Here is a 72,089-nt window from a genome sequence, read left to right on the forward strand (position 1 = left end):
ACGAAGTTTTTGAAGTGAGAACCGAATAAGTTCACTGATATTTAAACTTCGCTAATTAAGAAATCTGTTGTATGTTTTAAGTACTTTTGCTACCATCAGTAAAATTAAGATATAGAAAATATTGAACATTTTTCATTACGTTAGCGCAGTGAAATAGTAATATCTAATGTGTTTTACATTACAAAATTACCCTTTTAAGTTCAGCATGTGATTCACGTAAGAGATAAATGTTCTGGTTGATACTTCAGATTTTTTTAGCCGCGGCATAGTAGCTCATAAGATGACTCTGAGTTGGTTGTTTTTGTTTTGTTTTTTTTTCAAGTATAATCTTTTAGCTCATAGCTCCGTCATTTCTTAACCGATTTGAGATCTAATTACATTTTTGGACTGAGGAGATTAAACTTTTTTGGTTGATGTATTTGACTATGCCTAACGTCTCACAAATTAATTTACTCTAAGTCATGCCTTAAAGAATTTCAAGTGCCTCGGTTATATAGGACTCCCTTTTGTTTAAACTTCTGTTGATGTATGATCTAATGTGATTTATTGATCTTCATTTTAATAACCCTAAGATATAAACAGACTTTTCGACAAATCAGAAACAAAAATTTCAAAATCGCGACATTAAAAACTAGCAACATTAAACTTTCTTCGTAAAGAATGTTATTAAGTTCGTTTGCATTAGCCGGTGGTTCAGCTGCAAACTGGAGGGCATGGCTTTATCGGCTAAAATTTAGGGTTCAATTCTTTTGGTGGAAACAATACAGATAGCCGACTATATGACAATAAGCTTAACAGCAAACAAAAGAAAAACTCGTTTATAAAGTATAAATATATTGGTATTTATAATATACACACTGTACTTTTCCAAACATGTGACTATGTTTCTTCCTCTTTCTTTATTCCAGATGGAAAAGACCGATGTGTCAATATAGCCATTAACATACCCATTGAAGCAAACTAAAGACAACATTTTTATGTCGTAAGAAGAAGGAAACTAAAAGAGGGATGATGTCCTCAGGATGGAATAGCCTAGGCCTTATGCAGTCTGCTCCAGGTGTAGTAACAGCTAACTGGAAGGAGTGGCTGTTGAATGACAGGTGGTCTGTTGTATTATTAATGGTTTGTTTGTTTTTTATTTGTTTGTTTTTTTGGACTTCGCACAGAGCTACTCGAGGGCTATCTTTGCTGGCAGTCCCTAATTTAGTAGTGTAAGACTAGAGAGAAGGCAGCTAGTCATCACCACCCACCGCCAACTCTTGGGCTACTCTTTTACCAGCGAATAGTGGGATTGACCGTGACTTTATAACTCCCCCACGGCTGAAAGGGCGAGCATGTTTGGCGCGACGGGGATGCGAACCCGGGACTCTCAGATTACGAGTCGCACGCCTTAACACGCTTGGCCATGCCGGGCCTATTATTAATGGAACCTAAAGTAGAAGTTTGCTCTCCTAGTTGGCTCGAAATTTGTTTTTTTTTTATATAATCATTATTCTATTCTCGTTTAAACTCTCTTGACATAAATCATTTTCTTTCTTTCCTTTTTCCTGTGGTGATTATCTCAGAGGTTGTGAACAATTACGGATATTTGTAAGTGGCCACACTTGAGCTTTATCCACCAAGAGACGCTGACAAGGAAAGAAGAAATAATCGAACACTTTTTAAAATAGCAACATGAAGTAACTTGCAGGTGCTGAACGTGTAACTAAGTGCACTCTATATGTACACGTTTGAAAATCAGCAGAACTCTGCTGTTCTAAAACACTGTTATTATACTCATTACATTGTTTATTACAGATCTTCAGCTACTGATCTCAGCACACCCACGTACCCTGGCTCACTATAAAGCTTCAGAGCTTATAACTCTAGAAATCTGAATTTGGTAGGTGTGGTTTACTTAGCACATTATAGTCCATTCTAAAGCTTTGCACATAACAACAAAGAAACAAACAAAATCTTGTCTTAATGATGTAAAATTACATAAAATATATGTACATGTTAAATAGAACTTTACAATATTTTGGGCGGATCGTCTTCTATGCATTCTAAGACTCTTTTTCTGGTAATTTCGAACAGTAGCGTGAATTTTTCGCTTTGTTTTTTTCAATAACTCGAAATCAGTTCACCGTGGAAAGAACAAAAAGAGTAGAAAAGAGGGGAACAAATTACTGTGTTTGTATTTTTTTGGTTCTTAATGCACAGTACTAATGGTCTAAGGTATTCTGTATCTACACTGCGTAAATGTATACATATATATACATCATTTCTATCCTCGAGAAGAGCTGAAACTCCATGTAAAATACATCCCACGTCTTTAGTCTGTATAAGAGCTATATCTGTTATTTTGAATCCATGTGTGAGCTCTCTTCAGTCATATTAATATTTCTCTCTTGGACATTACACAACGAGTAATACAGTGTGTGTTTTTCTTAAAGCAAAGCCACACCGGGCTATCTGCTTGTGGTGTAATAAGGGGGAAAGCAGTTGTTCCTACGACTACGTTCTGCCTGTTTGTGTCAGTGTACATTCAAATATTTATCGTTTTCAACACGCAATAACATTTAAATAAAACTACGTTTTTAAGTCAGTGTATATATCTAGTTTGTGAATAATAAACATCTGATTCTAAATTATACAGTCACGTTACTTTTCGTTTACATATTTGTTTATTTTTTACAAGCAGCTAGAATAACAGTTTATCTTTAGGTTCTGGGAAAGCCCTGTTTTAAAATGATTTCGTCAAGCCCAGTTCAAGATAACACATGCGACAGATTCGCGGAGACGCCACAGACGTGATTAGCTGGCGGTGTAAGACACACACACGCACGTGCAAGGTTGTGACTCTCCCTGTTCGTAACAAGAGTTTTAGTTAAAGTTATGGCGGATCATGTACAGTTTTATATATAACAATGGTTTAGGCGCTGCCCTACAAGGTCAATCGCTAGTTTTAGGCTTTATTTTTTTTACTTAAAATTCCCCCCTTCCTTCTCTTCGGTGGATCGGAGGCGCGCTATAAGCTTAGCATGTGGTATAAATTGGTCTTACCCAGAATCCACAAAGATTGTCGAATGAAATTAATTCGATCAAATATTCCTGAAAAAAAGTCCTGGAATAATAATCAAACATATGATAAGAAAATTGTATAACGAACCCATCTCACCAGGGAACATTTACAAAATACAGTGTGAAAGTTTTCCAGCCTTTTACTTTCGTGAAACAGGACGTGACTCGAAGATCAGGTTAAAGAAACACCACAAAAAAACCTCTTCCAAAGTCCATAAGTATTCGAGTAAGAACAAACATTTTTTTTCTGAACGGAAAACCACAGTACTAAAACAGAAAAAAAAAAAAATAAGGGAAGCTTTATTAATAAAATCAAAGAAGCCCATAACTGACAAATGCCGGGGGGCATCTCTATATATCTTTTGATCGTTTATTTCCTATGAATTCCTAGTCTTATGCAAATATTTTTCATAAAAATATTCTATTGTTTTATATTTATTCATCTTTGGATTGTGTTTTGTTTAGTCATACATAAATAACCTGTATAATTCACGTGATTGATTGGTTTCTTTGGTTTGTTTTGAATTTCGCGTAAAGCTACTAGAGGGCTATCTGTGCTAGCCTTCCCTAATTTAGCAATGTGAGACTAGAGGGAAGGCAGTTTGTCATCACCACCCACCGCTAATTCTTGGACTACTCTTTTATCAACGAATAGTGGGAGTGACCGTCACTTATAACGCCCCCACGGCTGAAAGGGCAAGCATGTTTGGTGTGACGAGGATTCGAACCCGCGATCCTTTGTTTTGAATTTTGCGTAAAGCTACTTGAGGGCTATCTGCTCTAGCCTTCCCTAATTTAGCAATGTGAGACTAGAGGGAAGGCAGTTTGTCATCACCACCCACCGCTAATTCTTGGACTACTCTTTTATCAACGAATAGTGGGAGTGACCGTCACTTATAACGCCCTCACGGTTGAAAGGGCGAGCATATTTGATGTGACGAGGATTCGAACCCGTGACCCTCAGATTACGAGTCGAGCGCCTTAACCACCTGCTCATGCCGGGCAGACATCTATGGAACTTTATTTTAAACCTTACTCTACTAACGATAAATGAAATAAATGCCTGATTGATTTCTACGATACAATGTTTTTTTTTTCTTTTTAGTTTTTATGTTGTATCGAATGGGTTCGAATCCGGCCCGCTAGTTTCGTTATAATAAACAGTTAAAAACAAATCATAAAATGCCTTAAACTAAATCACATTTTTAGGTTTTGCACGTGCAATACTCTGCATTATCATTTTACATAAAAGTGCTGATCGAATGTATTTTATTAAATCTTCAAGAAGAACTGAAAACAGAGACCTCTGCCTTAGATTTCACTTCTTCAAGAAAGAAAAAAGGAATGAAAATAATTTTCCTTCACTGGTTTTGGGCTATACCACTGCCCGCCAAAGTTGTAATTGTTTGTGTTTGAAAGTTGCAATATCTTTTACTAATTCATGCTCGACCCCCGGTGGCACAGTGGTGTATGTGCGGACTTACACACTAAAAACCAGGTTTCGATACCAATGGTAGACAGAGCACAGATAGCCCATTGTGAAGCTTTGTGCTTAATTCTAAACAAACAAACAAACAAACAAACAAAATTCATGCTCGTCTTAGTTTGCACATTTGACACTGTACCCCCCACCAAAAGAAACACAATAAAAACAACAACGAAACAACAAGAATTGTGGGTGAAAAGATTTTGTTGTTTTTTATTTAATTTGTTTGAACGGTTAAAGTATGAACCGTAGAAGGCCCGGCATGGCCGGGTGGTTAAAGCAGATGATGTAAACTTTAATTCATCATTTTGTTTGATTAGCAACATTTACAGTCTTTGATTTTGAAGATCAAAAGTGTAATGTATGTTTGACTTATTTATATTCATGCTTCGGTAAGGGTTAGGGAAGATGTTTCATTGTTTCAGATTTTTTTCGCGCAAAACTAAAGAATTTTGAATTCATAGATTAGAGGGTAAGTAAACAGCTGGTCAAAACACCCATCACCAGCTCTTGGGTTGCTATTGCCTTATCAAATAGTGGGAGTTTGAACGTCAGTCTTAAATATCACCCACGGTCCTAGGGTGCGTAGTGTGATTTTGCAGCAACGGGACATGAGCCGGGAACCTTCGTATTCGTAAATCTGAAACATACTAAACTTTAGGCAACTCCCAGTTTGCAAGAAATGAGCCTTATTCGTTTAAGGTTCATATAAAATAATGGTATCTCAGGGCCTTCTTTCCTTGATTTAGCCTCTAGGGCTCACTGTCTGTCGTAACATTAAAAGAATGTATCGAGCCAAGTCTGTTTAACAAATCTTATTAGGAATTGCACATGCTTGTCAATTACAGGTCTTCATTTAAGACAAATCACGTGTTATTATTGATATATAAAGTTAAAGTTATGTTATATTTAAATAAATGTTGCAGCAAAGTTAATTAAATTAGGGCCCATAAATCTAATTTCGAGTTTATAACACTTGAAGAAAACTCGATGTTTTGAAAATATTAGCGTTTTATAACTAAAGCATAATTACAAAACGTAAAAGAACGTGAAATAAATCCGTTATTTAATTAGAACTGATCAAGGTCTATATAGCTCAGAGTAACTAGATCAGGGTCATGGATGAGGCGTGGTTTTCTCCTAAACAGAGAAGCGGACCAGAGAAAAACGTCGTATGAGTAATTTTAAGTACTAGTATGTGTAGTTTTACATAAAGTTAAATACAAAGAGGCACTGCATTCCGTCTATATGGAAAATATTGTCGGACCGCGCGTGGCCGATTGGTTAGTGTGTTAGAACTAGGGTTTTGAAGGTTTAAGGTTCTTAACCTGTTGCCTCTGAAATGAGCTTGGCACTTTAAGGACGTGAGTACGTTAAGTGATGTGACGGAATTACTATTATATATATATTTTAATATTTGTGTTTGTTTCAGCTAACTTTACATTCAGAACTTATGCTGTTAAAATTGTATTGCGAAATCCCCCCCTCTATTTTCTAAAATTATAGAAGATTCTCGTCGATTGTAAGGATTAACAATATCTGTGTAGGTAAACATTAGTGTATCGTCAGTGTTATTGTGCAGGCTGAAATTTCTAGAAACTCTTCTCATATCTATAAATGTAACCAACGCGCTGCGCCAAGAGACAGTATGTTAGTGGTTTCCTATAGTTGGGATGCTATAAACTTCGGAAACTTTGACTGTGATTAACGCTTATTAATCAGGAACTCCAGACATTTGATCAAGAACGTTTATAGTTTTCGAACATTGCAAACCGTTTACCTTCAGTGGATTCACATCGTATATCAGTATTCTTACGAAGACATTATATAACTTCAGTGGCGAAAAACTCACTTGTGATTAGCGAAAAAACAACAAGGAAGTTCCAGACCAGAAAGAATACTCTATATTATTCGGAAAACCTTTGTACACAGATCATTATGAATAATAACTGTTATTATAAATTGTATTATTGTTTACATTAAAATATATTTGTATTAAAAAAGAAACTGTGTGTATCAGTTCTGTTGACAGGCCGGGCATAGCCAGGTGGGTTAAGGCGCTCGACTCGTAACCCAAGGGTCGCGGGATCCAAACATGCTCGCCCTTAAACCGTAAGGGCGCTATAATGTGACAGTCAATCTCATAATTCGTTGGTAAAAGAGTAGCCCAAGAGTTGGCAGTGGGTGGTGATGACTAACTGCCTTCTCTCTAGTCTTACACTGCTAAATTAGGGATGGCTAGCGCAGATGGCCCTTGAGTAGCTTTGCGCGAAGTTAAAAAAACAAACAGTTTTGTTGACATATATCGTAAATTGGAAACATATAAACATTTTTATTTAACTTAGAAATTAAATTGCTATTTAACTCAGTTCCAGTATATTTGAAATTTTGATGCCAAGCGGTAACTTTCAAATCGCATGAGAATGCTAAAAGGTTGACGGTGAATGCATTTGATTAGTTGTATTCGCTCCAATCCATCAGCTCAAAATTAGGCGACAATGTGCGAGTAATTTTTACGCGGAAATTACAAAGCAAAAAAAGAAATAAAATATATTTGTCTACCTGTAGGTGTCACTAGTAATTCATAATTCGAGCTCTGTTTACAAATCGTTGTCTTGGGATCAGATAAAACGACTTTGTAATACATGTATAATCAATAACCGGTTTTCTCGTGACTGCGTGAATCTTCTACCGAATTTGGTTACAGAAGTAAAACACTGCAGCTGTGAACTTGACCTTGGAATCGCAATATATTGCATACCTGAATCGTGCCAGTACTTAATAACCTTATCTGATAGAAATATCTTGGAGATTACAGCACCTGGTCAAAATTTTCGCAAAGTGAACTCAACGTTCGGTCGTGGTCATTTTTTTTCTGTTTTAAGAGTAGAAAAAAAAGCAATTTTTATAAAATAAGCTGGGCATTAGCACACGGGGCCCCGTGTCCCGAATCCCAGTTGGTGTCTTGAAAAACCAGAACAGAAAACCCTGTTTGATATCATAATGAAACACTGAAAATTCTTGCGCCAGTGGGCTCGAGCATTGAACCTCACTTAGTGACGCCTCTGAAAACAGCACAACTGTTGAGTCTTGTCTACTGGGCCCATGGAGACTGGTCATAACGACAGTTAGAGCAATCATGGAGTTAGTTGGACACTTTCAAAAGATGGTTAGCCCGCTGGTCTGTTAAAATATATGTAAATAAACAATTTAAAATGGAGTTTCTTATTTTCAAAGTTTTTTGCACCAGTTTAAGAGTATAATCTTTCATTTTAAAGCTCTGTATACAACTGTTACTAAATTTTGATTGAGTTTTGAACTTTTCCCACGCAAGAGACTAGGGCCAGTCTAATAGTCTCAAATTAATTCCGTTAGTCAGCCCCTGATCAGGTTAAGACAGAAGTAAAACACTACTTTATCAGCATTGCACTACGTTTTTACACCAATAATGAAAGTTTGGGTCACTGTAGAAGGTACTGCTACAAGGCATACAAAAATAGTTTGCAACTCGATGCTGTGATGGTTGTTGGAACCTTAACTAATTATACTTAATAATGGTCAAATACCAAAATGTTATGTAATATTGTAATGTTATTCAATTACAGGCAAATTTATTGCTTGTTTGGTTTTTAGTTTTGCGCAAAGCTATACGAGGGCTATCTGCACTAGCCGTCCCCAATTTAGCACACTAAACATGCTCTCCCTTTCAGCCACGGGCCTGGCATGGTCAGGTGGTTAAGGCACTCGATTCGTAATCCGAGGGTCGCAGGTTCGAATCCCCGTCGCACCAAACATGATCGCTCTTTCAGCCGTGTGGGCGTTATAATGATACAGTTAATTTCACTATTTGTTGGTAAAAGAGTAGCTCAAGAGTTGGCGGTGGGTAGTGATGACTATCTGCCGTCCTACTAGTCTTACATTGCAAAATTGGGGACGACTAGCGCAAATAACTCTCGTGTAGCTTTGCGCGAAATCAAAAAACCCAACAACAACAAACAAACAAGCTTCCAGCCGTGTGGGCGTTATAATGGTACGGGCAATCCCACTATTTATTGGTAAAAAAGTAGGCCAGGAGTTGGCGGTGGGTGGTGATGACTAGCTGTCGTCTCTCTTGTTAAGTTAAGGGAGATTAGCAAAGATAGTCCTTGTGTAGCTTTGCAAGAAATTCAAAATTGGTGTGAGTCCGCAAACATTCCGCTTTACCACTGAGGAATCATTTTTTTTAATGCCTGAAAAATACAATAAAACCACAACAGATTTAATAGGAAAGACCGAAATTTTAGGAGAATTTGGAAAAAGTTTGGGCAAATCACAAAAGTGATAAAATGTAAAAATCTGACCTTTTTTTTAAAAAAAAACCTTCGTTTTTTAATTCGCCAAGTTTTGTAATACACCGCTTTTCTTCCCGTATTTGCATTCCCTGTAAAACGTCTTTGAGCGTGTATCTAAGGAACAGACAGGGGGCTAATGCCCCTTAACCATTGAAGAATCCAATCGTTTTATGAGGGCTGATTGTGTAAAAGGTACAGCCAACACTATTCTAGAACATGTCTGTCTCCTTCAATACACTACATGAAAAGTGACAGCTTAAATGGAATCAAGACGTCTTCCGTCCTACTTACTGCTTCTCAGGAAGTACTTGTAGGCACCACGTGCAATTATTTCTCCTAACCATCAAAAACCTTTCTTCCCTCTTAGGCGTGGCATTTCTAGAATACGACATTCACCACGTACAGACAGTCTTGTCTGTTGATTGTGATGTCTATTCCTAGCGCACCAGTTGCCTATAATGTAATAAACTAGTTGAGATTAAGTTAAAGAGTTGAGATAAGTAAGACAGTTATCGATTTCAGGAGTTATACTGAAATACTGGAAAATTTCACACGGGTCATAATGTGAAATAAGTCCTGATATAATGATGTTCAATTAGAACTCTGCAGGAAATTTATTGGCCAAGCGTCTTGGCCAAAAAAATAGGATGTTCGATTTGTGAATTTGATGGTTAACGGCTCGTGGTCTGTTGCCCTCAAAGTGCTGACTACCGTTTAACAGTGGTGATCAAATCCCAGGAATCAGTGGCCTAGAAGATGGCTAAGGATATGCCATATTCAAATAATAGTCTGAAAGTGTGAGGTTGGAGGTATCACAGTTGTAAAAAGCTAAGAAGTTTTTAAAAAACATAATGATTTCTACTGTGCTGCTACGTTTAACATCCTTAACTGCTTTAAGGGGCTGCTACCACGCCCACAACAGGCTGCACACAGTGAGTGAGTGTAGTACGAGGGCTGTTCAAAAAATACGCGGACTGTTTGAATTGCGCGGCTCCAGTTGGTTCCAGAGGAATCCACTTGGTGTCGCTAGGTTCGCACAGGTCAGCTGATTACGATGCCATTTCCCGATTGTAGGCATCTTCATTTGTGTATTAGCTACACGGTTTTAAGTGAAGTGCGATTTTTTCGTTTGGCGGATTTCAAAATGAATGACCTGAAGGAGCAACAAGTTGCTGTGAAATTGTGTGTTAAACTTGGAAACTCTGCGACTGAAACTTTTGCTATGCTTAACACGGCTTACGGTGATGTTGCTATGAAGCATACGGCATGTTTCAAGTGGCATGAACGTTTTAAGGATGGTCGACAGTCTATTGAAGATGATGAGCGTCCTGGACGTCCTTCCACGTCAACTGACGACCCACACGTCGACAAAATCAACACCCTGATGCGGGCAAATCGACGTCTGACTGTCAGGAAGCTTGCTGAAGAGTGTGGGATATCAGTTGAATCTTGTCACGCGATTTTGACCGAAAAATTGAAGATGCACCGCGTTGCTGCGAAATTCAGCCCTCAGAACTCGTGAGTTTTTGGCCAAACACTCGATCACTGTTCTTCCCCACCCACCCTACTCACCTGACCTTGCTCCTTGCGATTTTTTTTTGTTCCCCAAACTCAAAAGACACTTAAAAGGAAGAAGATTTGAGACGATTCCCGAGATTAAAGCAAATGCGACGAAGAAGCTGGAGGACATTACAAAAGAAGCGTACCAGGACTGTTTCAACAAGTGGAAACACCGTTGGGATAAGTGTGTGCGTTGGGAGGAGAGTACTTTGAAGGGGTCCCAGACCTGTAACTTCTAAATAAAGTACATTTTGTTTTATGACGTCAGTCCGCGTATTTTTTGAACAGACCTCGTAAGTACTGAGACATTAAGGGTAAAGGCATCCGATAAGTAACCTCCATTCTATCTTCCTGGTTAATTTTCTAGTTATACATTTGTGTTTTTTAGGATTATCTGTGGTAGACAGAATAGCCATAATGTTTCTTTTTTCCTTTAAAAATTATTCCTTGTACTGTTGTACTTTATTGACGAATACTATAATATTTTTATAGTATCATATTTTAATTTTCTCATTTAATGTGTATTACTAGCGCCATATTGGATTTGTTTTACTTTGGATAAACACTATATTTTAGAATGTTATTGCGACTGGCATTTCTGGTTTCGAGTTTCACTCTTCATAATTTGTGTATGTGTTTTGTCATTGTCATGTAGTTTTGAATTTATCGCCTATTTACACATGACATAGTCTCGGCATGGCTAGATTGTTCAGCCGCTAAGGTGTTATAAGTTACGGTCAATCCCACTATTCGTTGGTAAAAGAGTAGTCCAAGAGCTGGCGGTGGGTGGTGATGACTAGCTGCCTTCCCTCTAACCTTTTATCGGCAAATTAGAGACGGCTATCGTAGTTAGCACTCGATTTGCGCGAAATTCAAACCAAAAACACGTGATGCAATTTATAGTATTGAACTTGTTATAAACATATATTGACGCGTTTTTGTTAGTGCGTACGAGTCGTATGCTATAAACTTGTTTTTTGAATTTCGCGCAAAGCTACACGAGTTCTATCTGCGCTAGCCGTCCCTAATTTCGCAGTGTAAAACTAGAGAAAGGCAGCTAGTCATCACCACCCACCAACAACTCTTGAGCTACTCTTTTCGACTCACGTGGGTCGAACACGTTAACCCACCGGGTCATGCCGGGCGAGCCGTATGCTCTTCTTCCTTTTCTGATCATGCAAATATGTTTCTTTTGTTACTTTTCTGTGTCTAGTTACATAGAAATGGTCCCCCCGCTGGTACAGCGGTAAGTCTACGGCTTTGCAACGCTAAAATCAGAGGTTCGATTCCCCTTAGTGGACTCAGCAGATAGCCCGACGTGGCTGTGCTATAAGAAAACACATGCAGATAAATAGAAATGGTAAAAACAAATGTCGAAATCATAGTTTACTTTTCATGACATCTTTGCTGTTGTGTTTATTTTGTGTATAAGTGATATATCTACGTGTTTTTACAGTCATATAGAAGGAGAGAATAAAAAACTCAATTTTTTGTGCCTGAAACTGTAATATCCCAAAAAAAAACCATGCGTTAAAACTTGCATTGTAGATAAACCTCAGCAGGCCCGCCATGACCAGGTGGGTTAAGGCGTTCGACGCGTAATTTTGAGGGTCGGGGATTCGAATCCCCATCGTACCAAACATACTCTTCCTTTCAGCCTTGGGGGTGTTATAATGTGACGGTCAATTCCACTATTATTTGATAAAAGAGTAGCCCAAGAGTTGTTGGTGGGTAGTGATATGACCAGCTGCCTTCCCTCTAGTCTTACACTGTAAAATTAGGGACAGCTAACGCAGATAGCCCTCGTGTAGCTTTGTGCGAAATTTTAAAACAAACCAACAAATACTCTAACATTTTCATTTTTTTTTATATGTTTATATGATCTTTTAGTGACCAATACAAACCTATACTTGTACAGCTGTTGAGGAAATTCAGAACAAACTAAACCTCAGTAACCCTGTTCAGTTGTCCTGCTGGCTGCTGAATATTGTTAGTTATATTTAATAAAGGTAATTTTTGCAATATATAAATTATTTTTTTTTTCTATTTAGGTCTATACACTGATACAATGTTTTTCAGTCGTACGTGTTCAGTGTAGATACCAGCTGTATACACTGAGCTCCAATTCGTTTCCTTTGCTGTATCCCCAAGTGGCACAACAACGGTCTGTGGACTTACAACGTTAGATTTCGAGTTTCGATACCCATGGTGAGAACAACACAGCCCATTGATCAGCTTTGTGCTTAACTATAAACAAACAAAACAAATCATACGTTATTATCAGATTTTGATGAATTTTATAAGAACCAATTAAAGTCAAATAAAAATGTATTGGTAAAAAAAACAGCTAAGTTGGTTACATTGCTTTATTTGTCATAACCTGAGATGATTTGTTTGTTCAATTACAGGCTGCTTTGAATTTATTGCGAGAAATATAGACTGTAAAATTTGGTGTATGAAAATTAAGATAAGTGATTGGCCGGTTCATAATAAAACAATACGTTAAGAGAGACACGGAACTGATGTTAGTGATATCCATTGAAGTGGACGAGGGTCATCTTAAAGTTGGAATCACTATAAGTTTATTTCACGTTAAGGTCAGAACCAACATTACATGTTTATAATCAAATGTAGTATGTTGAATTCTGAACAGCTGTCTTTCACACTTCAGTATAGTATACTGTCTTCATAGTTCACATTGTCAAACAAAATGTTTTAGTCTATTATTTAATATGTTTGTGTTACGTCGCCACCTGTTTTTTTTAACGCGAATTAGTGACTAACAAATGAATTTTTCGGTTTCAACTATTTTACCTGTGAATAGAAGCTTTCTGTTTGATTTCATCCTAGTAATAGTAAGTTACATTTATACTTATATATTAAACTGCATTTTAGTTTCATTTTATGGAAGTACAAAGAAAAAGAAAGTCAATTTTAAGTTTTTTTTTTGTTTCCAATTTCGCGCAAAGCTACACGAAGGCTTTCTGTGCTAGCCGTCCCTAATTTAGCAGTGTAAGACTAGAAGGAAGGCAGCTAGTTATCACCACCCATCGCCAACTCTTGGGCTACTCTTTTACCAACGAATAGTGGGATTGACTGTCACATTATAACGCCTCCACCGATGGAAGGGCGTGCATGTTTGGTGTGACGGGGATTCGAACCCACGACTCTCAGATTACGAGTCGAATACCTTAACCACCTGGCCAGGCCGGGTCCAGTTGTAAGGAGGAAAGAGTTGTGCCTTACTTTGGAAGCTGCTTGATTATGTAGTAATGCTATTGTACGTGTGTTACAAGACGTAACGAGAATTGTGAGTTAATTTTGTGTTGAAAATAACAATGCACAAAAAGTTATTACACAATAATGTTTCAGATATCTTTCTCTGATATTATGTACCACAAACTAGCTTAAAATAGTGTAAACTGGTTTATTCGTGTTTAATTTTTTTTTCTAATAAGTACTGTGTCACGTGATCGTTTCACGGTCTTCGTTGTAATACTTGGACGCTCAGAAATATAATGTTTACTGGTTGACTTACATTTTGTAAATCAAAAAAAAATCACTACCATTCGAATCAAGTACAACTGAGCAGACTCGACAGAATGACCATAAAAATAGTCACCTTGAACTTTGAATGCCGGAAAATAACAGATCTGAGACTGATGAGTTATCGAACAATATGTACCATTTTTTCGAACACGTTCAGTCGATAACACGAGTTTTGTTGAATAACATAGCACAATAAATATGCGAGCGGAATTATTACAAACAGCGATGGTGACTGTTTGTAAACACGTTTAAGAGCTGCGACCATTATTTTTCCTGCATATAATTAAGCTAAACTTATGAAAACAGATGGTGGTAATAGTGGAGATATGGTATCTAACATTGGCCAAGAGGCCACGCCTGACCTTCACATTTCCCACAAACAAAATATTTCTTATGCTTGACTAAGTGGTTCGAAATACCTTATAAACAGACTTTATCTAAGTACATATTCCCAAGACTCTTCAGTGATGAGAAACTCCCAAATCTTTATTATTATCTGTTTTAACAGATTTTATCCCCAAGACTCTTCACTGATGAGAAACTCCCAAATCTTTATTATTATCTGTTTTAACAGATTTTATCCTCAAGACTCTTCACTGATGAGAAACTCCCAAATCTTTATTATTATCTGTTTTAACAGATTTTATCCCCAAGACTCTTCAGTGATGAGAAACTCCCAAATCTTTATTATTATCTGTTTTAACAGATTTTATCCCCAAGACTCTTCAGTGATGAGAAACTCCCAAATCTTTATTAATATCTGTTTTAACATATTTTATCCTCAAGACTCTTCACTGATGAGAAACTCCCAAATCTTTATTATTATCTGTTTTAACAGATTTTATCCCCAAGACTCTTCAGTGATGAGAAACTCCCAAATCTTTATTATTATCTGTTTTAACATATTTTATCTTCAAGACTCTTCAGTGATGAGAAACTCCCAAATCTTTATTATTATCTGTTTTAACAGATTTTATCCCCAAGACTCTTCACTGATGAGAAACTCCCAAATCTTTATTATTATCTGTTTTAACACATTTTATCCTCAAGACTCTTCACTGATGAGAAACTCCCAAATCTTTATTATTATCTGTTTTAACAGATTTTATCCCCAAGACTCTTCAGTGATGAGAAACTCCCAAATCTTTATTATTATCTGTTTTAACATATTTTATCTTCAAGACTCTTCAGTGATGAGAAACTCCCAAATCTTTATTATTATCTGTTTTAACAGATTTTATCCCCAAGACTCTTCAGTGATGAGAAACTCCCAAATCTTTATTATTATCTGTTTTAACATATTTTATCCCCAAGACTCTTCACTGATGAGAAACTCCCAAATCTTTATTATTATCTGTTTTAACAGATTTTATCCCCAAGACTCTTCACTGATGAGAAACTCCCAAATCTTTATTATTATCTGTTTTAACAGATTTTATCCCCAAGACTCTTCAGTGATGAGAAACTCCCAAATCTTTATTATTATCTGTTTTAACAGATTTTATCCCCAAGACTCTTCACTGATGAGAAACTCCCAAATCTTTATTATTATCTGTTTTAACATATTTTATCCTCAAGACTCTTCACTGATGAGAAACTCCCAAATCTTTATTATTATCTGTTTTAACAGATTTTATCCCCAAGACTCTTCAGTGATGAGAAACTCCCAAATCTTTATTATTATCTGTTTTAACAGATTTTATCCCCAAGACTCTTCAGTGATGAGAAACTCCCAAATCTTTATTATTATCTGTTTTAACAGATTTTATCCCCAAGACTCTTCACTGATGAGAAACTCCCAAATCTTTATTATTATCTGTTTTAACAGATTTTATCCCCAAGACTCTTCAGTGATGAGAAACTCCCAAATCTTTATTATTATCTGTTTTAACAGATTTTATCCCCAAGACTCTTCAGTGATGAGAAACTCCCAAATCTTTATTATTATCTGTTTTAACAGATTTTATCCCCAAGACTCTTCAGTGATGAGAAACTCCCAAATCTTTATTATTATCTGTTTTAACAGATTTTATCCTCAAGACTCTTCAGTGATGAGAAACTCCCAAATCTTTATTATTATCTGTTTTAACAGATTTTATCCCCAAGACTCTTCACTGATGAGAAACTCCCAAATCTTTATTATTATCTGTTTTATTATTATCAGATTTTATCCCCAAGACTCTTCAGTGATGAGAAACTCCCAAATCTTTATTATTATCTGTTTTAACAGATTTTATCCCCAAGACTCTTCAGTGATGAGAAACTCCCAAATCTTTATTATTATCTGTTTTAACAGATTTTATCCCCAAGACTCTTCAGTGATGAGAAACTCCCAAATCTTTATTATTATCTGTTTTAACAGATTTTATCCCCAAGACTCTTCACTGATGAGAAACTCCCAAATCTTTATTATTATCTGTTTTAACAGATTTTATCCCCAAGACTCTTCACTGATGAGAAACTCCCAAATCTTTATTATTATCTGTTTTAACAGATTTTATCCCCAAGACTCTTCAGTGATGAGAAACTCCCAAATCTTTATTATTATCTGTTTTAACAGATTTTATCCCCAAGACTCTTCAGTGATGAGAAACTCCCAAATCTTTATTATTATCTGTTTTAACAGATTTTATCCCCAAGACTCTTCAGTGATGAGAAACTCCCAAATCTTTATTATTATCTGTTTTAACAGATTTTATCCCCAAGACTCTTCAGTGATGAGAAACTCCCAAATCTTTATTATTATCTGTTTTAACAGATTTTATCCCCAAGACTCTTCACTGATGAGAAACTCCCAAATCTTTATTATTATCTGTTTTAACAGATTTTATCCCCAAGACTCTTCACTGATGAGAAACTCCCAAATCTTTATTATTATCTGTTTTAACAGATTTTATCCCCAAGACTCTTCAGTGATGAGAAACTCCCAAATCTTTATTATTATCTGTTTTAACAGATTTTATCCCCAAGACTCTTCAGTGATGAGAAACTCCCAAATCTTTATTATTATCTGTTTTAACAGATTTTATCCCCAAGACTCTTCAGTGATGAGAAACTCCCAAATCTTTATTATTATCTGTTTTAACAGATTTTATCCCCAAGACTCTTCACTGATGAGAAACTCCCAAATCTTTATTATTATCTGTTTTAACAGATTTCTATCCAGATTTTATCCAAGACTCTTCACTGATGAGAAACTCCCAAATCTTTATTATTATCTGTTTTAACAGATTTTATCCCCAAGACTCTTCAGTGATGAGAAACTCCCAAATCTTTATTATTATCTGTTTTAACAGATTTTATCCCCAAGACTCTTCAGTGATGAGAAACTCCCAAATCTTTATTATTATCTGTTTTAACAGATTTTATCCCCAAGACTCTTCAGTGATGAGAAACTCCCAAATCTTTATTATTATCTGTTTTAACAGATTTTATCCCCAAGACTCTTCAGTGATGAGAAACTCCCAAATCTTTATTATTATCTGTTTTAACAGATTTTATCCCCAAGACTCTTCAGTGATGAGAAACTCCCAAATCTTTATTATTATCTGTTTTAACAGATTTTATCCCCAAGACTCTTCAGTGATGAGAAACTCCCAAATCTTTATTATTATCTGTTTTAACAGATTTTATCCCCAAGACTCTTCAGTGATGAGAAACTCCCAAATCTTTATTATTATCTGTTTTAACAGATTTTATCCCCAAGACTCTTCAGTGATGAGAAACTCCCAAATCTTTATTATTATCTGTTTTAACAGATTTTATCCCCAAGACTCTTCAGTGATGAGAAACTCCCAAATCTTTATTATTATCTGTTTTAACAGATTTTATCCCCAAGACTCTTCAGTGATGAGAAACTCCCAAATCTTTATTATTATCTGTTTTAACAGATTTTATCCCCAAGACTCTTCAGTGATGAGAAACTCCCAAATCTTTATTATTATCTGTTTTAACATATTTTATCCTCAAGACTCTTCACTGATGAGAAACTCCCAAATCTTTATTATTATCTGTTTTAACAGATTTTATCCCCAAGACTCTTCACTGATGAGAAACTCCCAAATCTTTATTATTATCTGTTTTAACAGATTTTATCCCCAAGACTCTTCAGTGATGAGAAACTCCCAAATCTTTATTATTATCTGTTTTAACAGATTTTATCCCAAGACTCTTCACTGATGAGAAACTCCCAAATCTTTATTATTATCTGTTTTAACAGATTTTATCCCCAAGACTCTTCAATGACTCCCAAATCTTTATTATTATCTGTTTTAACAGTGATGAGAAACTCCCAAATCTTTATTATTATCTGTTTTAACAGATTTTATCCCCAAGACTCTTCAGTGATGAGAAACTCCCAAATCTTTATTATTATCTGTTTTAACAGATTTTATCCTCAAGACTCTTCACTGATGAGAAACTCCCAAATCTTTATTATTATCTGTTTTAACAGATTTTATCCCCAAGACTCTTCACATATTTTATCCTCAAGATGATGAGAAACTCCCAAATCTTTATTATTATCTGTTTTAACAGATTTTATCCCAGTGAAGACTCTTCAGTGATGAGAAACTCCCAAATCTTTATTATTATCTGTTTTAACAGATTTTATCCCCAAGACTCTTCAGTGATGAGAAACTCCCAAATCTTTATTATTATCTGTTTTAACAGATTTTATCCCCAAGACTCTTCAGTGATGAGAAACTCCCAAATCTTTATTATTATCTGTTTTAACAGATTTTATCCCCAAGACTCTTCAGTGATGAGAAACTCCCAAATCTTTATTATTATCTGTTTTAACAGATTTTATCCTCAAGACTCTTCACTGATGAGAAACTCCCAAATCTTTATTATTATCTGTTTTAACAGATTTTATCCCCAAGACTCTTCACTGATGAGAAACTCCCAAATCTTTATTATTATCTGTTTTAACAGATTTTATCCCCAAGACTCTTCAGTGATGAGAAACTCCCAAATCTTTATTATTATCTGTTTTAACAGATTTTATCCCCAAGACTCTTCAGTGATGAGAAACTCCCAAATCTTTATTATTATCTGTTTTAACAGATTTTATCCCCAAGACTCTTCAGTGATGAGAAACTCCCAAATCTTTATTATTATCTGTTTTAACAGATTTTATCCCAGTCAAGACTCTTCACTGATGAGAAACTCCCAAATCTTTATTATTATCTGTTTTAACAGATTTTATCCCAAGACTCTTCAGTGATGAGAAACTCCCAAATCTTTATTATTATCTGTTTTAACAGATTTTATCCCCAAGACTCTTCAGTGATGAGAAACTCCCAAATCTTTATTATTATCTGTTTTAACAGATTTTATCCCCAAGACTCTTCAGTGATGAGAAACTCCCAAATCTTTATTATTATCTGTTTTAACAGATTTTATCCCCAAGACTCTTCAGTGATGAGAAACTCCCAAATCTTTATTATTATCTGTTTTAACAGATTTTATCCCCAAGACTCTTCAGTGATGATGAAAACTCCCAAATCTTTATTATTATCTGTTTTAACAGATTTTATCCTCAAGACTCTTCAACAGATGATGATGAAACTCCCAAATCTTTATTATTATCTGTTTTAACAGATTTTATCCCCAAGACTCTTCACTGATGAGAAACTCCCAAATCTTTATTATTATCTGTTTTAACAGATTTTATCCTGACTCTTCACTGATGAGAAACTCCCAAATCTTTATTATTATCTGTTTTAACAGATTTTATCCCCAAGACTCTTCACTGATGAGAAACTCCCAAATCTTTATTATTATCTGTTTTAACAGATTTTATCCCAAGACTCTTCAGTGATGAGAAACTCCCAAATCTTTATTATTATCTGTTTTAACAGATTTTATCCCCAAGACTCTTCAGTGATGAGAAACTCCCAAATCTTTATTATTATCTGTTTTAACAGATTTTATCCCCAAGACTCTTCAGTGATGAGAAACTCCCAAATCTTTATTATTATCTGTTTTAACAGATTTTATCCCCAAGACTCTTCAGTGATGAGAAACTCCCAAATCTTTATTATTATCTGTTTTAACAGATTTTATCCCCAAGACTCTTCACTGATGAGAAACTCCCAAATCTTTATTATTATCTGTTTTAACAGATTTTATCCCCAAGACTCTTCAGGATGATGAGAAACTCCCAAATCTTTATTATTATCTGTTTTAACAGATTTTATCCTCAAGACTCTTCAATGACTCCCAAATCTTTATTATTATCTGTTTTAACAGATTTTATCCCCAAGACTCTTCACTGATGAGAAACTCCCAAATCTTTATTATTATCTGTTTTAACAGATTTTATCCCCAAGACTCTTCAGTGATGAGAAACTCCCAAATCTTTATTATTATCTGTTTTAACAGATTTTATCCCCAAGACTCTTCAGTGATGAGAAACTCCCAAATCTTTATTATTATCTGTTTTAACAGATTTTATCCCCAAGACTCTTCAGTGATGAGAAACTCCCAAATCTTTATTATTATCTGTTTTAACAGATTTTATCCCAAGACTCTTCAGTGATGAGAAACTCCCAAATCTTTATTTATCTGTTTTAACAGATTTTATCTGTTTTAACAGATTTTATCCCTTCAAGACTCTTCACTGATGAGAAACTCCCAAATCTTTATTATTATCTGTTTTAACAGATTTTATCCCCAAGACTCTTCAGTGATGAGAAACTCCCAAATCTTTATTATTATTATCTGTTTTAATGAGATTTTTATCTGTTTTAACAGATTTTATCCCCAAGACTCTTCACTGATGAGAAACTCCCAAATCTTTATTATTATCTGTTTTAACAGATTTTATCCCCAAGACTCTTCACTGATGAGAAACTCCCAAATCTTTATTATTATCTGTTTTAACAGATTTTATCCCCAAGACTCTTCAGTGATGAGAAACTCCCAAATCTTTATTATTATCTGTTTTAACATATTTTATCCCCAAGACTCTTCACTGATGAGAAACTCCCAAATCTTTATTATTATCTGTTTTAACAGATTTTATCCCCAAGACTCTTCAGTGATGAGAAACTCCCAAATCTTTATTATTATCTGTTTTAACAGATTTTATCCCCAAGACTCTTCACTGATGAGAAACTCCCAAATCTTTATTATTATCTGTTTTAACAGATTTTATCCCCAAGACTCTTCAGTGATGAGAAACTCCCAAATCTTTATTATTATCTGTTTTAACAGATTTTATCCCAGATTTTATCAAGTGATGACTCTCTTTATTATTATCTGTTTTAACATCAATGATGAGAAACTCCCAAATCTTTATTATTATCTGTTTTATATTTTATCCTCAAGACTCTTCACTGAATTATTATCTGTTTTACTCCCAATGAGAAACTCCCAAATCTTTATTATTATCTATTTTAACACATTTTATCCCCAAGACTCTTCAGTGATGAGAAACTCCCAAATCTTTATTATTATCTGTTTTAACAGATTTTATCCCCAAGACTCTTCACTGATGAGAAACTCCCAAATCTTTATTATTATCTGTTTTAACAGATTTTATCCCCAAGACTCTTCACTGATGAGAAACTCCCAAATCTTTATTATTATCTGTTTTAACAGATTTTATCCCAAGACTCTTCAGTGATGAGAAACTCCCAAATCTTTATTATTATCTGTTTTAACAGATTTTATCCCCAAGACTCTTCACTGATGAGAAACTCCCAAATCTTTATTATTATCTGTTTTAACAGATTTTATCCCCAAGACTCTTCACTGATGAGAAACTCCCAAATCTTTATTATTATCTGTTTTAACAGATTTTATCCCCAAGACTCTTCAGTGATGAGAAACTCCCAAATCTTTATTATTATCCATTTTAACAGATTTTATCCCCCAAATCTTTATTATTATCAATGACTCTTCATTATTATCTGATGACTCTTCACTGAAAAACTCCCAAATCTTTATTATTATCTGTTTTAACAGATTTTATCCCCAAGACTCTTCAGTGATGAGAAACTCCCAAATCTTTATTATTATCTGTTTTAACAGATTTTATCCCCAAGACTCTTCAGTGATGAAAACTCCCAAATCTTTATTATTATCTGTTTTAACAGATTTTATCCCCAAGACTCTTCAGTGATGAGAAACTCCCAAATCTTTATTATTATCTGTTTTAACAGATTTTATCCCCAAGACTCTTCACTGATGAGAAACTCCCAAATCTTTATTATTATCTGTTTTAACAGATTTTATCCCCAAGACTCTTCACTGATGAGAAACTCCCAAATCTTTATTATTATCTGTTTTAACAGATTTTATCCCCAAGACTCTTCAGTGATGAGAAACTCCCAAATCTTTATTATTATCTGTTTTAACAGATTTTATCCCCAAGACTCTTCAGTGATGAGAAACTCCCAAATCTTTATTATTATCTGTTTTAACAGATTTTATCCCCAAGACTCTTCAGTGATGAGAAACTCCCAAATCTTTATTATTATCTGTTTTAACAGATTTTATCCCCAAGACTCTTCAGTGATGAGAAACTCCCAAATCTTTATTATTATCTGTTTTAACAGATTTTATCCCCAAGACTCTTCACTGATGAGAAACTCCCAAATCTTTATTATTATCTGTTTTAACAGATTTTATCCCCAAGACTCTTCACTGATGAGAAACTCCCAAATCTTTATTATTATCTGTTTTAACAGATTTTATCTGTTTTTTATTATTATCAGATTTTATCCCCAAGACTCTTCAGTGATGAGAAACTCCCAAATCTTTATTATTATCTGTTTTAACAGATTTTATCCCCAAGACTCTTCAGTGATGAGAAACTCCCAAATCTTTATTATTATCTGTTTTAACAGATTTAACAGATTTTATCCCCAAGACTCTTCACTGATGAGAAACTCCCAAATCTTTATTATTATCTGTTTTAACAGATTTTATCCCCAAGACTCTTCAGTGATGAGAAACTCCCAAATCTTTATTATTATCTGTTTTAACAGATTTTATCCCCAAGACTCTTCACTGATGAGAAACTCCCAAATCTTTATTATTATCTGTTTTAACAGATTTTATCCCCAAGACTCTTCAGTGATGAGAAACTCACAAATCTTTATTATTATCTGTTTTAACAGATTTTATCCCCAAGACTCTTCAGTGATGAGAAACTCCCAAATCTTTATTATTATCTGTTTTAACATATTTTATCCTCAAGACTCTTCACTGATGAGAAACTCCCAAATCTTTATTATTATCTGTTTTAACAGATTTTATCCCCAAGACTCTTCACTGATGAGAAACTCCCAAATCTTTATTATTATCTGTTTTAACACATTTTATCCCCAAGACTCTTCAGTGATGAGAAACTCCCAAATCTTTATTATTATCTGTTTTAACAGATTTTATCCCCAAGACTCTTCAGTGATGAGAAACTCCCAAATCTTTATTATTATCTGTTTTAACAGATTTTATCCCCAAGACTCTTCAGTGATGAGAAACTCCCAAATCTTTATTATTATCTGTTTTAACAGATTTTATCCCCAAGACTCTTCACTGATGAGAAACTCCCAAATCTTTATTATTATCTGTTTTAACAGATTTTATCCCCAAGACTCTTCACTGATGAGAAACTCCCAAATCTTTATTATTATCTGTTTTTAATTTTCAAGTTCTGAGGAATGAAGCGGATCTGATTTTAACACATACGAGATGAGATCAAAATCTATGTGAAATGTTGAGAGGTTTATAGTCAGGGTAACTAAAGTCACCAACATCAGAGTTTCCCAAAGTGAGGGCAGCGACCTTCCACTTGGGGCCCGTGAAGTTCTATCTGGACGGTGTACCAAAAATTTACCGAAAAAAAGAGATGTTGATTTAATTTTAATTATAAATAAACAACAAACCATTAAAATTATGTTAAATTAATTGAATGATACAATATGTCAAAAGGAGGTATTATTGTTTTTTATTACAACACTAGTTTTCAGTCATCATGTTACAGTTATAGGTTATGGGGCGTCAAATGTTTTTTATAGGAGGTGCTATTGTTTTTTACTACAGCGCTAGTTTTCAGTCACCCTGTTACAGTTATAGGTTATGGGGCGTCAAATGTTTTTATTCACGTCAAGGGAGACTTTGACTAAAAGAGTTTGGGAACTCCTGGTATGTAACGCACGTAACAAGTCAACCATGAACACAGATGAATCTCACATAAATCTCATGTTGTTAAAAATGTGGTCTCAAATTTATAATTATAATTAATTTTAGTACACGTACTGACATCGACCTGTTAACAGGTGAACTCAATAATAATATGTTTCACGTAATCTACAAACACATATGTACTCCGCGGTGGTGAAATATAAATGTGGTTTATTACATGAAGTACACATTTCCCTCTAACTGAATCTAATATAACAGTTTTTTAACTATTCACTGAAAGGAAGTATACACAGTTATGTAAACCCACTAATTTTTTTACTTTTATTGTTATAAATTACAATGTTTTCATTGCAGGAAATCGAAAAGATGCACAGGGATGCCACGAACTGTTCTTGAGAACGTTGTCAAAGTTTAGATAGTAAGAGGGGCCTGGCAGGTCAGAGTAGTTGTTGAGGAGATGAGTTGATATTACAAGGAGTGAGATAGAGCGCAAGGGTGAGTCAGAAGGGCCCTTGTAGATGAATGAAATGATAGGGAACGAGTCCGGAGATTCTAGAAATATTATAATTTTTTTTTTTAAAATGAGTTAAAAGAGACTTGGATGGGTCAAGATGGTTCGTCAATGACTCAGAGAGACGAGTCAGAGTTTCATTCAGATATTTATGATAAGCTACTTAAACTTCTCTATGTTTGACCTGATGGACTAGAGAGAAAACAGCTTCTCAACAGCATCCAACGTCATCACTTTAGCAACTTTGATTTGATTTAATAAGTAACATATCAAAACGTTCGTAGCTCCAGTTTATTTGAAGCAACGATATTTGAACCACGAACCTTCGGATTAACAGCGCATTTCAAGCTTAGGGTTTAGTTTGTTTTGAATTTCGCTCAAAGCTACTCGAGGGCTATCTGCGTTAGCCATCCCTAATTTAGCAGTGTAAGACTAGAGGGAAGGCAGCTAGTCATCACCACCCACTGCCAACTTTTGGGCTACTCTTATACCAACGAACAGTGGGAGTGATCGTCACATTATAACGCCCCAACGGCTAAAAGGGCAAGCATGCTTGGTGCAACGGGGATTCGAAACCGCGACCCTCGGATTACGAGTCGAGTGCCTTAACCACCTGGCCAGGCCGGACCCAAGCTTAGAAGACAGTCAAAGTTAATGGGAAAGATTAATGTGGTTCTTGAATACAATGTTAAGGAATCGGAACTTGGTCATGAAAAACTCGGAGTGATTCTAGAAAGATGCCATCTAACGGTGGAAAGCAAATCAAACTTAATGGATAAATCACGGAACATATTTAATATGATAACAACCAAACGAGTCGAAATGACTAGGGCAAGTCGGAGTATTTCTTGAATCCGATATCAACTCAGCGTGTTTTCTTTAAGCAAAGCCACATCGGGCTATCTGCTGAACCCACCAAGGGGAATCGAACCCCTGATTTTAGATTTGTAAATTCATAGATTTACCGCTGTACCAGCGGGGGGTGGCCGATATCAACTGACAGGGAACGAATCAACATGCATAGAACTAGTCAGAGAGATGATACAAAATTACGGTTACAGGCAATTACTACCTATGGACAAAGCGATTTCATTCTCATGCTTTTTATGAAGTGTTCCTAATATTAATTTAGTTTATGTGTAGTTAAAAATAAATTATGTTTTCTGATTAATCTGTACTTTTGATAGTCATTTACAGAATTCTGGGTAATTTAATAAAATATTAAAACACTTTGGTCGTTGTTAAAAGCAAAAGTATACAATCTAACTTTTAACCCGAAGACCTTCTGTTGGGCGTTTAAGATGCATTTAAGGTTTGTTTTGTTTTAAATTTCGCGCAAAGCTACATGAGGGCTATCTGCGCTAGTCGTTCCTAATTTAGCAGTGTAAGCCTAGAGGGAAGGCAGCTAGTTATTACCACTCACCGTCAGCTCCTAGGCTTTTCTTTTACTAACCAATAGTGGAATTGACTTTAACATTATAACGTCCCCACGGCTGAAAGGGCGAGCATGTTTGGCGCGACGAGGATTCGAACCAGCGACCCTGGGCCAATTTTTTAGTATCACAACGTAATTAATGTTTTTTGTCAGGTGGCTAATATCGATTGTTTGAAGGAGTTTGGAAACCTCGACTATTTGCTATTCGGCTAGAGATAAAAGAAATCCTAATTGAAATTAAAATTATTTCTGTTAACTACAAAAACATGAAAAATAAAGAACTACTGAACTGAAAACTTTTAATGCTTATTTGTTTGATTATTTAATAACGCGGGAAAAGACTCGTGAATTGTTAAAAATATTGTTTGTGAAGTAATGTTAAAATGTCGGCATTGTTTGACCTCACACACGGCCCCAACACTTTAGCCACTGGACCATGTGTGAGGTCAAACAATGCCAACATGTTAACGCCCTTGAGGCTGAGGATGCGTTAGAAAAGTGATAGGTAATTTTCCTATTCGATTTAAAGAAAAGGGCAAGCCTTCTTCCAGCTGGCACTGCTGGCAAGTTCTATACTCCCCCTGGTGAGTAATTCAACATTACTACTCACTTTAAAAATCGCAATATTTTTAATCTAAGATAGTTCTTTCGATGGTTTTTGTTTCACTACGAGAGTGCGAATAGGTTGAGGTTGTATATGTGTTCAATTTCGCACAAACTTACTTGTGGGATACCTACGTTGGTCTGTCCCTAATCTTAAAGCGATAGACTAGAAGGTTGGCAGCTGGTTTATATCATCCACCACGAATTCTGGATACACACTTAGTAAAATTTCTGTTATGTCATAATATTCCTACAACTGAAAGGTGAGGCTCTTCGATGACGGGATTTAAACCTACGACCTTCTGGTTGTGACCATTAGAACGTGCCAGTATGAGTATTTTAACTTTTAATATAAAAAAAATATATTACTTTTAAAAGAAACCGTAGAAGAAAATAAAAGATAATTAATTATTGTATTGTGTTTATAAATTTTTACTAAAACTAAATCACCAGTATTTGGACTGTTTGCATTGAAAGAGTGACAGTCAAATCCTATTATTTGATTACATTAACCTAAGTGTTGGCGGAAGATGTTACTGACTAGCTGCTTTGTGTCAGGACGACCAGTGCACGTGGTGTTGTGCAATTTTGTACAAATATTGCAAATTCGACATTAAACCTGTGCTCACAAACTTGGCTCGTGACCAAGTCGTGCATTTAGTTTATGTGCACGTGTATAAGTTAAAAACTCCCTTTTCAAGCTTGTCAATATTTACTAAAACTAAATTACCAGTATCTGGACTGTTTGCATTTGTAATTTCTGTTTTTTTTTTATGGGTTTGTATGGAATCTGGCAGTTTCAAATGAATCTAATTAAAAGGTTGCTACGTGGAAATTGACCTAAATAAATTATTGTAAAATAAAAAATATTTTGACACACACAAACATTGTGTTTTGATAACTCACATTGAGCTCAGGAGCTAGCTTGGCCACGAGCCAAATTTGTGAGCACAGGTTCAATGTGGAATTTGGAATACTTGTACAAAATTGCACAACACCACGTGCACTGGTCGTCCTGACACAAAGCAGCTAGTCAGTAACATCTACCGCCAACACTTAGGTTAATGTAATCAAATACTAGGATTTGACTGTCACTCTTTTAATGCACTAATGGTCTCAAATAGTGAAGTTTCTTTTCTTTTTTTCGGCATTGGGACACAGTGCATGGACCCTCGGATCCACAGTCCTGTACGTTTGCTAAGTAAATACGTGCGAATCAGTAAGATGATTTCGTAAGGTTTATAATGTTACTTTGAAATCAGTATTTCTAGACGTTTAATATATTTCACCAACTTCAATCGTTGTCCCCCGCTGGGACAGCAGTAAGTCTCAATTTACAACGCTAAAATCAGAGGTTTGGTTCCCTTCGATATTGTGAGAAAGTCTTTTGTTGCGATGGATATGGACATAAAGTATTGTTCAATGATTATTGTACACTCTTCTTTAATTTCATTCGAGCTACACAATACACAATAGGCTAGGTGTGCTGTTCTCGTTGCAGGCATCGAACTTCAACTTCGCTTGTTTTGTAAGCCCAAGACGTGCTGCCGAGTCACCGGGGTGCGAGAAGAAACAAAACAAGCTACATTTTATGTACTTTTCCCAAACCAACAACATATTTGTTGTTTAACATGAAGCTGTACCATAGATCATTTGTAGCGTATCCAACACAGGGATCGAATTCCGAATTATTGTGTTATAAGACCGTAAGTTTGACACTAAGCCACCGAGAAGCTCAGTTATGGCGTTAAATTGCATCTCCTTTATATTTCAAGATTATAGTGGAAAAACTAAAAGAAAACTAAATGGGAAAGTAAACGTATTCATGGTTGTGGATTACAATTATATCTTTATCATCTAAATATGATGTTACGCACTATCACCAGACTTGTAGAAACCTATCTATCTGAAAAGAAAATTACTTTCAAGATCATTTATGGAATCTTTTTTGGCGTAAAGTTAAACACCTTGTGGCGTTTCCATAAGTTCACGTGTCACTGACGTAATCTTCCTTGCATTCTGTTAAATATATTTTCCTTCGTTTTGTTCACCAGCGGATCAAATCAGTCTCGTTTATATCTTGTTGCTAGGTGATATTCTATTTCTTTTATCACGACAGTTCAGGCTTGCAGTTTCAATAAACTCCTTCGATTAATAGTTTCTTTAGGTGTTGTTATTCTGTGAGAGATTACACTGCCAGCCACGTTCTCCAGTGCAGGTGAACCCGTTGCTGAGAGACTGTGCGGATAGCATGTGCGTGGCACGAGAAAGTCACATGATAGTCTGATAGATCAGGTTATTTTAGCATGTATCATATACTTGTAAAGATCTTTATGGTACAGATGACCGTATGAATGAGTTTCTTTTCAAGGCGATATTATCTCGCAATAGTACCTCGTGTATTATATTATCTTTTTTTTTTTTTGTCTAATTGAGTATGGCTCGTGGGTTTATTATAAGCATCTATTCTAACTACGTTAATAAGAAACTGAAAAAAAAACGAACAAAAAATACTTGTCACTGGTCATTCAAATACTCAAAACTATGTTAGCGGTAAGATAACATACCACTCCTCACAACCATGTATCCCAATCAACCGTCTTTAATATCCTGAGAAGTTATTCATAGAAAATGTGTTTTCTTATAGCAAAGCCTCATCGGGCTATCTGCTGAGTCCACCGAGGGGAATCGAGCCCCTGATTTTAGCGTTGTAAATCCGTAAACTTACCGCTGTACCAGCGGAGGTCCTCATAGAATGAATCATTAAGACAAAATGTGACAGGATAGATGCATTTCTTTTTACGTCCACATCGTAACTTGATTCTTTATAACTACGTTGGGTAGAAAGTGTTTGTTTGAGCTTTTTTTAAGCTTTGAATCTGAAGTGTTGTTAAGTAATTAAGAAAATGTTAATGGATAAAATACATTTTTATTAAGTAATTAATTTTCTACCACATACATATCTAGTTGAACTTAACAATGAATTATTATTTAGTATACTGTCCGTTATTATCTTCATTTCGTATTTGTATGAGTGATCTTACAGTGACAGCAAACAAAGTGGGATCATTTGGTTTGCTTTGTTTTGAATTTCGCGCAAAGCTACACAAGGGCTATCTGAGCTAGCCGTCCCTAATTTAGCAGTGTAAGACTAGAGGGAAGGCAGCTAGTCATCACCTCCCACCGCCAAATCTTGGGCTACTCTTTTACCAACGAATAGTGAGATTGACCGTAACATAATAACGACCTCACAGCTGAAAAGACGAGCATGTTTCGTGTGCCTTAACCATCAGGCCTGGGATCATTTGTTTTTCTTCAGCAAATTCTCACAACACAGATCTTACTCACTCAAAATATTCAAGACTGAAAAACAAAAGCAAATCTGCGAATTTCAGGCGCATCAATGTTTGATAGAATCCAACACTGCTTGCCCAGAATTTTAAGATTAATAAACCAACATTTAACAGATACAAAGGCTGTTTGCCCAGGAGTTTTGAATTGTTATGTAAGATCAACATTTCATAGAGACCAAAGCTGTTTGCTCAGAATTTGAGAATTTTTTTTAGATTGAAATTCAACATTCATTGAAGGTTGTTCGTCCAAGATTTTAAAAGTCTTAGATCAGGTACAGTAGTTTGTTTAGCCTAACACTGACCGCATTCCACACGCGAAGTCATGCAGTAAACAACTGATAAGACTTCCTTCTTCTCATTAGACACCTTCTGTTTCCTCAAGTGGGTGCTAAAAGCCAACAAATGAATATGCCTCTACAATAACCACTTTAGTTTCGTAAATGAAACATCGAAAAAAATTCTGTTTACTTTTTAGGTGTAAGTGAACACTACAGTCGATAAATAAACGATCAATCGAATTCAAAATGATTTACGTTTGCTTAAAAGGATACTGTAATACTCACTCTAATGTTATAAAAACATTACCTTTTAATCTGTAAACATGAACATTATCATAATAACCTTATATTATATTTGTTTCTAAGGTTATAAAAATAATGTGTTCTTTTTTTAATTACCAAAATATTACAAAATAGTACGTTAAAAAGTATGACATTTATATTCAAAATGTCACTTGAAAAAAAAAGAGTTTGACATACGTATGATGATAAGAGAATGTGGCTAACAGTTTTTTCGTAACTGTAAATCTTATCCAAAACGACAATATAGCTAAAACATAAAGTTCTGATGAGTAATTAAAAAAAAACAACAACAACATTCTTTGCTTGTGTATTAACCGATTTAATTACAAAATATAGTTTGTAAAACCTAACAACATCCAAAATAGTGAAAAGGGGTTATCATGGTCATGCGCGAGAGATATTACAGAGGGGTAGGGGGTGGGAGGTTAGATGACAAAATGATATTAAAGCTATAACTAGGGAAGATAAAAATGATTATCTGGGAAGTGGAGGACGGCAGTGTTCTCCCCCTTGTGGATACTCATTATATTAACATATTTTTCATTTCGATATAATTTTAATATTTTTAAAACTTGTTTGTTCTTTCATACAAATCTTGTTCACGAGTACAACATTTATCTTTTAAAATGATCGATTGTTTTAAGTCAGGCATTACTTGGACCAATTCTACCGTATGTGGTTTCAAATAGTTTTAAGTCACATACGACTCGTTCTGTCTTTGATTCTTTCTACCTGCATTGTTTTAGTGTTCTGCATTTCCTGGAGCCATACTGTTTTGGACTGCTCCATCCATGTTGTTTCAAAGTGCCTTAGATCCAGTTCGACGTATACTGTCTTGGACTAACTCATCCTACATCGTTTCAAAGTGTCTTATATCCTTCTTTACCATAACTAACTGATTATGCTCGTTTCTTCATAGTCTGGTCTCTACTTCGATCTTTACTATTTCGGAGATTCTACCCATGTCGTTTCAAAGTGTTTTATATTCCAAACGACCTTTAACATTTTGAATAATGCTGCCTACGTCATTTCAAAGTGTCTTACATCATAATTAACTTTTACTGTTTTGAACTAATCCCACCCATCTCATTTCAAAGTGCCTTGCGTCCTAATTAACTTTTACTGTTTTAAACTAATCCCACCCATGTCATTTCAAAGTGTCTTACATGCTAATTAACTTTTACTGTTTTGAACTAATCCCACCCATGTCATTTCAAAGTGCCTTGCATCCGACTTAACTTTTACTGTTTTGAACTAATCCCACCCATGTCATTTCAAAGTGTCTTACACCCTATTCTACCTTTAATGTCTTGAGGTGGTTCTATCAGCGTCATTTCATAGTGTCTTGAATCCCAAGTATACTTGACTGTATTCTCTTGAGGTCTTAATACAATTGATAATTAAGGTAGTCAGTTTGATAATTATATATGCCATTCTATTTCAGGGTTATTATACAACACAGAAATGAAAAAAAACAAACAAACAACAAAGTCTCTTTGAAGGAAAACCCTATCTTTAAATGGTCCAGTTGACAGAAGCCTCAGGTTTTAAACTGTCCAGATGGCAGACATATCGGTGTTCAAATAACCCACTGGACAGAAACCTTGGTCTTTAGCCACTTGACAGAAACAACACTGCACAACAAAGTTTTTTGCTTCTTGAACACTGTTGGGTATTCCTCATAGATTTTTGGCTGCTGATCACGAAAATCACTTCCAAATTTACCCATCACGTACCGTTTCATTGAAATCTTCAGTTTTACCAGGACATTGCTATAATGGAAAAACGATATCAGGGCAACTGGAATCCGTCAATGCTTGCTGACTATTGTTGGAAACTGCAACGTGATACACCGGACATTGAATACAAACGAAAATCAGGAGCAAAACACTTTTAATTATGTTGAACTTAATAGCGTATTAGAAACATAAACGCAATGGAATACGTCATTGCCGGTAAACAGTTAACTGTCTATTTCTCAGAAATCCTACGTGATGAAGCAAAACCAAAACTATATTTGTACATACCCACCAGGTACCTGTCACAATCAGCAAAAACTTTTCATAAAAATTGTTGTGCAGTGTAATTAAACAGTTTAGTTACCACAATAATTAATATTTAAATGATCCAGTGAGTCATAAACTTTGACATCCAAACGACCCAATGCAGCGATACCTTGATCTTTTAAATAGTTCAACGAGGAAAAATGATTTATATTTATAAATGATGTAATAGACCTAAGCCTTTTGCATTTGTAAGATTTTCCCATGGACGAACCTTGCACTCAAGTGGGGTGATTTTGTTTTTTTATAATTTGGTATAACATTTAGAGCGAAGTAAATATACATACATATAAGAAACTAACAATGTTTACAGTTTTCAATAGAAACCACTTAAACATCAATAGATTAAAATAAGACCACGCACTTAATGGAACACTTCTTTTGATACAATGAAACTCACGCCAATTGTCCTGCTGAACGTATGCACTTGCAACCAGGCAAGTACGAACAGCAACGGGTACGAATACAATACAGTTTTAGTAGGATAAACTTTGTCCAAACTGATGTCTTTTCCATTTCTTTTTTAACTTTTCCGAATTTTTATCGCACTCCTCTGAGAAGTATTTTGAATCTCGTTACTTTGCATCTTTGAATCACGTCTGTTGAGTTTGTGTTTTGTGGCAGTGAAAGCTGTAATTGATTGAATTTCGGTAATACGTCCAGCGCATGGTTGAATTCCTGGGTATATAAAGTAATGTAGACTAGGCATATAGATGTAACTCTCTCATACTTTCACTCAGACCTGCTAATCCCGTTCAAAAAAGGCCCATCTGTGATAGTGGTGGCTGTGACCACGTTCGTGGGGTTTCTTTCTCGTGTAGTCCTCTGGACGTTTTGGACACTTTCCACTGGTGGCGTCATAAGGTCCATATTCACAATCTGGTATGTGACAATAACCAGCCAATACACACCTAAGGGAAACAGACACATTAAAACGTCATTTTATAACACACATATTAAAATACTCTTAATATGTTGACTATTGACAACAATTAACATGACTGAGAGTCAAAGCCAATTTTTTGTTTGTCTTTTTACCATCATCTGACCACAACTCTTCGTAGTAAGGTAGACTTTCCTGGAGCTATTTTCTTATCTACTGCTAATTTATCTTTCACATTCGGCTAAATTATCTAAATGTTTTGTTTTAATATAATTTGTAAAGTAAATGGGTCAGATAAATTTGCCAAAACGAATTAAAATTGTCCAGTGAAATACTTGTCCAATATAAGTTTGTTTGTTTTGAATTTCGCGCAAAGCTACACGAGGGCTATCTACACTAGTCGTTCCTAATTTAACAGTGTAAGGCCAGAGGAAAAGCAGTTAGTCATCACCACCCACCGCCAACTTTTGGGCTACTATTTTGAAAACGAATAGTGGGATTGACCGTAACATTATAACGCCCCCATGGCTGAAAGGGCGAGCATGTTTGGTGCGACGGGGATTCGAACCAACGACCCTCGCATTACGAGTCGAGTGCTTTAACCACCTGGCCATGCCGGGCCTGCGACACCACATATTCCTGTCCTTCTGAAAGTAGTTCGGTAAAAATGATGTTAAAATCAAATAAAAATTTGATGAAAAAACCAACGTCTTTAACTATTCGTTTCAAACGAACTAACGCTCATGATAATCAAGTGTTTAGAAATATAATTATTAAAACTACTTTTACTGCAAAAAAACTAATGTTGTTTTACGAAGACTTCTATATTCTGATATAAACAGTTTTTATCATTAAAATACCTTCTCTCTATATCCGCAATGGCGTCTCGTCCTCTCTTGATTCTTAAACACGGTTTCTGGCGGTCAAAACAATCACAACTGCATCTGCCGTCGGGATATTCTCTTCTGTAGAAAGGAACTGGGCATTCCTGACACCTGGTGACAAAACATATTGGTAAAATAAAAAAAAAGTTTAACCTTTACAGTCATTATTTGATACAAGCTAATTGTTTAATCGCAGAGCTACACAATAGCCAATCTGCACATTGCCTACTGCGAGGAATCGAAACTTGGATTTTAAACTTAACGCTTATCTACTAGGGGATACTTATCATTACGATTTTTATTTAAAACCTGAACCTAGACATCTCAGTTCTTTAACACTATCTAAATGGATAAAAAGATATAAAAAAACGGGACTGTTTTCAAATGTTTCCACTACTGGCAGTTGAGTGTTTGGCTATCCCACATTAGAATGTTTCTACAACTGGCAGCTGAGTTTTGGTTGTCTCACTTTCAAATTTCTCTACAGTTAACAGCTGGGTTTTCTAGAATGTGCGATTATTATATATATATGAAGTAATTACACAGATTTTTATTATGAGAGAATAAGCGCTTGATACAGGAAAATATTTGAGGAAGTGTGTGCGTTTCTTATAGCAAAGCCACTTAAGGCTATCTGCTGAGCTCACGAAAAGGAATCGAACCCCCTGATTTTAGCGTTGTGAATCCGAAGACTTACCACTGTATGAGTGGGAGGCTTGACGAAGTGAGGTACAGAAGTTAAAGTTACTCATTAACATCTTACAGGGTTGTCTTTCTCGTGACGAAACAGCTTCAATCACGTGGCTGTAACTCAAACATATATCACACACGCAACTGTAAAACAGATAAAGTATTAGCAAATAAAAATAATAACGTAGGTGGCTCAGTGGGAAGCTCTTGGGTTTATAACGTTAAGATTCTGAGTTCGATCCATGCAAAGGTATAGTGCAGATACCCCATTATATAACGTAATACAAATTTAGCAAAAGCAGTTAGGGAAAACACCTCAAAGTTCTACATATGTCTTTACTTCTGTTTCCGTAACCTACATCTGTCATGTGACATTAGGAGTTTAACGATAATTTCCCTAAAAATAGTGAACAATGAATGAATGTAATGTGCAGTCAAACCAAAGAGCAGTATAATTGTTTATTGGGCCATTTACGTCTTTGTGGCATTATATACGTTATTTGATAAAAAAAATGGCCTTGCATTTGTTTTTAATCAACTGGCACTGATTACAATCCACTGTTAGCAAAACTGTTTGTTTTTCGATACACAGTAGAGCGTCCAAGTTCGCTGAGCAGCTACGGAAAGTTTTACCGTTGGATGCCACCCTTCCTTGACATTTTCTTGTCGCAAGGAAAACTGCTACCGAAATGAGCTTTTTTCAGAATTATAATTCTTATAAGAAGAGTCAAAGTGAGGATATTCAATTCAAATAAATTTATTCGACATGGTATAATAAAATCACGCATGTAGATTTTCCTTTTAATATACAAGCTAAACAACAACATATATATATATATATTTATACTCAAGTACGTTTTTCTCCATGCAGTTTTCAGGTTTATGTTCATATCATTGAAATATTTCTCTCAATCAGACGAAGAAGGAATTCCTTGTGTTTTCTTTGTGAAATTTCCTCAGAAAAAGAATTTTTCTTCTCTGATTATCCTGGCACAACCAGGTGGGTTAAGGCGTTCGACTCGTAATCTGAAGGTTGCGGGTTCGAATCCCCGTCGCACCAAACATGCTTGCCCTTTCAGCGGTGTGGGCGTTATAATGTGACGGAAAATCCCACTATTCGCTGGCAAAAGAGTAGCCTAAGAGTTGGCGGTGGGTTGTGTTGACTAGCTGCCTTACCTCTAGTCTTACACTGCAAAATTAAGGATGGTGGCGCAAATATCCCTCGTGTAGCTTTGCGCGAAAGTCAAGAAACAAAACAAACTTCTCAGATTGACCGTTCAATGTACACAAGATTGAAGAATCGGTAGTGATGTCTATAATGAAAAATGTTAGGACATAGAAAAACGTGAATTTTTTTCTATAATATACTTTTGATAAAAACACTATAATACACGGTTGTTTTCACAACGATTAAACTTTCAGGATGTACATAACAGACAGAAATTAGGTTATTATCAGGAAGTGTTTAGTATATAGGGATGGACCGGGAAAAATAGTCAACGCATATTACGTATTGGTCATCATAGCCTCGAATCTCGCTTAGAACTATCTAAGAGACTTTTATAAATACCTTATAAAGGTTTGGAGAAGCTATTAAGACCTTCTTCAGTTTAGTAAAAAACATTGATAAACCGACGAGTAGGGTTACAATACAATGTTCTACTGATTATTTCGATTCTGACGTCAGAAGGGCTAGCTCGCCAATACTTAAAGTCGTTGCAATGGCTTACTCACCAAAATGTTGCAATTTAACTCGGGCAGTACAGAAGCAGTATAGCGTTTCACTAATTTCAAAACACGATGTCCATCAAGCTAAGACGGCTGCCTTCATAGTGATTGGAGCCCGGCATGGCCAGGTGGGTTAAGGCGTTCGAATCGTAATCTTAGGGTCGCGGGTTCGAAATCCCCGTCGCGCTAAACAAGCTCTCCCTGCCAGCCGTGGGGGTGTATAATGTGACGGTCAATCCCACTATTCGTTGGTAAAGAGTAGCCCAAGAGTTGGCGGTGGGTGGTGATGACTAGCTGCCTTCCCTCTAGTCTTACACTGCTAAATTAGGGACGGCTAGCACAGATAGCCCTCGAGTAGCTTTGTGCGAAATTTCCAAACAAACAAACAAACATAGTGATTGGTATTCATTAATACTCATAAAAAAACCGTGTTTCGATACTCTTGGTGGGTACAGCAAAAAATTGCCCATTGTGTAGTATAGTTCTGTGCATAACGATACACGAGCAAACTTTATTTTTAAACAAATTTACACGATCAAAATAAAACCCAACAACTTCAATATTACTTCGTGGAACCTTACAAATGTCCTACATACAAACTGCTTTAGTTATAATTATTCTTTACGTAAAACTTACAAAGATAATTATTTCGTAACGTAATCTCTGGACAATTCGGTATGACCTCCCTCTCTTTCAATAATAGTCATCCCTACAAAACTATGGGGTCATAGGTTACATTTACAAATATTTGTAACTAAGGGCGTAACGGATAATAATACGATTCGTGAAATTACTTTTCCTTCCTTTCTCCAAAATACGAGCACCAAATGGGGAACTACTTTATTTATATATAAGACCACTGATGAAAATAATAGCTACATCTCGCCCTTCCAACATACTACTGTCAGAAACACGACACATTATAACGAGTTGTAGGTCATAATTTTCCTGCAGACAATGTCACACTTTTCTGGACCTTTGTTTATTCAGGTTTAGAGTTTCTTTTGATCAAACACGTTATGTTTTTAGTTTTGATATAATATATTTCATATAATAAATAGTATATTATAGTTTTTTACTGAATACTAGTTTATCCAAAATATCTTATTTCAAAAGATCTTTCCATGACTAATAATTTCAAATCAACGTGTGGCCACTACTTAAATACACGTGTGAAATATGTAGGCCTAGTTGATCCATCTCATCCGAGGTGTTTTGTTTTTTCCGCACCGATTAAACGATGGCTTTCAGAAATTATACATTTCACTGATACTTAGATGTTTAGGAGTATATATTACGACGTTCGTAATTAGCTATTTCAGCATCGAAATTACAAAATGATAACAAAGTGAAAACACACTCGCTGTTAGGCCTTATTTATACAGGTTCAACAGACATTATTTATGGCTGTTTTATTGTTAAAAGGCGTCTTTCAGTGGAAATTATGAGACTGTTTCAATAACAAAAGTAGCGTTTAGTTGAGTAGTGTATTTTAAAAGCCATGTTATTGCTAGAAATCGCTTCAAAACCGTATTTAAACCTTTATTTGAGAAAAATCTCTGCATATATTCGCTTATAACTTACGAATTAGTAGACCAATTATTACTTAATATCCACCGTATTAAGTGAAAATGGTAGGGGAGGTTAAGCTCCACACGTCTTCCGCGTGAGCTGAACGTGTCTGTGAATAAGATATTTTATTTGAAGCCTATTGGTTGTTAAAAGGATTGTCTATTTTTTGAAAACGTAGTTTCGTTAAACGTTGCTTAATGACACGTTTTAGAACTTTAACACAAAGCTTTTAAACGATAAATTAGAAGCAGGGTAGCATGACAACAGGACACGCAGACAACTGTGGAATATAATCGAATATTAGAATTCTATCGTCCCTCTTATATGATTTTCACACCTCTCCCAAGAGTAGAGCACAGATTTGCGGTAACCCTATGCAAACCATGAACCCTCTGATATCATTGAATAGACAATCAATCCTAGATATTGCTTCGCATTCAAAAGGCGCCCTCTGGTAGGTGCTATTTGAGATTACTTGAAAGATTTGCTGATAATTGTTTTTATATAACACATTTTGAGTATTATAAATATTTTGTAAAACCAACCAAACCGGCCCGATGTGGCCAAGCGTGTTAAGGCGTTCGACTCGTAATCTGAGGGTCGCGGGTTCGAATCCTCGTCCCACGAAACATGCTCGCCCTTTCAGCCGTGGGGGCGTTATAATGTATCGGTCAATCCCACTATTCGTTGGTAAAAGAGTAGTCCAAGAGTTGGCGGTGGGTGGTGATGACTAGCTGCCTTCCCTCTAGTCTTACCCTGCTAAATTAGGGACGGTTAGCACAGATAGCCCTCGAGTAGCTTTGCGCGAAATTCAAAAACAAACAAACAAACCAACCAAACCAGTTCTGTAATAAAATATAACGTATATTTCTTGGAAGAAATAAAATAAATTTATTAATTTCTCAAAGACGCATTTTGGAAAGGATGGTACTTCGTTTTTATAAGATTATTGATTTTGAAGATAACAGTGTTATAAGACTTCATTAAATCAATCTATTATTGTCTTCAGGTCCTCGGCTGTCTTTGTAACTGACTACAATGATAGATACGTATAATAATGTTAAGATTGAGAGGCATGGGTTGCTCTTTTGGTAGAGCTCTGAATTTTCGAGCTGGCTGGTTGGTGAGGAAACTTCAGCACTCCAAAAAGCTGTATATGCGTTATAAGAGTAACCGTAAATCCCTTAACGTGGAAAGGAAGTGATAGGGTGCTGCTTTTTCATTCTGGTCAATAGTTCAAAGTTAGGGAGGGTGGTAAAGTAGTAAATAGAATTAGTAGCTTTGCCGCAAATGCAAAACGACAAGAAATGACATTTGACATGTTCGTAAGAAAACGAACCATAACACACAGCTTCTGCTCAACAATTTTTTTAAGATAATGCTAAACATAAAGCAAGCTCATATCATATGTATGTGTACAAAAATTGCAAAATTAAAATAGATAATGTTTGATAAGATTATTTCAGTGGATGCACGGTGTGACACAGATGGCCATTTCTGATTAGTAAGACGATCATTTTATTACCTACAGTGCCACGTGGATATAAGAAGTACATTTTTTGTCTCACCCCCCCCCCCAATTCTATTTTCATATTTTTTCCTGCGTGTTACATCCTTGATCTCGTGCCATTGCAAAGACGGCTAATGATAGTTATTCTTATATTTACTAAAGCCAGAGGAAAATAAATACCCCATAAATCATTTATACTCTTTAGCGCGACCTGTCAAAAAACAAAACCAAAACTCACTTTGATCTTTTCTCACTTGGATGACCTTGAAACTGACTGTTGTTTGTAATTGGTTGAAGCGGATTATCTCGTATCCTTGGCCGATTGTTTATTGGTTGACATTCACACTGGGTGTGATTAATAAACAGTAATTTTTCCACTGCGTTGTTCCAGCCTGTTCGCATTCCATTACCTTTTAGATGTAGAGTCTGCGAAAGAATAGCTCAATACAGTTAGTGATATCGTGAAATGGAACAAAAAAAAATAATGACCGTCTTGAATATGTTTGTTTTTCACTTTTAGTTTATGTATTTAAAATTTTTCTTGAGCTCGGTTAAGTCTGCAAAGATAATTTAATATGTTAGCTGCTATGTTATTATACGTGCCACTCATTTCGTTTGGTAAACTAACCACACAGAAATTACCATTGTAATAATTACATAAGTCATCTCTCGTTTTCTTTTTAAGTGGCATTAAGCACAATAGCACTTATTTCTTGTAAGATATTATGCACATTTAGGGTTTCCATAGTAACATGATAATCCAAAAAAGAGAGACGTTTTCTTGGAAAAAAATAAATACTGATGAATTTGACTTTTTTTTTTACTTTGAGTTTTTCAGAAATTAAGAGTTTTGTTTGTTTTTTTGAATTTCGCGCAAAGCTACACGTCCCTAATTTAGCAGTGTAAGGCTAGAGGGGAGGCAGCTAGTCATCACAACCCACCGCCTACTCTTGGGCTACTCTTTTACCAATGAATAGTAGGATTGACCGTCCCATTATAACGCCTCCACGACTGAAAGGGCGAGCATGTTTGGTGCGACGGGGAATAAAACCCGCGACCCTCAGATTACGAGTCGAACGCCGGGCTATGCCAGGCCGAATTAAGAGTTATATCATTGTTTCATGCAGCTGTTAGAGCCTTATTTTTGTGACCTACATGGCTATGTGAAAGAAAACCAGTTGTTTATTCTACATTTTCATAGCATCAAACGTTGGCTGCTTTTGAGCTCGTTTTACGTAATTCTATAAATACAAACGTATCTTACTTTCAGCGTTAGTCTTCGTTGTTTTGAAGAATTATTATAACATTAACAAACTGTCGGTGAAACTATTCTATGAAGAGATTAATTCAGCCTAAAAGCAACTGTTATAACTTGCATTAAAAAGTAGTAAGTGATAGGTTTGTTTAGGACAGACAGATGGGGCGTGATACGTGTTGAAATTATTCATTTACTTCTAGAGAGTTTCCAGAAAATTCTACAGATTTCTCAAAACGAAGCCTTTTTCTATTGAAGTTGACTTTTTTTCAAATATTTAAATCAGTTACAGCACTTTCAGCGTGTATACTTACGCCACAAGATGCAAGTGTAAACGTGTCTTGCATATCTCCTGATCAGAAGGAAAAGCTAGAGTCCATTAATGTCTCGAACTTTGAATACATTAATATCCATTCGCTAAAGAATATAGTACAGGCTGAAAAATAGGGCGTGTTAGAAGGGCTTAATTCATCGGCTAAAGAGGACCAAGCGTAGTATAAACACTCGTGAGCCATAGCACGTGCTCCTACGAACAATGAGAGGAACACCTGCTAACCACACTGTTAATGGTGCGTGTATAAAGAGATTGTGATGACGTAAGCAACAGTTTTGTCCTATACTTTTTATAAGATATAATATTGAAATGTCCTTCGACTCATATCTGTGTTTCAGAGTTTAGTCAACAGTATCGTTTAACCAGCGACAGTCCATTCCTTTTCAGGATGATTCAGCAACAAATTCCTTTGGTAAGAGAAAACGAAATAAATTTCTGAGAGGTGGCTGTGAACTAAATTTTATAACAATGAAAGAAAAATACAAAAAAGTAGCAAAAAATTTGTCAAATTCTCAGAACGTATTCCCAAAATTTGGCGTTTATTACACATTACAACTTGCAGGCGCACTCGTGCTAGGAAATGAGAATCACCAATTTTTGAAACTGATCATAATAGAAAGTAAAAGTGCGTTAATGTTCATAACATCTAATTGACTCATTATATAGAGAATTGTGAGTTTTCTTATAGCAAAGCCACATCGGGCTATCCGCTGAGTCCACCGAGGAGAATCTAACCCCTGATTTTAGCGTTGTAAATCCAGAGACATACCGCTATACTAGCGGGGGGGGGCGTTATATAGAGGAAGATTTGATAATAGTTTGTTTGAAATTAAGCACAAAGCTACACGATGGGCTATCTGTGCTCTGCCCACCACGGGTATCGAAACCCGGTTGATAGTATTGTAAGTCCGTAGACGTATCGCTGTGACACTGAGGGCAATGTGATAATGAAATATCAGGATAATAAGTAAAATAAGTGTGCACTAGACGTTATCAAACCAAAGGTAAAACAAAACAAGATAAAGGAATAACATTTATAACAGTTTGATATACACCTCACCTGCATTTATATATATACATCTATAAATAGGGCCCGTTAGGTTCAATTTCTGCAAGCAGGGTTAATATTGTTCCCATATTGGACTGTAGATAATTGACAAGCACGTGTCTAACTTTTTAGTGCTGGTATTCTCTTCTCATTGTCTATAAGAACCTTCGAGGTAGACTTCATGATGTGTATCAGTTAAACAGACGTGTTTGTGAAAGTATAACAACCTAAAGAAATCGACGTTGAACTTCATACGAAGACGAACAAGGAAAAAAAAATGGTAAAACCATTCTAATGCAGTTTAGTCTAGTCAGTGAGTTCCATGGTTTGTTCACGCTCAGTTCGGGCGATATGAACAGACCTGATTGGGTTCACTAACAACTTTTCAGGAATTTTAAATACTGAGAATGTGATTTTATTGTTTGTTAGTGATTAAACAACAAAACTGCACAGTGGGATATCTGTTCTGTGCCAACCACAGGTATCGAAACCCTGTTTCTTGCATTTTAAGTCTTTAGACTTATAGCTTTCGGAGACAGCATTTCATTGTCAACCTGAGTAAACCTCTGCTGACATAAAAGTGAATGCTATGTCTTTTTGTATTACGCGTAAGCCTCGCTTTAAAGATTAAAGTATTAACGTTCTGGAAGAGTCGAGCTTGTTCAATAAACTTTTAGCAAAATATGTAAGAAAAGCAAAAGAGAATAATTAAAGAGATTAAATTAGAAATATTCCATTCTGTGTTTCTTTCCAACCTAATGCTTATGAACTTTTAATAAGAGTACTTGTTTCTACAGAAAAACAAATTCAAAAACAAATTTTATTAACTCCCTTGAGGTTTAAGATATATTGATAAAATGTCATGGCAAATCTTTTAATTAGTTCACGTTCCACATTCCATCTACACTGTTAAAAGTAATACTGGCAGCCTTGCTCTGAGGAGTATAACAGAAAGATGTGGACAAGGACACACACAAAAAAACACTGATAAAAAACTACACATATCGCAGGTGTGTATGATAAACATGCAAGGTAACTGAAAGTGATCTGATAAAGATATGCGACTAATTCTTGGGGAAAGAGGAAGTTATTAAACAGATAATGTTTGAGATTCTTGATAAATAGTTCAGTTTACTTCAATGTGAGTTGCTGTTTGGATCATATTGAGAACCAACGGGTTACTGTAAATCATTCTGAAACATTAACACCAGTTGTTATTTTTTAATTTAATTTTTAAAGCGGCGTCGAGTAAATATTTCAGAGTTTTATAATTAACTGTGTTCAACTTATAGATTGTTCAAATTAATTATTTTAGTTATTTTTTTCCGTTTTGAAAAACGATTCGGGTGTAACTGCTGTTCCATTATCCTTTCATTTCTTACTGAACGTTCAGTCACGTGGAGAGGACATTAAAAGGGCAGGGGGTCATTGAAAAAACCTGGGAGCACTTTTTGAACATCGCAATGTAGGTTAGTTTTTTTTTTTTCTGGGGAAGGGTGTAGTTGGTAGGGTAAACCATGGTTGATCTGATACACACTGGATAATCAGATGCGTCTTTAATGTGTGTTTTGTGTGTGTTTGTTTTTCTTATAGCAAAGCCACATGGGCCATCTGCTGAGCCCACCGAGGGGAATCGAACCCCTGATTTTAGCGTTGTAAATCCATAGACATACCGCTGTACTAGCGGGGGGCGCGTCTTTAATAGTTGTGGAACTTTATGACTGAGAAAAGGGGTATTTTATGGGCGCAAGAGCAGAAAAACAGGGGCTTGAGCCCATCCTGCCATTCCCCTGTGCACGTCACTGAACGTTGAACTAGATAAAAGCTTCGTTGTTTTAAAATGTTTCGGATTTCCATAACTGAAAAAATATGTTCAACATTATTTTCCTATTTTAAAAGAAATTTATTGATAATGTGTTTTATTAGTTGAACTACGACTAACTCTAAATTAATCTGCTGTAAGAAACTGAACGAATTTGCAAGAAAATTTAGCTAAGGAACTGTCAAATGTTTTGTTGGAAGAGAATGTAGTATACTGTGCCTCTTGAGCAGTGGTTTCCAACCAGGGGTGCGAGATAACATTTGTTTTGGCTCCCTTCACCTTTATTCTTAAATAAATAATTACTGTGAGGGGTGCGAGAACATATTAAAATTTTTAGGGGTGTGGGGCGTAAAAAAGGTTGGGAACCACTGCTCTAGAGAGACGACTTCTACTATCTCGTTTTGTGAACGAATGTACGAGCTCACACGTTCAGAAATGATAAGAAACGAGTACTTTAAATAGAAAATCCAAAAGTAATTAACCCAGTGTAACTACAAGGCAGTATTAACCCAGTGTAACTACAAGACAATATTTACCCAGTGTAACTACAAGACAGTATTAACCCAGTGTTCCTACAAGACAATATTTACCCAGTGTACCTACAAGACAATATTTACCCAGTGTAACTACAAGACAATATTTACCCAGTGTACCTACAAGACAGTATTTACCCAGTGTAACTACAAGACAGTATTTACCCAGTGTAACTACAAGACAGTATTTTAGAAAAGTGACCAAAACTTACATAGAAGTACAAAGTGACATCCTCTACCTGTAGTGGACCACATCTGTGTAGTCCATCTTCACAACAACCTGTCTCGTCGGAGCAACGGTGTAGAATAGTACAGTGTGGAACGTAGTACTTGGAGATATCCGGATAATAATCTTTGACCCGCACGACCTGCGGACGTGGGGTCTTGCATTCTGCTCTGCTTCTGATCTTCAGAAAGTGGTCATTTGCTCGACGGACATCTTCAAGCTCTTCAGCGTAAAGAAGAATACGGGTTGTTATATTTTACTTCTCTTTCGAGTGCAGTAATTTGGATAAAACTGGTCACTTAGAACTATGTGTTTCCCCAGATTCAAGCAAAACATTTTAAATATAGCTATAAAATAAAATGTTTAAAAGTCTTATGGAACTAGACAAAATGTCCCAAGTTATAAACTCTCTAAAAATGAAATATTTCCCAAACCATCATATTAATATAATCTCCTTCGAATCCATAGTCTTAGGGCTTGTAACGCTAAAAACTAGATTTTTATACCAGTGACGGGCACAGCAGTGATAGCCCTTTGTGTAGCTTGGCGGTTAACAACAAACAAACAGCATCGATAAACGTATGCTATGTTGCCACGGAATACACTTGACGTCAAAGAAATGCGTATGCTCAAATGAACAAAAGCAAGGTTAGTCCATGAAAGTGGTTTTAGTAAATGATATTGTAACATCATTTTGTACTCTTTAGTGGTCAGACAGAGGTTATTATATACTTTGACCAACGGTGTAAATAAGTGAATACGCCTACACGACAGTGATGACACAGTGTTGTCAATGGGTTGTATTTTTTTCTTTTCAAAGGTTTAAGATGTCTGTTTTTTATACATAACTATCTGACGAAGTTGAATGGCTTCTGAATCTTTAACGCCGTCAAGCGATGGATCTCACTACTAATCGATCAAACCAACTGCTGTCTTATACAAGTCTAAACAGCGATGGTGCATAAATATACAGTTGTGTTGAAGTAATTGCCGATATATATGACTGATAATTTCTGTGACCTAAATAAACAAGTGGGTAAGTCACCTTTGATATAGTAAATACGGTGTTGATAAAATCAGCATTGATTTCTTACATACACACACACCATGAAGAAATTAGGGTACGTTTACTACACTGTATACTCTAGTGAATAATTTATAAATTTCTGAACACAAAACGACGGCTCATTAACCATTAACCTTTGGTATATCATACATAGAAACATACGTGACCAGTTCCCAGTTGTCCTAAATCACTGCACGTGACCTGTACAAAGTAGTGGTCAGGTCAGACACGATACCTAAAGCGAACTACGTTTGAATCACTAAATGAAATATATATATATATATATATATATATTCTCACTTCCTGGTACCATTCTTTTCCGTTTCTTATGTAGTCACTTTTAGCAGTTCATTAAAATCCTAGTAGTGGTCACAATAGCACGTGTACAGGTCGCAAGCTGTCAGTTTATCTTTTACTCTTCCTATTCACATATTAATTAACAAATGACATTTCACTTGTGCTGTGTGTGAATACCACGCTATATAGGTATCACTTCAGCAGACGTTCGGTCATTCTAAGTGTTATATAAACAGTAGGTGTTACGTCCCTTTTGATCGTTTGTGTAACACTCCATGATCACGTCCTTCATGATTCTTCAATGTTGGTGGTAGGTTTTCCGGGCAGGTTTGTGCAATCATCTACATAGCAAGGATCAAAATCTTAAATACACTAATACTGTTGCTTTATTAAACTTAAGTGGCAAACGGCTTTATTTTATACTAACACACATATATAAAAGTAAGACAAGTTATTTCATTACTGTTTTTCAGACTTTCTGGATGCAAAATTGTGTTATACAAATCTTGAAAATTTTCTTCAATGCCTTATTTTTTGCTGACCTGCTGTACAGACGAACTCGACTACATTAGGCTTAAAGAAATGCCATATATTAATGTTATTGTTTATAATGAACGTTCCCTCTTTTTCCTTTCTAACTTTGGTACTTGCGCGAGATCACGTTGTTCTGAGTTTCTCATAGTTGGCACGAGGTTCTCACGCAGGCATACACACCACGTGCACCGCATACACAGGCGAATATTAAAGCGTTAACGATGAGACCACTGTACTACCAACAAAATATGTTTCACCTACTAGCCCAATAGATATATATTTTAGGCTGTTAGTAGCTTCATGATGTTACTACAGAATTTAATAACATTCAGTCATTTACCATGTTAAGAAAAATAAAATACAAAATACACGATATTTACTAAATATGTTGAGAGAAGTGAATGATATATATTTTTAATGTATATTTTCTCTTCATCAATAAACAAGATAGGTAGTGATGATGTAAGCTTTCCATACGGTTATGGCCTGAGTGATCCATTTATTTATGTTGGGTAACACCAAAACAAGTTTCCAATACATTTGCAAGCAGTTTTTCCGGGTGTAACATTTTATATAGCTGTCAAAGAAACTGTAAACTCTCATATAACGGAAGTTTATTTTCCCTAGTGACAATTTGTTTGGTTGTAATTAAGCGCAAGGCTACACAATGGGCTACTGTGCTTTACCCACCACAGGTATCGAAGTGAATGAAAATTATGGCGAATTTCTTACTTACGCACTAATAGTTATTAGGAGAAACAGTGTAGTTATTAGATAGTAAAGAAATAAGAAAACACGTCTGGAAGTTGGGATTACATAGGAAATGCTTATAAGGTAGCCTTTGATTGAAGAAAAAGAACCTGTAATATGAAAACGAAGAAGAATACATATTAATGTATGTAATGACATTACAAGAAATCCATTTACAATTATCCATGAATTTTCCAGATAGCTAGGTATATGCAATATGTCTCGACCTATAAATATGTATAATATAATATGATGTATCTTTCCTTCTCCTTTAACAAATTAGTATTCACATAATTTAACCATATGCGTATCATTATCCACATATATATTTATTTACAAAACCATACCACACTTTACCAACCATAACAAATAAGACATTTATTCTATTAAGGTAACGGACTGACCGTAGTTTAGGGGTAAACAAGCTTGAGCTCTCATTAATAGTAGTCGAAGAGTTGGCGGTGGGTGTTGTTGAATAGTCTTCTCTCTATAGTATGCATGTTCAAAATTATGGATAACTATGAGTAGATAACACTTTGGGTAACTTTACGTGAAAATTGCGAATAAAAAATTATTAGCTTATCAATTTCCGTATATGAGAAGGAACATGCAGTAAAATATACTGAACCACATAACCTGTCCCTGAAAATAAAAAAAGTCAAAACGCATAACTTGTTCCTGAAAATAAGTCAAGGCGCATAACCTGTCCCTGAAAATAAAAATAGTGAAAACACATAATCTATCCCTGAATAAAAAATAGTAAAAACACATAAGCTATCCTTTAAATAAAAAAAATAGTCAAAACACATGACCTGTCCCTGAATAAAAAATAGTGAAAACACATGAGCTATCCTTTAAATAAAAAAAATAGTCAAAACACATAACCTGTCCCTGAAAATAAAAGTCAAAACACATAATCTGTTGTTGAAATAGAAAAATAGTCAAAACACATAATCTGTCCCCGAAATGAAAAATAGGGAATCCATGAGTCCCTGAAATGCACCTTCAAATCTGCCGCTCGTGAGATTATGAACCAAAGGTAATTTCATTATCTGTCTGTTTCTGTTTTAAAGGACTGATTTGTGAGAACACATGCATTTAAGAGGAGGTGCTAAAGACACCTAAAAATAGAATGGACAAATAATAACAGAAAGATAAACGCAGTGACATAAAGAGAATATGTTTAGGTGTGTTTCATAATAAACATTTCATAACTCACGGTACTATTTTATAAAAATAATAACAATAGTTCACGGTAATAGAAACTATTTTCAACGTACATACTGAATATTGTAAGCTTATCTTGTATACACGTATAAATAATATGCTTGCGTTTGTCTGTCCGGTAAGTTTGTCGAAAATGTTTTGATGAAATGCTAAAAATATCATATCGTTAGAAATGTCTTCGTCCGAAGAGCCCGGATGTTATATTGGCTTTTCAATCAGAATCACCATTTTTTTTTTTTTAAACTTAATCCAACATCTTAATGCAACGAGTATGCTACACGATAGCACAATGTCTTGTGTTATCACGTGACGACTGGTTACGATTCTAACTTCAGTTTTTTTTTATATGCAGCGTATATAACACAACCAACATTTGACCCACGTTAATTTTCAAGAAAATCGATATTACACTAGATACAATAGCAACGGGCATTCTTGACTTCAGATTTAAAATACGCATGTGCAGTTTGTTAAAACCATATCCTTACTACTCAAACGCTTCTGTGTATTCAGCTAAATTTGCCTTCATTACAACTTTACATTCACTTTATATTGCAATAATTTAGCTTCGGTTCGTTTATTTTCCTGCTATAAACACCTTTTATGTATTTTGTTCTTTATTTCGGGTTTTTATTTCTTCGTTATTTTGAGTTTCTTTGTTTTATCTCCTGAAACCGTGTCATACACTGAGGGCTCATTACTGCTTCATATTTTGCACACTATTATAAATATTACTACTGTGCTTTACTGTTTACTTTACTTTATTAAATACATTTAAGTTTACGCAGTTTTCTTTTCAAATGGGCCAAGATTTATTGATGTAACACGTAATGCCTGCAAGAAAACGTAGCTTAAATACCATGCTCAAAAATAGAATAAGCAATATTCAAGCGAAGTGCATGAAAACTACCGCTAGGGTATTTGTAAACTAACTTTAGTTGTAGGTGTGTATCTAATGCTCGAGTGTGTAGCATAATTACATCGATTGTTTGTTTGCTTTGAATTTCGCACAAAGCTACTCGAGGGCTATCTGTGCTAGCCGTTCCTAATTCAGCAGTGTAAGACTAGAGGGAAGACAGCTAGTCACCACCACCCACCGCCAACTCTTGGGCTACTCTTTTACCAGCAAATAGTGGGATTGACCGAGACATTATAACTCCCCCACGGCTGAAGGGGCGAGCATGTTTGGCGCGACGGGGATGCAAATCCGCGACCCTCAGATTACGAGTCGCACGCCTTAACACGCTTGGCCATGCCGGGCCCAATTGAAGAGGCGTCAAGTTACATCGAACTGTGATTTGTTCACCGAACTGAACTGAATCTTGTATTTTAGCCTTGTAAATCCGTAGATTTACCGTTGTCCCACAGGGGAGCAGAGTATCGTAAACTTAGATTAAAGGATATTTTAGAGATTGCCTTCTTATTATCTCACTTAAATGGAAGATTAATATATTTTCTTTAACTGGATAATATATTATATAATTGATTTAAAAAATACATGAACGTACAAGTAATTCCGCTAAATGTGGGTAAAATAATGTAATAGAGATTAAAAATGAAAATATATTACATGCTACACGATTAACAAAAGTTGTTGTCGTTTTCTTAGTGAAAAGTCCCCCCAGTGGCATGTCTGTGGACTTATAACTCTAGAAATCGGGTTTTAATACCTGGGGTGGACAGAGCATAAATAGTCCATTGGGTGGCTTTGTTCTTAATTACAGACAACAACACTAGTGAAAAGCTACACAACAGACTTTGTTCATCGCAGGGTATCGAGTTTTGGATTTTAAGTTGCTTCTAACTCACTGGGGGACTGTTAAGAGAATAACTATCAAGTATGATATAGTGACATAAGTTAATAGCAATATATATCACGAATATTGTGATGGTTACCTTCATGCTTACAATACATGTAGAAATTATTGTAGTGTGGTCGTTTGATTTTTTTTTATATAGAATAAAAAATGACTATTAGTAATATTAATTTTAGCAAGGTAGGAGGTACTGAACTTAGCATGCAAAGATGAAATAGCGTTTAGTGATATTTACGAGGTAACCCGTCCTTTACCATTGAAACATGATCTCCATATGTTACTTTGATACACCACGTGACAGAAAAGTGATTCAACTTTTGCGAAGCAATTAAAACCAGGCTAGAATTCACAGTATAAAGTTGTTGGAGGATTACGTTACTATATAAGATAGGCCATCTGGAGTGAAGCCAATCATGGCTTTAATTAACTGAAAGCAGACACAACAGCTATTCGAAGAAATCTGTTACATGAACTGCACTAATGTTTTTATTCTCTCCTGTGCCCTTGAACGTGACCCATAACTTTCTTTTCATAGCTTTTACAAACGTAGATAAAAAACCAAACCAACAGAATTATAATATTCCCTTCTTTAGTTCAGTAATTACTTTAGTAAATGAAACAAGATAAATTATCCACATGCAATTAATTATTTAATAAAAAAATGTTTCCTGGGGCGTTTCTAGCAGTTATTTGTTGTAATATAAATATGTGTTATAACGAGACAACAGTATTGTTTTAAAAAAAGCTACAAAAAAACATCACTAAGTCAGCTCATCATTGGAACGATGGGTGCTCTATTTGTGTCAGAGTAGCACGAGTTGCCTTCCATCTAGTCCAGCAGATCAAAATTAGCACAACTATGCGCGGATAGCCCTTGTGTATCTTTGCACGAAGATTCAAAACTAACCAATTAGCAAAAACGTGGTTCAGTGGTCTTGACGACTGTCTGTTTTTTAAAAAAACACACACACAAAAAAGGGTTATTTGTTGAAAAGAAGCCGTACAAGAACGTCACCTATCTGTAAAAGTGAATCATCGCTAGCATGCTAATGTAAACTTAAGATTTTATGCTACGTTAGGTCAATAAAATACTTTCTAGAAAAGAGTAATCTCATTTTAATAATTTGTTATTATAAACTGTAAATACATTACTACGTTTTACAATGACATATTACTGTAAGCTTATGATTTGTTAAACGTACCGATCACCATGGTTGAGAAATATGATATATATATATATATATATATATATATATATAGGTATGAAAAAACTATCTTGTTTGTTTTTGAATTTCGCACAAAGCTACTCCAGGGCTATCTGTGCTAGCCATCCCTAATTTAGCAGTGTAAGACTAGAGGGAAGGCAGCTAGTCATCACCACCCACCGCCAACTCTTGGGCTACTCTTTTACCAACGAATAGTGGGGTTGACCGTGACATTATAACGCCCCTACGGCTGAAGGGGCGAGCATGTTTGGCGCGACGGGGATGCAAACCCGCGACCCTCAGATTACGAGTCGCACGCCTTAACACGCTTGGGAAAAACTATCTCTTTTCATATGTTACATAATTCTAAGCTATATGTCAAAAATATTTTATTTTGTAAAGTCATTCTTTCATTATAGCAATGCTTAACTGAGCTCGAAACTCTAACACAGGCTTAATGTTTAGAGCTTAAACTGTTTAAAACTACATTATGAGCTCAATCAAAAGCACCATGTTTTTTGAAGACACTGGCGTAAGTTTTTAATAGTCATTCGCTGAGCTACGAAACCCCTTTTATGAAATAAATTCGTAGAATATAAATCAATATTTTAAATGTATTTTTAACACCAACTGCATATATTAAACCTCAAACCTCAGTGAAGTATGTGGAGTTTCTTAGCATTAGGTCTTACAGAAGTGGTTTAATTAGAGTTTTTGTAATTAATAGGAATAATAGAAATTTTGTTCTTCTTACGCAGTTGGACCTTACTTTACTTCCGTTGCTAAATCACGGTCTTACTTTAGTGAATTTCTGTCTGCTTTCATCGCCGTTCTGCAATGTAATCACTCTACTGGCTCAATCAGTATTAGTAGCGACCTTTATAACATTGTTTTCAATAGTTATGAAAATGGACGTTAAAAAATCCTTTATTTTCACTTGATGTTGAAGTTGCCTTAAACGTGTGTTAGATAGTCTGCCTCGTAACGCTAGTGAAATATTAATAATACAATAATTTGTTACTTTGTTTATTGAATTTCACGCAAAGTTGCTCGAGGGCTAACTGTGCCAGCCGTTCTTAATTTGTAAGTGATAGAATAGAGAGTCTAGTCAGCACTATCCGCTCCCAACTCTTTGGCTGCACTTTACCAACAAAGAGTGGGATTGATCGAGACATTATAACACTCTCACAGCTGAAAGGTTAGGCTTGTGTGGTTTGTTTTTGAATAGCGCACAAAGCTACACGAGGGCCATCTGCGCTAACCGTTTCTAATTTAGCAGGATAAGACCAGAGGGAAGACAGGTTGTCATCACCACCCACCGCGAACTCTTCGGTTACTCTTTTATTAACGAATAGTGGGATTGACCGTAACTTTATAACGCCCTCACAGTTGAAAGAACAAGCAAGCCTGCGACCCGTGAATCCGCGAGTCGAGTTCCATAATCCACCAGGCCACGTTACGCTTATTACGCAAGCAAATGAGACAAGAATGTTAAGTTCGTCCGTCGTTATAAGAATCGTGTCCAATGTGTACTGCACTTTGACCTCCATTGAACCGACGTGTATTGAATTTGTGGTATTTCAGTTAAAAGGTATTGCTTCTTTGTAGAAATTTATCTTCTTTCGTATTAGACAAAACCGCTGTTTTATCAGCTGTCAGTGATGAAACATTCTGCCTATAAACTTGTACTTCGTATCGGAAGGTTATCTCGTGACATTACATAGAATGACAATGTGCATCCTTTTCGTATAAAGTGGGGCCAAGAGCTCCACAAAAGGGTGCACATTGTTTCACATCTGGCCCACACATATTACTTATAACTATCAGTAGATATCGTTTTCATTCTCACTGGGTCATACGAAAAGGTTGTCTGAAACATCAAGACTGCAGATAATTTATTGTTTATGTATAACGTGCGAAACTTATAAAAAATAGCAACTGAACAACTCGATAGTCATGGTAAAAGATCTTAATAGCTTGTGGAATTATCCACACGGACTTACATCAAGGTTATTCCATGTAATAACTATTTAATGGGAGTAACCAAAGTACTAGTACATAAAAATTTATGTAGGGGATGGATACGTAATGATAATGATTATAAGGCTAAGTATTAACAGTAAAAATAATCGTTTTAAATTATCAATGAATGACATAATAGGCATAGTATTATAAGCCAAGAATTCAAGGCTAGTCTTCTAACCAATTAGAATATTTACATGACTAAATACTCTGGAACCACTTGAAATTGAGAGTTTTCAATAACATATTTTAAGTTGATAAATAGAGACATAACTGACTTGACTTTCGTTTCCCTGTGACGAAAAATCATTCCCGCGATATATTTGGGAAAATTACGTCGTAGTTCATGAAAAATAAATTTATTTTTTGCAAAATGCGATTGTATAGGAGAATTAGTCTGGAAATAAAACATTAAAATTAGGTAATGCGATGTTCTAAAAACATTTTAAAGTTAAAGACTAAAAATAAAACGATTTAAATAAATTGGTTTGTTTTGAATTTCGCGCAAAGCTGTTGAAGGGTTATCTGCGTTAGTTGTCTATAATTTAGCAGTGTAAGACTAGAGAGGAGGCAGCTAGTCATCACCACCCACCGCCAACTCTTGGGCTATTATTTTACCAACGCATAGTAGGATTGACCATCGCATTATTACACCCCACTACTAAAAGGGTAAGCATGTTTGGTGTGACGAGGATTCGAACCCGCGACCCTCGGATTACGACTCGAGTGCCTTAACCACCTGGCCATTCCGGACCGAAAGGTGAAGAAACACGCCCTGTAGAAACCTAATTGAACACTTACTTTGTTGAATATTTTGGGTAGTTAAAACTTTCTCACGTCCTGTTGGCCCATATGTCCTTTCCAAATTATTCACTGCTTCCGGTGTTCCGTAGAACGTCTGATAGAACTGATGATAAGAGTTTACAGTTTCACTTCTGTTTCCGTCATTTGATTGTCCAGATCCACCCACTGGTGGCCAATCGGTGTATTCCTATAAAATTTGATAACCTAGAATTATGCACATTTGATACGTAATAACCAATATATATTTTCTCCATAAAATAAACGAATTAAACCTTTTAAAATACATCTAAAATCTTGTTAGTACTTTCTTTAATCAATGTTATCTAAATACATCTTGTTCTAGTACAAATAACAGCCGCGATACAAGTTACCAAGTTGGTATTTCAAGCTTGAATTTCATTTTTCTTGTAACAAAGCTGTAAAACCATACAAACCCCTGACTTCGTTCAGTTTTTTAGCACGAGTACGTTATTGTATTTAAGTGTAAGGCTATCTTCACAGAAAACCATGGAGAGTTTTTGAGAACTTAAAGAATCAAGAAAACCGACAAAAGAGGTCAATGTTTTTATAACTTTGAAACATTCTTTGTCTTGGAATATTTTGTTTCTCTTTTTTCCAATAATTAATTTCCTCTTGCTGAGTGTTATACTTCGAAATGTATCATGAGTATTTCTTCCAGTGAAATTTAATTTGTAGATTTCAATATAAACAGCATTATATTTATTAATTTCGCTAGAAAGGTTCTACCCCTAGTTCCTACCCCTCGCTAGAACAGCGGTAAGTCTACGGATTTAAAACGCTAATATTAAGGGTTCGATTTCCCTCGGTGGGCTCAGCAGATCGCTCAATGTGGCTTTGCTATAAGGAAAACACACACTTGAAAGGTCCGTCGGTAGGACAACGGTAAGTCTGAGGACTTAAAACACTAAAGTCCGGGGTTCGATTTCCCGCAGTGAATGAACGCAGCTGATACTCAAGATGGTATTGCCTTAAAACGGTTAAACAAAAACTCCAGAAAGATTTGTTTACATAATTGCTATAAAACTCGTGAATTAAGATTTCTGCACATAAAATCTATATAGAATCATACAAAAACAAACAAAACAGGTAATATTTGTAAACCATTTATTTATTTATTTACCGTTTATTTATTTCTTATACACCCTTTTGTGAGTTCCAAAGCTTCTGAGAGATGAACGTTATTTCTTGGCCTCAATAAAAGTATAAGGAATATAAGAACTGGAATAATGTGGCCATTAATTTGCTATAAAACAACTTTTAGTAATTTGTCCAAAAACAAGTATATTATCATTGTATTATAAAAGTATCAGGTTCAGAAGTGACCAGTCAGGTTATTCACGTTGAGAACCATAGAAATAATACTGCCATGCTTAAAGTTTGAAAACATTTACTTGTAGTAACAGAAATTATGTCAAAATAACAATCGTATTAATAAAATATCTTCAGTCTGTTTAGAAAACATTCAGTGAAGAATTTAAGTACGGAAAAAAAATGTTTTGAGAGGAAAAAAATACGAATCTGAAAGTCGTATATAAAATAAATAAACAGTCTTTCTAGCTTGCAAACAATTTATTTTTTTACAAATAATAATTATTATTAAAGTAATATTTCAGTTACGTTAAACGTAAAAGAGTAAAATACTTCGGCTGTTTATTTATGCGACTGTAGGAAGAATCTTAGGCCTAGTCTTGCGGAGTGTAAGAACTACCAATCCGTTCTTTTGGCGTTTTATTTTTTTTTCTTTACAGACGTTTGTTGCCAAGTTCAACATATTTAAAAGAATAATATACATTATCAGAGAACTTTCTTATATCGTATTTGTTTTTTCATTCTTCTCAGTTGTGAAATCCACCTTTTTAGGTTATCATCGTCTAGACAACCGAGATAAAAAGAAATAAAGTGTTTACGTTTTAGGTGCATAGTTATTTGACAACTCACCCGCTAACTTGATGTTGATTGGCACAGTGTTTCAAGCAGCTTTTTAAGTCTTTTCTTATCTGTAGAACATTTGGGGACATATACACTGCTGGTCAAAATCTTAAGGCCAATGAACATAAAGGAAAAATATGCATTTTGCGTTGTTAGACTCAACCACTTATTTGAGTAGAGCTTCGAAAGATGAAAATAAGAAAAGGGAAAACAAAATTAAAAAACTTTTTTTAGCATTTAATAGGGAAAACGTGAACACTATGAAATTAGCCTAAATACTAGCTGGTCAAAAGTTTAAGACCATAACATAAAGATGTCATAAAACAGGGTAGGAAATGCCCAACAAGAGGTCTCAGTAGTGAGTTGCACGGCCATCATTGCGAATAACTGCAAACATTCGCTTTGGCATGGTCGAAATAAGCGTTTGCAGAAGGCTGGCTGGAATGTTATTCCAAGTGGTGAAGATGGCTTCACGAAGATCACACACTGTTTGGAATTGACGTCCATTTCTATAGATTTCCTTGCCATCCACCCCAAACATTTTCAATGGGGTTTAGTTCGAGCAAACACACTGGATGGTTCAAAAGAATTACTTTATTCGCCATGAAAAAGTCCTTTGTCTTGCGGGCATTGTTGATTGCAGCGTTGTCCTGCTAAAAGATCCAGTCAATTCCACACAAGCGAGGGCCTTCAGGCAATAAGGATGCTCTCTCCAACATGCCAATGTAGTCAGCTGCTGTTTGACGCCCTGTATAACCTGGAGTTCCATTGTTCCATGGAAGGAGAAAGCACTCCAGATCATGATGGAACCTCCTCCACTGTGTCGTGTAGAAAATGTCTCCGGTGGGATATCCTTATCGTGCCAGTAACGTTGGAACCCATATGAACCATCCAGGTTAAATATTTTCTTATCACAGAACAAAACCTTCGTCCAATTTTCTACGTCCCATGTTTGGTGCTTCTCAGCTAAATTTAATCGAGCTGTTTTGTGTTGTGGAAGGAGGCGTGGCCTTTGAAGACGTTTACGGTTTTAAAGCCTTTCTCTCGTAGACGCCGTCTTATCATTCTTGAGCAGCATTCTGTGTCCGTAAGGGCCTTAATCTGGTTCGACGATCGGCTGGTATCTTGCCGGACAACTCGTCGAATTTTCCTGCTCAACGCCGGCGAAAGTTTCTTGGGCCGACCACTTGAAATTCTTTTTCTTTATCCCTCAGGGTCTTACTACGCCCAATCTCACCAGTGATGGCACGTTGAGAGAGACCTTGCATTTTCAGCTCGACAATTCTGCCACGTTGAAACTCTGTCAACTTTTAACTTTTTGTCATGTTTTTACCCAATGTAACACGGGAGATGTCAGTGGAAGATGTTGACAACGCTAATGCTTGAACACAAGTAACTAAATTTCGTTACGTGTTTCCCGATTAGTGCTTCGTTTCAGTACGGTCTTAAATTTTGACCACTAGTATTTAGGCTAATTTCATAGTGTTCACATTTTCCCTATTAAATACTAAAAAAAATAAAAAATATTTTCCCTTTTCTTAGTTCAATCTTTCGAAGCTCTACTCAAATAAGTGGTTGAGTCTAACAACGCAAAGTGCATATTTCTTCTTTATGTTCATTGGCCTTAATATTTTGGCCATCAGTATATATATATATGTATATTTACACATACACATGTGTGAAACTTATAAATGCCATAAGCTCGAAACCACATAACAGGTATAACCATGACACATACCATTTTATCTTTATTTATTAGATTTTCTTAAGAGTACAGATATACAGTGGGCTACCTGTGTTATTACCTTGCGTGTACATGACACCGATTATTATAGTTATGAGTTGCTGTCAGATTTTAAGAGCACAGTCATACTATGGGTTATGTGCGCTGTGCCCATTGTGGGTATCTAACCCCAATTTGTAACTTTATAAGCTATTAAGGTTACCGTCAAGTCACTTGATGTCAACAAGCATTAAAGGACCATATGTGTAACGTGAACCTAACCTGTATTTAGAACAACTAAAGTACAATAAATGTTTATGTAAAAAATAATCTAACCCGAACTGAACCTATATTTAAAACAACTAAAGTAACAACAATACTTATGTAAAGAACGTTAGTTTTGCTTATTTCAAACAAATTTATCCTTTATGAAACTCATTTTCAAGCTTCTCAAAGTGGTTTTTCATATCTGTGTACTCACCCAGGGAACCACTAACCGAGGTCGTATTTCCTTCTGTCAGACAACCGGTAGAGGTCGCATTTTCCTAAAACTAGTAATGCTTCTTCAATTCGTTTGACGAACTGAAGTTTTACTTTAATGTATTTTTTAGGGTTTCCAAATTTAATATTCGAAAAAATCTAAACTGTTCGATTTCTAAGATAGAAACAAAGTTTTAGAATAACTGTGCTCTTCATGATTATATTTTATCATCGGGTTTCAACTACAATTAAAATCCACATTTGCAAAAAAAACAAACAAACAAAACAAAAACACATTTCCTTTAGGTTTTTTTGTTTCGTGTGACGCGTTCGAACTAGAAAAGATAAAGATACAAAGTTATGTAAAAAGTATAGGACTTTAATACAAACATATAGGTGTAGTATAGGACTTTAATACAAACATCTTGGTGTAGTATAGGACTTTAATACAAACATGTAGGTGTAGTATAGGACTTTAATACAAACATGTAGGTTTAGTGTAGGACTTTAGTACAAACATGTAGGTTTAGTGTAGGAATTTAATACAAACATCTTGGTTTTGTGTAGGACTTTAATACTAACATCTAGGTTTAGTGTAAGACTTTAGTACAAACATCTTGGTATAGTATAGGACTTCAATACAAACATCTAGGTTTAGTGTAGGACTTTAGTACAAACATCTAGGTTTAGTGTAGGACTTTACTACAAACATCTAGGTTTAGTGTAGGACTTTAGTACAAACATCTAGGTTTAGTGTAGGACTTTACTACAAACATCTAGGTATAGTATAGCCTGATGTTGTGTTTCGGTATATGTTTTTAAATCAAGTATAACCCAAGCTGGAGTTAAGTTTACCATCACAAATCGGGCGTTCTTCAACACGTTCGTGTTTCTTGACTTTCTTTAATACCCAATGTTTCCAGCTCCTTTTCTATGACACGTAAGAAAAAAATGGATTATTAAATAGGCTACAGACTGATATTAGAGTTATCAGTTATCGACAACCTTTACAATTTGACACAAACGTTATCTTTCATTTTCAACGATATTTCGACCACTATAGAAAATGTCACTATAGAAAAAAATCCCCTTCGTACAACTGGTTAAGGTTCTAAAAGTTGGTTTGAATATAATTCTGATTGTGATGATGAGGCCCGTTTGTTTGAAGTTAATCACAAAGCTACATAAGGGGCTACCTGCGCTGTGTCAACTTTGGGTATTGAGACATGGTTTTTAGCGTTATAAGTCCGCAGACTTACCTCTGTGTCATTGAGAGACACCTCTAGGATGGGGTGAAAAGAATACAAGCAGCAATCGTTTATTTTGTATCAGTTTTTGTTTGTGTAAAAGGTTCATACCGTTGTCAGGTTTTCGAAGGTTTGTACGAACGAAAGTTTTACACGAAGAATTGTAGTTAAGTTTGTAAGATCGCGAATTTCACTTCTTTTATTTTGTGATAGTTTTTGTTTACCGTTCATTTAGACCCGTTATAATGTGACGGTCAATCCCACTATTCGTTGGTAAAAGAGTAGCCCAAGCGTTGGCAGTGGGTGGTGATGACTAGCTGCCTTCCCTCTAGTCTTACACTGCTACATTAGGGACGGCTAGTGCAGATAGCCCTCGTTTAGCTTTGCGCGAAATTCAAAACAAAAAACTTGTAACTCTATTGCCCCAATTAATTCTTGACAGTGCCCCTTGTACTTATTAAATAGCTCTTCTATCTTACCTTTCAGCACATTGTTACAACAAAATTCGTACTACCTCCCTTTATGATACCTTCTGTTCTGTCAGTTATGTACCCCACCTGTGCCCCTGGGTACAGTTCTTGTGGTAGTTAAGAAATATACTGTACGAAGGGACAGAAGTTTAATCAAATATATCCTGTGTCAAAGTGTGCTTTCATAACCATTCTTCAGCTAAACGCTTTTAAACTTTGCTATCGTTTCTCAGAAACAAAGTTGAGCAAGTGATAATTTGTACATGTTATTCACGAGCTTATAAACGGATGAGGCAAGCATTACGCTAATTATTAAGAAATGAAATAATGGGATTTGACTGTTACATTTAAAACACAATAATGGTCCTAAAGTTTGTTTGTTTTTTAAATTTCGTGCAAAGCTTCACGAGGGCTATCTGCGCTAACCGTCTCTAATTTAGCAGTATAAGACTAGAAGGAAGACAACTAGTCATCACCATCCACCGCCAACTCTTAGGCTACTCATTTACCAAAGAGTAGTGGGATTGACCGTACCATTATAATGCCCCCACAGCTGAAAGGACGAGCATGTTTAGTGCGACGGGGATTCGAACCCGTGACCCTCAGATTACGAGTCGAACGCCTTAACCCACCTGGCCATGCCGGGCTTGGTCCTAAAGAGCAGGGTATGATTTTTATTGGCGGTAACAGTCCGACAAGCTGACGGCTGAGATTTTTTAATTCCGTCAAGATTCTTACCAGAGTAATTATTATTTGCAAAAATTATAAGTTTGAGATACATGAAAAGTAATGAATAAAGTTATTTTACAGTAAATAGTAAAACAACAACTTAGTCGAAAGAAGCCACCATACGCATTGACGGTTACCATAAAAACAATATTCCAAAATAAACGCTAATTACTATCAGAAAACCAGCAAGCAGGGAGGATGAACACAGTCCAAAAATGGATTTATCAACACCAAGTTATTCTACTAAGTAGAGAATAAATCTGTCTCATAAGCTAATGTCTGAATGCGCTTAGCTCAGAACCGAACCTATTTCTGACGGCGTTCGTTAACTGACACTAGATGTTGCATCACATGCATGATGCAGTCTTGCCAGATCAGAAACACGTGTTTAAAATGGTCAATGTATGCATTCATCCAGCTCTTGGAATAGTTAGTGGTTGCACATGTCTTTGGGAAAAATCTGTTTATATATTATTCAGAAATGTTATGTTAAATGAAGGCCTCAAGCATAATTTGTTTAAGCATGTAAGACTTTACAGTTTAAGAAAACCACAAATTCCTTTGCTTCAACCACTGCTGCAGAACACTCACGAAGTTCTTCCGGGTGTGTACGGCGCCCCCTAGGGCATACTAAGTCTAAGGATTGACTGTTATATATATATAAACAAAAATGATAATGCAAAACCTTTGCTCTGGTGCTCTTAACGTATCATTTTATTATTTCTACTCACTCCTTAAATAACAAGTAGATATGTCAAATGTACCTAAACAAATTGGTTACAGTATAAATTAAAACAAAATTAAAAGACATTTTGATTCATCAGTACGAGGTAGCTTTAATTCATCCGAGTGGGTCGTCGAACTTACGAGGGCTGGACAGTAAGTAACAGATGCTCCAACTGTTAATCATACTAATGAACACAATGCATTAGAAGTAATTTGATATGTATTATACACTTCACTCATTTAAAAAAAATGTTTTGTTCCTCATGTCGCTGATCTACTGAACCAACTGTTCATCTTAAGAACTACACCAAATAAAGTCGCAGTGAAACGACCCTCCGTTAGCCAAGCGTCAAAAATTACATGTCCATATCCTTTTTTTTTTTTACGATACAGTTAGTTCGTTGTCAGCAAAACTAGCATTGTTTTATTGTCTAATGTTTGTCTTTGACTTTGTTTTAACATCATAATAGACGGCCTTAAGTGAGTAACGTCAAAGTTACTCAGATAATGAAAGTTAACTTCACATAATTATGTTTGACTACAGTTTTCGTGCATATTAATCAAGGACACTTTAGTTGAACTATACAGTTAACGCATAGTACTGTTTTAAATTAAAACGACCTGTTCACTTAACGTATGAAGTGTTGCGATAACTTAAAGACTACATTTAAAAACATTATGTTAGTTTATAGTCAGTTTATACACTTTTCTGTCGAATATTAGCGATATTTCGTGCAGCCATTTTGATTTATAGTTACGTTCAATGCGTATTTATTTGAATATTACTGAAAATATGTCTTACGAAATGCAGCAAAGTATACAAATACACTTATATATATATACATATACGTATATTATAATCATAAAATATTCAAGCCATAAACAAAACACATTAATTAAATGCGTTGCACATTTTTTTAAAAAAGAGATCTTAGGGTATAAGCTACAATGTGGGATTATAAAATGTATCTTCGGTTTTGTAGGTGACTGAAAACGTAGGGACCGACATTGCGGTGGGGATACACCGTCTATCAATCTTAATCTTCAATTTGTTAGTCTCACATAAGAAAATTAAAATTAGGAGAGCGAGATGTGGGTTCTCAAGCCCACAACGTCCCACATCTACATCACCCTTCGAAAGGGCAAGAAAAGAGATTAACTTCTCAATATCTTTCTATTTGTGGTAAAATTATGATATGAAAGCTCAGTGACTAAGAAAGGCTTAGCTGAAGAAACGTTTTCTTCTGGACATTGTATTCCAAACAAATTCTATTATTACTGATATACTAGTTATGATTACATGCTAAGGGAGTTTCAGATAAAAGCACCGCTCCTCTCCCTCAAATTACGGAGTTCTATTGTAGCTCGCCCTTTTAGCCGTGGAGGCGTTATAATGTGACGGTCAGTCCCACTATTCATTGTTAGAAGAGTAGCCCAAGAGTTGACGGTGGGTGGTGATAACTAGCTGTCTTCCCTCTAGTCTTACATTGCTAAATTAGGGACGACTGGCGCAAATAGTCCTCGAGCAGTTTTGCGCAAAATTTAAAAACAAACAAATCTATCTTAGCACGTTTGTTAGTGCGCAATTCAGGTGATATGATGACGTCCCTATTTTTGAGTACAAACAACATGAAGACAACAGGATTTTTACAATTCACTGCTACACAAATCTACTCAAAACACCTTAGGTGTGGAAAAAAGGTGCGTCCAAGAAAGTGCTCAGTGCGCGTCTTACAGAAATAAAATTAGTATTGGAGGCCAAACTGGTAGCTACACTTATAGCAATGATAAGAATTTAACAGGAAGTATTCATTCATTAGTTAACTGTATTTTGTTTTACCCACTACCATGCCCCAAGTTGAAGAATAAACGCAGCCTGGTTAACTAAAGAATGAATATTTGTTGTGAAATTCTTATCATTGCTATAAGTGTAGCTACCAGTTTGGCCACCAGTATTGACTTCATTTCCTCAAGTCGCAAGCTTAACTAATTTTGGACTGCACTTTTTTATGATAAGGTGTTTTTGTGGAGGAATCATGACTTTCTCTCACTACACACAAACAAATCTTAGCAAGTAAGGAAGTGTTACGCAATAAAAACCCACATTAGCTTCAGGATTGCAAATCTGTTATTCGGAACAGACCTTTATTTTACAGAACCAATTAGATTAGTTAAAGTATATGTTGGTAGTTTTCCTCTGTAAAACAGTTTTAATAGCTTTCTTTATAGTAATGCCATGGAATTTAGATTAACAGTTCCTTGTCATTGTCCCATGCAATTGGTACAGTCGTTTAAAGCATCATTATTTACGTAAATTGCTTAAGCTAATAGTACGTGACGCTAAACTCTTTTTAATTAGAATACATTAATAAAATTTAATAAAATTGTGCTGAAAAATTGGCAATGAATAATTAATAATAACTTTCTACTTATATGATTATTTTGAAAACTTGAGATAGAAACTGCTAATGTGGTTTGCTTGGCCTAACTAATACTTACGTATTTGCTTGTTCTTTCACCTTATAGTTTAGCTGCTCTAAATCAGCCGTCTTAAATCCGAATGACAAAATACTGAAAACAGTCCACTTTCACTCTCAGATGAAGCTTTAATGAAAACGTTATACCGATAGCTTTTGTGACTTATTGCGTAGGCGTGCGCAAAGTTTTCATCAAATTTTAGCGGATTCCTTGAATAGCTTTCTATGCACCAAATGAGACTCTTTAATTTTAAGTTCACCCGACGCATCAAACGTGCTCGCTCTTTCATCCGTGGAGGCGTTATGATGTTAGGTCAATCCCATTATTTGTTGGTAAAAGTAGGCCAAGAGTCGGCGGTGGGTGGTGATGACTAGCTGCCTTCCCTTTAGTCCTACATTACTAAATTAGGGGCGGCTAGCGCAGATAGCCCTTGAGCAGCTTTGCGCGAAATTCAAAACAAAAAAACAAAATTTCAAGTTGAAAAGATCTAGAAGTTTACCAGATATGAATAAAAAATCCATAAAAGTTAAACTGGTGTTTTATCAAATAAAGTTTCCTACTTTCGGTGCGAAGAAAAAAAGAAAGAAAAATGAAACTCAATCGAAACTGAAAATGTTAGTTTGGATTAAAAAGTCCAAAATATAGAACGTGAAAAATCGCCAAACTATCCCCCCTGTTAATAACACAAGTATCCTATAGCAGGTTGTTTGGCCGCACGACACGGTATCCTGGGTCTTGATACAACTACGATACTTAGTTAGCTCTTCTACTTTTATCTTCTTAATTAATTAATTCTACTAATTTTGTGACTTCAAATGTCACTCTTGAGGACGTTATTTTGCAGAGAATCTATAATATAAACGTACCTTTTTTACAACAAAAAATAAATAACCTTTTAAACATTTAAAGGTCATATAGCACAGCATGAAATCACGAAACGTGCTCATAACAATAACAGTTGCGCCTCAAAACCTGACTTGTAAGTTATGTTTTGAAACAATGTGAAAGCTGTACCATCTTGGAAATAAATGTTTATAGATTGTAAGTAAATGAACCACGATCAAAATATTTCCAAGATGGGATTTCTGTGGGACTAAAAATACATATGTATCAGAAATACAACACTTATTGTATAATAAAATGATTTGTATGAATCATCAGAGAACAGTATTCTTTGTTAGAAGTAAATAAACCCCATTCCGCGTTTTTTTTTCTTCTTTTTAATAAATAAAATTAGCCATGACTCATGTACGAATTTTTTACTTTTTGTTGTTAGATTTCACTTCAAAGAAAGTTCCTGGTTCGCTGATGCGGTTTACCCAGTTCCATGTCATATACAATTCCCACATTTGTTTTATTATTGCAAGCAAGTTTTTGGTTTTACATTAGATTCCTGGGTAATTAAAGCTCGATGTAAAATATGTTAATACATTATTCAGATTATCCGTTCTTAATAATACAAAACTGACTGATTCAAGACTTAGGCCGTTTGCATGACATGTTTAAAACATTCTTTGCTGATGTAGAAATATTAAAGGCGTAATGCAACAACTGTCAAATTGTACTTTCAGGATATCTACGGATTTACAACGCTGAAATCAGGCGTTCGATTCCCGTCAGTGGGATCAGCAGATAGCCCGATGTGACTTTGCTAAAAGAAAACACAAACACCCTTTTACCGTTTATAATAACGCGGAAGAAAATATCCCTGTATCTTGATTCTTCTGTAACACTGGTAATGTAATTAAAACACGTTGTAACATGAGAAATTGCTTTAGTTAAAAAGGGAAATTTTGCCATAACGTGAGCCAACTAAAATTGATACTTTAAGGCGCGATTATCTTATACAATAACAGGATTTAAGTCTTAATTATCGTTGGTTTTTATTTTTTTGCCACATTACCATATAGGATAACATTAGAACACGGAAGATCTTAATGTTTGGTTTTGGTTTTCGAATTTTGCGCAAAACCCTCGAGTAGCTTTGCGCGAAATTCATAAACAAACAAACAATCCTATTGGAGTTATTTTTATAATATGTAAAGTTGGTCTTAAATTAATTATTTAAATACAATGTCCTTTATTTCTCTCAATGTTACAAATATATTGAGATGAATTTTTTTTATTACAATTTTATGAATATGGCTAAGCTTGTGACGTGGCCTTTAAAGTATGATTATGCAACTTTTGAATTAACCATTTGATGTTTGAAAATCTGGGGGCTCATTCTTGATATGTATTGTTATATATGTGTTTGTTTTAGATATTCATGCAAAGTTATAAAGAACTATTGCACTAACCTTCCATAATTTCGAACTAGCATATCACAAAGAAGGCAGCAAGTGAACAGCACTTACCAATAACTCCTGAGATACTTTGATAGAATATAATTCGCCAATGATAATTTTGTGTCAGCGAGACTCGAACCACAAATCTTTGGATTTACAACCCAGCACAGTAATCATTAGGCCGCACCAGCTTGTTGTTATATGATATCTTTCCAATCATGTAGTATTAAGGATAAGCGCTGTAATTTCTATTAATACACAAATATACACAAAAGAATCAATCAATAAAAAAATTACTGGCTAATAATTTACATGCGCTTTAATAAAACTAAAATATTAGGTGACATTTTATAAAATGAACATTTAATAATTATAGGAATGGGTGTAATATTCAGCCACAGAATCAATACAAACTTGTATTAAATATGACTGTATCAAGGAACATTCTTCAAGTGGAATTTATTATTGTATTATTATTATTGTACTTGTTTCATTACGAAGTTAACTTGACCCAAAACGCTGGATGGATGACACAAGCACATTAATATAATCTCAAGTTATCCATCAAGGTCGTTTCGTGTTCTTGTTATAGCTAAAGTAAATATTCCCATGCTGCATCGGTCGGCATTTTTATTGGAAGTAACTAAGACAAAAACAACCAAAACAAAACCCTGCACCAGCTATCTGAATAAGTGTGTTTAATTTCTGTGTTTTTATTTTTTACTTTCTTTTGAATGTGTTAGAACATTGGTATGACACGTACGGAAAGTGAGGTGATCCATAGTTTACAAAGTATAATACGCGTCATGTGCGTACATATTGTTTTATCTGGTTAGCTTTGTATTTAAATATTTAATTTGCACACGATTAGACGTAAGAACGAAGATCTGTGCATTTGTCATATTTCAGTATCTCTTGAGCAACATGAAGTTACAATGAACAATGTCCTTTCACCCAAGTCATTTCTAACCAGTAAATCAATAATATTGTGTTTGGAATCTTTTTGTATATCAATATCCTAACAGTTTGATAATTATATCTCGGATTGAATTTATAACAATGGCCTAGAGGTTACCATATCGGACTTTAAAATGTAAGGTCCAGGGTTCGATATATATAAATTTATATATAGCTTGTATCCTGAGATCTTTGTAACTGGTACAGCGTTTTCTGTTTACTATTTTCTAATTTATTTTTTGTTTTGGTTCGTTTTAGGTTATAATAACTTTCAGTCGTGGATGCTCTAAAAGAATCAAATAAAGCCTATATGGCGGCGGGTGCTACTAGCTGGTTTTATCTCTTTTGGGTAGTAATTCAAAATTACAGACTTCTATACTTGAACCCTAATAATCTCTGTTTGAAAATCTCAATTCCAACAATGGAATTATTATTTCGAGTCAACATTTTTTTCCCATTTCAATCGCTGCTTCTCGTTTTATTATATTATTAAAAGCAAAGTATAATTTGTTTCTTTTGTCACAAATATATTAGCTCTTATTATATATGAACGCTTTATATTATTAAATTTCTGTAGTCTAATAAACGTTCCATGTTCTTGAAGCTACAATAACACACCTGTCAAACCGCAGCTCTACGCTATCAGACCATGTGGTGGCACTCAGAAGTTCCCAAATATCAACACAAATGTGGGAAACGACTGAGAAATAATGAGAGGGTTAGGAACTGCTAATATTCGACAAGTGACGGAATGATTGTAATCTATAAATGATGTTGAATGATGGTATTGGCCAGCGGATCTTGCTTTTGACAGAGCCTGGGGTAACAGACCCCTAGCTGTTCATGTCTTTTAGTTTTGTTTACCGTAGCTGCCAGAGTTCAACATCTCATCACCTACACCTGCAACGTTCTCTTATTTTTGTTATCTTTGGCACACTGCCAGAAGCCGTTGGACTAACCTTTCAGTGTAGAGAGGGTTAGATTCTTTAATACTAACACATGGCCTTAATTGTGTACAATTGATTGCACATACTTCAAAGACGCAAAATCTTTAGCAATGGACCTTCCTGTTTCCTAAATTGGTGACGGTAGAATACAAAGTTGAAGGGTCTCTTGTTTTTATTAAATTAGTGATAGTAGCAGTAACAGATTTTTCGAATAATAATAACAGTTTAGATTTCAAAATAAAAAGTTAAAATTGAAGCGAAGAGGATAAACATCCAAAAAAGCTTTTCTTAAATTTATTTATGGGCACAATAAAATTCAGAAATATAGATTTCAATTATAATAATTAATATGAATTTTTTTTATTAGAGCAAGTTGTGTACCCATAGTAAAAAAAAGAAAATCAGTATAGCTCATTAAGTTTGTTTTCTCATTCTTAACAGAAATTTTGTTGCATTAGTTGGTTACCTTATCTCTTAACGATATATTCGGCCATAATCCCAATAATAATTCACGACGTTCGATCAGCTTAGGAGAATTAGCTTAGTCCTAAATACGTATCTTAGTTAACAATACAAATCAACATGGCAACAGAAATAAATTAAAAAGCAATAACTTTCGATATATTAAAAAGTCAAACCAATGGGATTATTTCAGTATGCCAAAACTGTTTAATATTTTTTTACTTAGAAACATGTAGGTTGTTAAAAACTCTTTATAAAATGGCCCTTTAAAGTTGTTATAAACCTATTAGTCCCGTTCATATAAAGAAATATTTTGGGATTATATTTTTGTGTTTGTGAACAGGGCTTATCAGCGACTCAACAGTAAGTACGAATACTTTCAAGACTGGTTTCGAGACCAGTGGTGGGCACAGCATAGATAGTCCATTATGTACGCTTGTTTTGACAACAAACAGACTGTAATCATTTTTGATGACGAGAACCCACTTGAAATAAAAATGTATCTCAGAACAGCTGGTATGGGTATTAACACTTTTATTGATAAGGAAAGAACAACATTTCGACCTCCTTAGGTTATCTTCAGGTTAAGTATTTTCTTCAGATTGTAAACATGTCCTTCGATAGATCAGCAACAAGCCCAAAGACTTACAATGCTAAAATTCAGAGATCGATTCACCGCGGTGGATACTGCAGATTGTTCAATGTGACTTTGCTCTAAATAATAAAAAAAAACATACAACTCGTTGCAATGGAAAGTACATTAGAACGCTCTCTGAACTGAATGCAGTTTCGACTCGCAATATCAGTTCCTACTGATGTACCTAGAGCTTAAGTCAAAATATCACCCAGTGAACATTTATATTTATTTAGATGCTAAAATAATCCTGGCATAATTTTGATTTATAACCATCCCTTCATGTTATCACTAAAGGAAAATAAACGTTTGAAAATATCTAGCTAAATATAATACTCACATCTCATTCGCCTAATTGAAAGATGTACATGTATATCTATATATTTACTAGTGCATGGGAAGTTTGGGCGTCTGATATACGTTGTTTTCCCTTATTGTCAATATCTATTTTTCCTAAGTAATATTTATCATTTCCCCATTATCATGTGTATCATATTTCTCATAGAAGAGACATAAAGAGAGAACCACGAAAATAGAAGGAAGAAACGCCGAAAACAAATCTCATATTGAAAACAAACGAAAAGTAATTGAAACAATAATTCATATCGAAGGCTTAAGAGAACTACTGAAACTACATTTCATATAGAAAACGTAAAGGATACAATAACCGAAAACAGGACTCACGTAGAAGATACACTACAAACCAGAGCTCATATAGAAGACATAAATGGGAGAATAATAAAATTCAGAATTCATACAGTCGACATGAAATGTAGGAATTAGTAAAGACAGAGTACTTATAGAAAAGGGAATAGCACTGCAACCAGAGTACTTATAGAAAAGGAAAACCACTAAAACCAGAGTACTTATAGAAAAGGGAAAACCACTAAAACCAGAGTACTTATAGAAAAGGGAAAACCACTAAAACCAGAGTACTTATAGAAAAGGTAAAAAAACCCACAAAAACCAGAGTACTTATAGAAAAGGAAAAAAACCACTAAAACCAGAGTACTTATAGAAAAGGGAAAACCACTGCAACCAGAGTACTTATAGAAAAGGGAAAAACCACTAAAACCAGAGTACTTACTTATAAAACCAGGGAAGGGAAAACCACTAAAACCAGAGTACTTATAGAAAAGGTAAAACCACTAAAACCAGAGTACTTATAGAAAAGGGAAAAACCACTAAAACCAGAGTACTTATAGAAAGGGAAAAAAACCACTAAAACCAGAGTACTTATAGAAAAGGGAAAAACCACTAAAACCAGAGTACTTATAGAAAAGGAAAAAAACCACTAAAACCAGAGTACTTATAGAAAAGGAAAAAACCACTAAAACCAGAGTACTTATAGAAAAGGGAAAACCACTAAAACCAGAGTACTTATAGAAAAGGGAAAACCACTAAAACCAGAGTACTTATAGAAAAGGGAAAACCACTAAAACCAGAGTATTATGGAAGACGTTAAAAAAGAGCCACAAAAGAAACAAAGAGTGCTTATGGGGAAGGGAGAACCACTAAAACCAGAGTAGCTTATAGAAGAAGGTTAAAACCCACAAGGAAACAAGGTGCTTATAGAAAAGGGCAAACCACTAAAACCAGAGTGCTTATAGAAAAGGGAATACTACTAAAACCAGGATACTTTATAGAAAAATGGAAAAAACCACTAAAGAACCAGAGTAATTCTTATAGAAAAGGGAATACTACTAAAACCAGGGTGGCCATAGAAATGGAAAACCACTAAAACCAGGTGCTCTATAGAAAAGGGAAAACCACTAAAAAAAACCAGAGTGCTTATAGAAAGATGGAAGAAACCACTAAAAGACCAGAAAGTGCTTATAGAAAAGTGAAAAACCACCTAAGAACCAGAGTGCTTATAGAAAAGAGGAACTACCACTGCAGACCAGAGTGGAACTTATAGAAAAGATTAAAAGACCCACAAAATCAAAGTGCTTATAGAAAAGGGAAAAACCACTAAAACCAGAGTGCTTTATAGAAAGGGAATACTACTAAAACCAGAGTACTTATAGAAAATGGAAAAAACCAATAAAGACCAGAGTGCTTATAGGGAAGGGGAATGCTACTAAAGACCAGGTGCTTA

General features: G+C 35.3%; 1 protein-coding gene across 3 annotated transcripts; it reads right to left on the bottom strand.

The window, feature by feature from the left end:
* Positions 1–30,928: 30,928 nt before the first annotated feature.
* Positions 30,929–55,108, bottom strand: LOC143231737 (uncharacterized). 3 transcript variants are annotated; one of them, XM_076466361.1, is made up of 5 exons: positions 54,898–55,107; positions 45,165–45,400; positions 40,199–40,386; positions 34,437–34,571; positions 30,929–33,604 (listed from the first exon to the last, which is right to left on the bottom strand). In XM_076466361.1, exons 3-5 carry the CDS (start codon positions 40,360–40,362, stop codon positions 33,439–33,441), a joined length of 465 nt encoding a protein of 154 aa, XP_076322476.1. In that variant the 5' UTR covers positions 40,363–40,386; positions 45,165–45,400; positions 54,898–55,107; the 3' UTR covers positions 30,929–33,438. The 3 variants fall into 3 exon arrangements, with proteins under 3 accessions (XP_076322476.1, XP_076322477.1, XP_076322475.1); XM_076466362.1 differs by lacking the exon at positions 45,165–45,400 and having other exon boundaries at positions 54,898–55,108; XM_076466360.1 differs by lacking the exons at positions 45,165–45,400; positions 54,898–55,107 and adding an exon at positions 41,530–41,823.
* Positions 55,109–72,089: the final 16,981 nt, after the last annotated feature.

This window comes from Tachypleus tridentatus, chromosome 11 (assembly GCF_004210375.1).
Source record: "Tachypleus tridentatus isolate NWPU-2018 chromosome 11, ASM421037v1, whole genome shotgun sequence".
Taxonomy (NCBI): Eukaryota; Metazoa; Arthropoda; class Merostomata; order Xiphosura; family Limulidae; genus Tachypleus; species Tachypleus tridentatus.

Bases quoted from the DNA above. Each gene is read 5' to 3' on its own strand.
- LOC143231737 (XM_076466360.1), bottom strand. From the start codon at position 41,562: ATGCAAGACACGTTTACACTTGCATCTTGTGGC. The intron at 40,387-41,529 runs GTAAGTATACAC...ATTCTTTCGCAG, and splicing joins TTACACTTGCATCTTGTGGC to ACTCTACATCTAAAAGGTAA. The intron at 33,605-34,436 runs GTATTTTAATGA...TGTTTCCCTTAG, and splicing joins ATTGCGGATATAGAGAGAAG to GTGTGTATTGGCTGGTTATT.